Below are 72089 nucleotides of genomic sequence, written 5' to 3'. Positions count from 1 at the left end.
TGCATCATAGACATACAGAAAGACAAAATTCACTGTGCTTTATTCCTACATATACATAATTGAGTTTGGTTAGTTTCATTCTACTGTCCATCCCCTTTTTTGTCTCTTCTCCCTTCCCTTCAATGTCCTTCCTCTACTCCACAGACACCTTCTGTTTTCATTGGGTTCTCCCCTTTCCCCTTATTTTTGTCTAGCATCCACAGGAGAGAAAAATTTTGTCCCTTGACTTTCTGTGTCTGTCTTATTTCCCTTAGATTTGTGTTCTCTAGTTCCATGAATTTTCCACCAAATGCCATAATTTAATTCTCTGTATGATTCAGTTAAAGTACATTGTGCATATGCACATTTTCTTTACCCAGTCATTTGGGTATGTGGGCTAGTTTCATAATTTGGCCATTACAAATTGTGCTGCTCTAAACACTAACGTGGCTGTTAGTGCTGATTTTAGCTCTTTGACTATATACCAAGGAGTGGAATGGCTGGATCATATGGAGATTTCATTCAGTTTTCAGAGAGATCTCCATAGTTTTCCAGAATGCTTGTACTAACTTGCAGTCTCCTGAAACATACATAAGTGAACCTTTTCCTCATATCTTTGCCAGTGTTGGTTAATAGTTTTACTATTGATAATTGCCATTGTGACTGAACTGAGATGAAATATTCATGTAGTTTTTATTTGAATTTCCCTGATTGCTAGGGATTTTGAACATATTTGCATATATTGTGTTGGTCATTTCTATTTCTTTTCAGCAATGGGTGTTTAGTTGTGTTTTTTTCCATTTAATAATTGGGATTTTTCATGTTGTTTTTGAGATTTTTATATATTCTGGATATTATTTTCCTATATGAGGAGCAGGTGGCAAGGATTTTCCCAAGATAGGCCCTCTCTTCACTCTCATTTCCTTTGATGTACAGAAGCTTTGGCATTTGCTGCCATTCCACTTGTTGAGACTTGGTTTTATTTCTGTGCTTTAGAGTTTAGAAAGCTGATGCTTTTGTCAATATGTTGGAGTGTTGGACTTTGTGTTTTTTCCTAGCAGTTGCAGAGTTTCTGGTATACTTCCTAGGTCTTTTATCTATTTGAAGTTGATTATTGTTCAGAGTAAGAGATAGGGATCAAGTTTCATTTTTCTACTTACACATATTCAGTTTTAAGAGCACCACTTGTTGAAAAGACTATCTTTTCTCCAACATAGATTTTTAGCACCATTATCAAGTATTAATTGACTGTATCTTTGCATATTTGTGTCTGTATCTTCTCTTGTATTCCATGGTCTTCAGGTTTGTTTCAGTGCCAATGTAATGCATTTTTGTACTAAAGTTCTCTTATACAATATGAGATCGAATATTGTGGTATCTCTAGAATTACTTTTTTCCCCCCTCAGGATTCCTTTGATTGGCCTCTGTGTCTTCATTGTCCAAACAAATTTTAGAACTATTTTTTTCCTAATTATGGCAAGAATTTCATTAACATTTCATGGGAACTACATTGAATCTGTATATTGCTTCAGGTAGTATGGCCATTTTGAGAATACTAATTCTATTTGTACAAGAACAGAGAGGTCTTTCCATCCTCTAAGTTCCTCAATTTCTTTCTTTAGTGTTGTATAGTTTTCATTGTTGAAGTCTTTTACCTCCTTGGTTATTTTGATTCTCAAGTATTTATATTTTTTAGGTTATGAGATAATGAGATAATTTTCCCAATTTTCTTTTCACAAATACACAATTAGGATACAGTAAAGCAATTAGTTTACATATGTTGATCTTGTATCCTGCTCCTTTACTATTTGTTGATTTGTTTATCAACTCTACAAGTTTTGTGGGGTCTTCCAAATAAAGGATCATGTCATCAGCAAACAGATCATTTTAATCCTTTTTTTTCCTATGTGCATACATTGAGTTTTTGTCTCTTGCCTGATTGCTCTGACTAGAATTTCAAGGAATAGGTTGAATAGGAGTGGTGTTTAATTCCTGCTTTTAGAGAAAGCACTTTCCATTTTTGTCCATTCTGTATGTTGGTTGGGTTTGTCATGCACATCTCTTACAACATTGAGATTATTTCCTTCTATCTCTAGTTTCTCTAGTGTTTTAAAAATTAATGTGTGCAAAAAATTAAAAAAAATTAATGTGTACTTGGTGTTTTTAAATTGCTTTTTGCATATGTTAATTATGTATTTTTATGTCCTTGAATATGTTTATTTGGTGAATTACATTTATTGACCTGCATATATTAAATCAACCTTGCATCCCAAGGATGAAAGATGCTTGATCATGATGTACTATCTTCTTAATGTGTTTTGGAATGACATTTGCCAATATTTTATTAAGTAATTTTACATCCTCAGGGATATTGGTCTGAAGTTTTCTTTCATTGATGTCTTTGTTTTCAGTATCAGGGTGATACTGCCTTCATAGAATGAATTTGGTAGTGTTTCTCTCCCGTTCTGTTTCATCAAGTAATTTAAGGAGGATTGGCAGTAGCTCTTCTTTAAAGGTCTGTTAGATCTTGGATGAGAATACATCTGGTTCTTGGTTTTCTTACACTAGGTTTTCTTGATCCTCCCAAATTTCCTCTACACCTGATAACATCCCTCCTTTTTGGTAAACCTTGGGCACTCAAAGGGGAATTCACACAGCAGAAGGGCAGTTTAGAATCACTAATAAACAAATTTAAATGTAAACTCCATATTGGCTGAACTTTGTTTTTCTAAGGTACTTCCCAATTATTTGAATAAACTATTTTATGCATACCCCCCATGCATGCACAGATAACATTGACATGTTCTGTTGATGACTTATTCTAAAAAATTCTTAAGACATCAGTAGGTTATTTGTCAGAAACTTTCTCTTCATGGATTAGTTTTCAGTTATTTTAACTTTAATTGTAAGCTGTTTTAAATCTGCTCACAAATGCCTGCTTCATGTGTTACCTAGAGGTGTGGGCAGAAGGTGTCCACAAAACTTGTCAACCCTCCATCCAGGGACCTGTTCACATGCTAAAAGATGAAGAAAGAAGAAACTCTTTCTGTGTTGTGCCATTGTCTTCTTCAAGTGTTAAACTTTTACCTCTACCACCTTAATTTGGTCATCCTTTAGTGCCTTTGGGTAGTAATGCACTGGTTTCTTTGTCTAGAGTTTATAGTTGTTGTCTGTGCCTATGTGTGGGGGTAGGAAAAGAGTGTCAGTTACATTTAGAAGTGAACTTCAAAGATCTCTTTTATATTCAAATGGTGTGAAAATCCATAAACTTTTATTTCAAAGTTCAATACATATGACACCCCAAACCTCTTGGCACCATCTTATAAAATTGTAATGCCCTGTCCACCGTTCTATCTTCCTTCTACTTTTTTAATGACATGTTTCCTCACTTAAACCCCTCCTCAATTTTATTGCAAAGCAGTGTTCTAGATATTCTCATTTCTTGAAACCTATTCATTTAAAATCCAAACCAAATGCAACTGTCACTAAGAACATTCCCCTCACTCCCAATGTTAGATGTGATTGACTTTCTTCAGCCAGCCTTTAATGCTTTCTCCCAATAACATTTTATTTACTAACACTCTTACTTTTCAACACCACTGGCCTTGCTCTCAATGACATTATAAACTTCACCTTGATCAAATCAAGTAGGACTCAGTTTTTCCATGTCCCTGCTGCCTCACATATACTTGGTTGAAACTGAGATCTTGAAAACTATATGGCAAATTTTTGAAGTTAGGAAGAAAGGATAAGAAACTCTAGGACATTGACTTTCTATGTATTCTCTTTAATTGAATGAGACAGTAGGTAGTAAAGCATTATTTCTTTCTGTAGAACAACATAATGGTGACAACACTTGTCTCTGTCCCCTCTCTATTCTCATTTTGTCCTTTTCTTACCCCCTTTTTCTTATTCCTACCCACTCCTTTTAACCTTTTTGTCTAACTAAGTGTAGTCTTCTTCATTTTTCAGTTATTTAACCTGGTTAGTCTCCTCTTTAAAATGGGAAAAATTCATGTATCTGTATGAGACACTTTTTAATTTTAAATTATTATTTCATCTTATTTGTGCATTATATTTATATGTAATAGGCAAGTTCATTTTGAAAGAATCATAGAAACCCAGAATATAAGTTGCTCTAGTTTAATCACCAGTGCTTTCTCCTTCCCTCACTTCAACCTATGCACAGCATAAAGAAATTTGCGGTTTAAATTATTTTAGTTCAATAAGAGACATATTCTTTCACCTTTGAGAACTCAAATGAAAACTCAAGTCAAAAGTCTAATGATGGGCTGGGGCTATAACTCAGTAGTAGAGTACCTACTTAGTATGTGTGAGGCACTGGGTTCAATCCTCAGCATCACATGAAAATAAATACATAAATAAAATAACATGTTGTGTCCATCATCTAACAACTAAAATACAAACAACAAAAAAAGTCTAGTGATATCCCAAAAAAGGTTAGCACAACAACCCAAATACATAATGTTTTTTATATTGTATAATATTGTAGTATAATGCTGTAGACTGAATTATTGGTTGCTGGCAAGGTAAAATAAGGGAAAACTAACTCATGGAACAGTTTAAACCATGAATGAGCTGAGCTAATGAGCAAATGACTCATCATTTTTGTATTATGATAGTTATCAGCATTACATGTTAGCAAGCAGGAACTATAAAAATATAAGACATCTTTAGATTCTTATGCCCATTTTTCCTTTCTAGATAGTGTCATGATTTTCTAAATTCAGATCCCAGCTGATGGTAGGTGCAGCTGTATTTCAGAGAGGGTGGTTATCTGGTCAGTTGGGGGGGGGGGCGAGTCAGGATTTATGAGGTTCCACTAACATTTTAGAGAGGGTTGTTATCTGGTCAGGGAAAGTCAGGCAAGGGTAGAAATTTCAAACAAGTTTAGAAATCACAGTAATTTATAGTAAAGCAGAAATTAACTTTTCATGATCTTGTGATGAGATAGCTCCCAATCTTAACATGGAATTAGGCCAGGTTCATCAGCAGAAGAGACTCTTCAATCTTATAATTTCTGAAGTTTTAAATCCTGATTCTTTTGTATTTCAAATATCAAGATATATTTTAAGAATGTTGGCCATTTTGAAGTCTTGCAGAGTGCTAAAAGAGAAACAGAATTCTAGAGTTTAAGAGTATCTACATTGTGAATCTCTTGTGATAGCATCTGCCTTAAATGTAGGAAAAGTTTATCCTTTATACACCACATCTTGGAGATATGTAGCAAGATATGTGCTTTTTTTTAATCTTAATGAACATTATACCTGGCTATAAAGAGCCATAGTAACTCTAGAATCTAGAAAGTCTGCCACAGTAAATAATCATTTGTCTTAAAACTATAACAAAAAAATTAAATTGCTGAGCACTGAAAATTATAATTATTTCCATAAATAAGCCTAAAAATATTGCTTTCTCTCATTCCCAAATGTTTTCTACTTTAAAAGTGAAATAGAAATGCCTCCAAATTGATTTTTTTTCATTTATGTTTACCACATTTTATATTCTTTACCATCCTGAATCCATGTTTAATTAAGTTCCACCAATAGTTATAGAGCTAGAGTACTCTAAAATGTTTTGTTTCACAAATTCTTAGAAATGTCTTACATTTTTTGAAACGTCACTTTGGAATCAGTTTTAAATAGATGTTTAAATGCCACAAAGGTTTCTTCAGGCTTCAGGGTTCCATTTCCCAAATGGTTGGTGTGCTTTGGATATAGGGGTAGAGAAGGGTCCCAAATGCATCCCAGGAACTTCATCATAGAGGAAAAAAAAGGGAAATACATGATGAAGATGACTTTTATATTTCTTTACCAGTTGAATGGCCAGATACTTATAGCACCAACTACATAATTTCATAAAATTCAGGTGTTTCTTGGTAAAAAGGTCAGGTCTATTCTTAAATCCCATTCTAAATTTATGTAATAAAATAACACTCAAGATAATCTAATCTAGCTTGGCAGGTTTCAATTTCTCCTCAGGCCTGGAATACAACTCCTATTGGATACTTAAGCATATGTACATACACGCACACACACACACTCCAGAAAATGTTTTTGTCTGCATGTAACTTGGTTTTCTCTTATCTGTTTACTTGGGAAGTTAAAAATCTATGATTAAGAATATTTTTCTTGGGGCAAGTAACCAAAAAAAAAAAAACCTTTAAACAAACATTCTGATAGGTTTGCACCCTTCAGATAAGAAGAGGTCAAAGTCAAGCCAAAGTCCCTCAAAGGTTCTGCATCTTAAGTGTTACCACAGTGAAGCACAGGAACAGACTGAATTTGGGCAGCTTCTCTACCACAGTGTGGACTGGCACCATATTCTCAGGGGACAGCTTATTATTTCTCCACCTCTTCTGCCTTCAGCCCAATTTCTTTCAAAGCATCTTGCTCTGATGCATCCCTTCTTACTCACCCTCTTCAAAATCCATTTAATAATGGCTTTCAAATTGCTATGCTATATGCTGATATATGTGTTGCAGTCTATTCATTGTCAAATAGTGGTCTAAGTCCCTGCATCAAAATCACTTGGGGTACTGGTTAACTATGTCATCTTCTTGGCCCATACTGTAGACCAGCACTGTCCAAGAGAAGCAGAATATGAGTTCCATGTGCCATTTTAATAAGTGTTCTGGTAAACACTTGAAAAATAAAGAAAATAAGTGAAATTATTTTATTTTAATCCAATGCATGCAAATATAGTTTTGATTTTTAATCAATTAGAAAACATATTGTGATATTTTATATTTTCCCCCTCATCTTTGCTTTTTGCAATTTATAACTTTGTACCTGCAATTTATTTCAAGTGCTTAAGAGCCACTTGTCAATAGTGACTATCAAATTGGGCTGGCCTAGCCTTGGGGAGAGAGGATTAAGAGCTTGGAATTTTCGAATACCCAGGAAATTCTACATACTCAATTCTGAGGACCACCATCTAGACTTCCCTATACACAATCCATTCTTCAACAATCACTAACTAACACTTAAAAAACATTCCTTTAACAATTCAATCCTAAGAACCTGGAAATCCCTGGTACCTCCAGTTTAGTCTACTCAGATGCCATTCAAATTTCCCTAAAAGTGGCCTTGCTCCTTTATGCTATCTATTCTCCAATTAGAAAACATCTTGGGTTCTTTCTTAAAGTTTTCCTAGACGAACATACAAATGCTCATTTGTTCAATAAATATATTTAAACATATTTAAGGAATACCATCATTGCAGGTGTAAAAGAAAAATCAAAGTGGAGGACATAATTTAGACATACCTGAAGTCAAGTGCCATAGCCACATTGCCAAAATTTATGTCATCTGATCTCTCAAAAAATTCTCTATTTAGTCACAAACGCAAGACTCAAGATTTATGGCCATATACTTGACAGTATGAGTCAGTGAAATCAAGCTAATATCCTATAGACAAGCCAGTATAAACAGCAGTTGGCCCTAAGAAACTAATTCAGCATGCAAAATACAATCACAAAAAAAGGTCACAGCACTTCCTCCTGCTCTTGACACATTTTGCTTGGCTATGTCTCCTGGACAACAAACTTTTAGATTCACTCCCAATTTGACCTTATTGTATTTTTGACATACAGTGGAAACATAAAGAAATTATTATGCGATTGTTAACAATGAAGGAAATCCTTTGAAGCAGACTCATGTGATGCCAAACTTCAGGTCAAGTCCCTAAACTATCTAAGGGTCCAAAGCAAATTTCTAACATTTAGGGCAATGGTTAGGTAAGACAGACATGAGCCTATTAGAAATGTGAACAATAAAAGTGTATTCTTACCTAGAGCAAAGCACACGGCAGTAGCCCTGTGTGGAAATCCCATGGATAGCCAAATGTGGAAAGCAGTCATGGGCCAGATGGCTGTGGGGACAAGTTCATAAGAAATACAGCATTGCACACTTGCTCATTCCTTGGTCATCTGGAGCACTTGCACCATTGCAACACAGGTTTCTGTGCACCTGTGCTGCACCTGTGCTTCACACCCACACACAGCATACTGTATAAACCAACACAATGTCACTAGGATAAATCACTATTTGAGCATCTCCACACATACATGTACCTCAATATAAACGGCACAGTAAAAGTACTATAGAAGACTTTTATATCACAATTGTACTCTTATGGGACCACTACCCTTTTAATAGTGATTGCTGTTGATCAAAATATCATCATGCTACAAATGTCTGTCCTCTGAAAAACAGTCACCAAGGCAGGCAGGAGACAAGACAGGACCAAATTTGAGAGCCTTCTTATAAAATATCTGTATTTAATCAAATACAGGTTAAATTCTTTTCAAAAGAAACAAACTGTCCTAAATATTATTGATTTCTTGTACCTCCTCATGCAGATATTTAATACAACTTTCTCTATGAATAGAAGTTGCCTCTGTTACTTAAGATGGCGCCTGGCGTGCTTCTCTTCAGGGAGCTCAGGAGTGTTGGTAAAGATAGCGCTCGGAGGGCTTCTCTTCCCCATGACATACTGAATGGTGCGTGAACCATCACTTCCAATTCCTGTGAATGGCGTGGACTTTGAACGGCGCACCTCCAATCCCTGAAGTGGTGAGAACTCTTGGCCAATGAAGAAGTAACAGCTCACTCACCTGGCTCCTCCTCATTCTGTGTTAAGCCCATAAATATCAATACCCTGTTCATGTTTGCTCTCTTACTCTCTTACTCTTACTCTCTTACTCTTACTCTCTTACCCTCTCTCTTACTCTCCTCCTCTTACTCTCCCCCTTCTCTCTCTCTCTCTCTCTCTCTCTCTCTCTCTCTCTCTCTCTCTCTCTCTCTCTCTCTCTCTCTCCTCCTCTCTCTCCTCTCTTTCTCTTGACCCCCTTCTCTTTTGCGACTGGCTGCTATGGTCCTGCTAATAAAATTCTTGGAAAGGTAAACAGTTGTGTTGGCTTGTTGAGTTTATAGAGCTTTTTCCACCATTCTTTGCCTTGGTGCTGAAATCCTGGACGGGGATCCTTGTCACTCAAGGTGGAACCCCATTCCCAAACTCTGAGCCCAACCATTCCTGTTGTTGTCCACTCCTCTGATAGCCTGCCTGACATCTACCTCCAGCCTACAGACTGGTGAGTTCCCCTATCCCATGAGCATCTGAACCCTAACTCACCAGAATGAGGGAATTGGTTGTTGAGTGTCCGGCAATTCCTCCAGGTGTTTTAGGGAGGGGGAATGCACCCCACTCCTACCCATCAGGGTTGAGGTGGACCCCGGGTGCTCTACTAGGACACCCCTGGGAATCGACCACCTGGGATATAGGATTAATTCTCTCTTTCTAACTCCTCTGTCTTCCTTCACTTTTTAAATTTTTTTATTAGTTGCTCAAAAGATTACAATGATCTTGACATATCATACATTTGATTCAAAGTGGGGTATGAATTCTTATTTTTCCGTGTACAGATTGCAGTATCACCTTGGTTTTACAGCCACATTTATACCTACAGCCATATTAGTGTCTATTGTATTCTGCTACCCTTCCTATTCCCCCCTCCTCTCCATTCCCCTCCCATCACCTCTCTCTACCCACTCTATGACACTTTTCTCTCTCTTTTTTTCTTCCTCACACCATCTTATATGTAATTTTGCATAACAATGAGGGTTTCCATCCATCTTCCATGCGATTACCCTTCTCTCTCCCATTCCCATGCATCTCTCATCCCTATTTAATGGCAATCTTCTTCTCATGCTCTTCCTCCCTGCTCTGTTTTGAGTCACCCCCCTAATATCAAAGAAGATATTCAGCATTTGTTGCTTAGAGATGGGCTAGCTTCACTCAGCATAATCTGCTCTAATGCCATCCATTTCCCTGCAAATGCCATGATTTCATTATTTGTAGTGCTGAGTAATATTCCATTGTATATAAATTCCACATTTTTTTATCCATTCATCTATTGAAGGGCATCTGAGTTGGTTCCACAATCTAGCTATTGTGAATTGTGCTACTATGAACATTAATGTAGCTGTGTCCCTGTAATATGCTTTTTAAGGTCTTTTGGGAATAGTCTGAGAAGGGGAATAGTTGGGTCAAATGGTGGTTCCATCCCCAGTTTTCCAAGGAATCTCCATACTGCTTTCCAGATTGGTTGCACCAATTTGCAGTCCCACCAGCAATGTATAAGTGTACCCTTTTTCCCCACATCCTCCCCAGCACTTGTTGTTGTTTGACTTCATAATGGCTGCAATTCTTACTAGAGTGAGATGGTATCTTAGAGTGGTTTTAATTTGCATGTCTCTGATTGCTAGAGATGGTGAGCATTTTTTCGTGTATTTGTTGATTGATTGTATATCCTCCTTTGAGAAGTGTCTGTTCAGATTCTTGGCCCATTTGTTGATTGGGTTATTTATTTTCTTGTTGTTTAATTTTTTGAGTACTTTGTATACTCTGGAGATTAGAGCTCTACCTGAAGTGTGAGGTGTAAATATTTGTTCCCAGGATGTAGGCTCCCTATTTACCTCTCTTATTGTTTCTCTTGCTGAGAAAAAATTTTTAGTTTGAGTATGTCCCATTTGTTGATTCTTGATCTTAACTCTTGTGCTATAGGTGTCCTATTAAGGAATTTGGAGCCTGACCCCACGAGATGGAGATTAGAGCCAATGTTTTTTTCTATCAGACACAGAGTTTCTGGTTTGATCCCTAGCTCCTTGATCCATTTTGAGTTAACTTTTGTGCATGGCGAGAGAAAGGGATTCAGTTTCATTTTGTTGCATATGGATTTCCAGTTTTCCCAGCACCATTAGTTGAAGATGCTATCTTTTCTCCATTGCATGCTTTTAGCACCTTTGTCAAATATAAGGTAGTTGTAATTTTATGGATTGGTCTCTGTGTGCTCTATTCTGTACCATTGGTCTACCCACCTGTTTTGGTACCAGTAACATGCTGTTTTGTTACTATTGCTCTGTAGTATATTTTAAATTCTGGTATCGCTATACTGCCAGTTTCACTCTTCCTGCTTAGAGTTGCTTTTGCTATCCTAGGTCTTTTATTTTTCCAGATGAATTTCATGATTGCTTTTTCTATTTCTGTGAGGAATGCCATTGGGATTACGTTTGGCATTGCATTAAACCTATAGAGTACTTTTGGTAATATGGCCATTTTAATGATGTCAGTTCTGCCTATTCATGAATAAGGTATATCTTTCCATCTTCTAAGGTCTTCTTCTATTTCTCTCTTTAGTGATTTGTAAGTTTCTTTGTATAGTTCTTTCACCTCTTTTGTTAATTCCCAAGTATTTTATTTTTTGAGGATATTGTGAATGAGGTGGTTGTTCTCATTTCCATTTATGAGGACTTGTCACTGATATACAGGAATGCCTTTGATTTATGTGTGTTGATATTATATCCTGCCACTTTGCTAAATTCATTTACTAGCACTAGAAGTTTATTAGTAGAACCTTTTGGGTCTTCTATGTATAGGATCATGTCACCACAAATAGTGCTAATTTAAGTTCTTCTTTTCCTATCTTTATGCCTTTAATTTCTTTTGTCTGTCTAATTGCTCTGGCCAGTGTTTCAAGAACATCTTGAATAAAAGTGGTGAGAGAGGGCATCCCTGTCTTGTTCCAGATTTTAGAGGGAATGCCTTCAATTTTTCTCCGTTTAGAATGATGCTACCCTGAGGCTTTTCATAAATAGATTTTACAATGCTGAAGTATGTTCTTGTTATCCCTAGTTTTTCTAATGTTTTGAACATAAAGTGATGCTGTACTTTGTCTAATGCTTTTTCTGCATCTATCGAGATGATCACATGGTTCTTATCTTTAAGTTTATTGATGTGGTGAATAACATTTATTGATTTCCATATATTGAACCAGCCATGCATCCCAGGGATGAATCCTACTTGATCAAGGTACACAATCTTTTTGATATGTTTCTGTATCCAATTTGCCAGAATTTTATTGAGGATTTTTGCATCTATGTTCATTAGAGATATTGGTCTGTAGTTTTCTTTCTTTGAAGTGTCTTTGTCTGGTTTAGGAATCAGAGTGATGTTGGCCTCGTAGAATAAATTTGGAAGAGCTCCTTTTTGTTCAATTTCCTGAAATAGCTTGAAAAGTATTGGTATTAGTTCTTCTTTAAAGGTTCTTTAAACTCTGCTGTATACTCATCCTGTCATGGGCTTTTCTTGGTTGATAGTCTTTTGATGGTTTTTTCTATTTCCTGAATTGATATTCGTCTGTTTAAGTTGTGTGTATCCTCCTGACTCAATCTGGGCAGATCATATGACTTAATAAATTTATCATTGCCTTTACTATCTTCTATTTTATTGGAGTATAAGGTTTCAAAATAATTTCTCATTATCTTCTGTATTTCTGTAGTGTCTGTTGTGATATTACCTTTTTCATCCCGTATGTTAGTAATTTGAGTTCTCTCTCTTCTTCTCTTCGTTAGCATGGCTAAGGGTCTGTTGGTCTTATTATTTTTTCAAAGAACCAACTTTTAGTTTTGTCAATTTTTTCAATTGTTTCTTTTGTTTCAATTTCATTGATTTCAGCTCTGATTTTAGTTATTTCTTGTCTTCTACTACTTTTGCTGTTCTTTTGCTCTTCTTTTTCTAGGGTTTTGAGATGAAGTATGAGATCATTTATTTGTTGGTTTTTCTTTTTTTCAGGAATGAACTCCAAGCAATGAATTTTCCTCTCAGAGTTGCTTTCATTGTGTCCCATAGATTCCGATATGTTGTGTCTGTATTTTCATTTATCTCTAAATTTTTAAAAATTTCCTCCTTGATGTCTTCTGTAACCCATTGATCATTCAGTAACATATTGTTCATTCTCCAAGTGGTATAGGATTTTTTCTTCCTTCTTTTATTGTTGATTTCAAGTTTTAATGGCTGGCTGGGCCCCCTGGGCTTGGCTCTGGTTTTCTGCTTACTGCACGTGCAGGCAGGCAAAATGGATGGCTGACTGTGCCCCCTCTCACCTCCGGCTTGGCTCTGTTCCCTTCACTCTTATCTCCCATGGAGGTTAGTGTAATTGCTACAGCTAGTCTCACCAGAGTTCGGAACTCCGTTCCTCCTGGAACTCCATTCCTCCGGTTCCTGACTCTTTCATTCCACTCAAAAAGCTTTCCTGACGTCAGGTTGCCCACTGTCCCGGCCCTATTTGGGTCTCACAGATAGCACTTCATGGTGACAACCAGGTAGTGTTCTCTGTATTTCCTCGCAGTGGTCGCTCATTTGGGGAATGCCCACTTGATCCTCCGTTCACCCCGAGCTTTCAGGAAGCTCTTTCCCATCCAGGTTTTCTCTCTCTCCCTCTCTCTTACTCTTTCTCTGATTCCCATCTTGCCCTTCCAGCATGGGAAATTCCTTGTCCCTCCTGGTGGATTCTCCCTCACGGTGCCTCTTACATAATTTTAAAACCCTGAGCCTGGCGCCTGATATTAAACTGAATAGACTCATAAAATTCTGTACCCAGGACTGGCCTACATACCCCTTAGACAACCAAAATATTTTGCCCCCATGTGGGTCTCTAGATTCCAATTTACTCCGGGATCTTTTTAATTACTGTGAGCAATCATAGAAGTGGACCGAGATTCCTTATGTGGAGGGTTTTTCCTTGCTTCGATCTCATCCAAATCTTTGCACCCGATGCAAGCCTCAACAGCTTCTTCTTGCTCTCAAACCTCCTTCCTCCTCTTCTCCACCCTCTGCCTCCACACCTTCTCCTCCTCCTTTCTCTTCTATGCCTTCCGCCTCCACTTTCAAACCAGCTGATGAACCGCCTCCATTCTGCTCTCCCCGGCCCTCAGCCCTGCTTTCCCCACTTTCACTTCCTCCCACTACCCCATCTTCTACATCTGGGGCTTCTTCTTTGGACACTTCTCCTGCTCTTCCTCCCAATACTTCTGCACAAACTCCTCCCACTTCTGTTCCTTCTATCCCAGTCCCTCCACCTCAATTTAGTCCACCCGCCACCCGATCAGCCACCCATTCATGCACTAATACAGCACCTGACCCACAAGTCACCACAATCTCATCACCTGCCTCAAACTTCACATGTTGTGGCCCCCCTTTGGGAGGTCGCCAGGCCAGATGGGATTTTAAGGGTTTATGTTCCTTTTTCTATGCTTGATCTTTCTCAAGTAGAAAAAAATTGGGATGTTACATTGCAAACTCTGTCTCTTATATTAAAGAGTTTTAATACTTAACTCAAGACTATAGCCTCACCTTTTATGATCTCTATATGATTGTTTCCAATACTCTCCACCCTGAGGAAAGGAGAAGGGTCTGGGACCAGGCTAGGGCCTATGCAGACCAAGTTCATCAGACTAATGCCCACCATTCTTTAGGGGCTCAGCCGGTTCCACACCAACACCCTCATTGGGTTTATAATGACCTCCAAGACCTGGGACATAAGGATCATCTTATTACCTGTCTCATACCTGGCTTTAACAGCTGCAGCACAAAAGACTATTAAATTTGATAAACTCCAGGAAGTCATCCAGGAGAAAAATGAAAACACCTTGGTCTTCCTAGACTGACTAACAAAGGCTCTCCTTTAGTACACTAATTTGGACCCTGACTCCCCAGATTGGAGGCAACTTCTTATGACCTATTTTTTTCTCACAAAGCTACCCCAACATCTGGGCAAAGCTGAAAAACATTACAGAGGGGACCCTTGACTCCTCAGACCAAGGTGTTGGCCACAGCCTTCAAAGTCTATCACAACAGAGATGAAAGAGCCAAATGCCAAAATTGCCAGATTTTGGCCCAGGTATTACAGGGCTCCTTCCAACCTATAGAAAGGGGGAGACAACAACCCCCCCCAACGAGAACCCACTGGGCCCTGCTTTAAGTGTGGTGATGAAGGACATTGACTAGGGCTTGCACTAACTCCAGGGCACCACCCAGACTGTGCCCCAGATGCCAACGTTCTGGCCACTGGGGATCATACTGCTCCAATTCCCAGAGGGGAGCTGAGGTCAGTCACCCTGCCAGTGACTTACTGGGCCTAGCAGCCAAGGATTGATGGGGCCCTGGGTCTTCTGTCCCAACCTATTCAATCACCAAGCAGAAACTGAGGGTGATTATCCAAGTGGATGGGCATCCCATAAACTTTTTGGTAGACACTGGGGCCACATTCTTGGTTCTGAGAGACTTTGGAGAACTACCTATCCCTCTGAATCGCCTATTGTCAGGGTAGGAGGTAAAACCATCATCCTTCCCTCAATCTTACCTTTATTGTCCTCCCCTACTTTTATATTCATCATGGCTTTACTCCCCAATGAAGAAGAGACTTTACCCCTTTGTGTCTGGTGTGGAGACCCCAACGACCACCAGAACACCCATTTTCCCCTCCCCTGTAAATTGGTAGATCCAATTGTATGGGAAACTGAAACCCCATCCTCTGCAAATTGCTCTCCCGTGGAAGTGCATCTTAAAGACCATAACGACTTCCCAAACCAGGCTCAATACCTGCTGCCAACTGCCAGTCTTAAAGGCCTAAAGCCAATCATTCAGAGTTTACTAAGAAAGGGGTTCATCCATCCCATAAACTCTCCATTCAATACCCCAAATTTATCAGTAAAAATGCCTAATGGAACATGCCATTTGGTTCAGGACTTAAGGTTAATAAATTCCTCAACTAGGACCATGCATTCCCTGGTTCCAAACCCCTGTACTATCCTTTCCTCCATTCCTGCAGACTCCACCTGTTTTTCAGTTATTGATCTTAAAGATGTCTTCTTTTTGATTCCACTGCCTGTCTCTTCCCAAGACATATTTGCCTTTACCTGGACTGATCCAGAAACTAGACATTCCCAACAGTTAACCTGGACTGTCCTGCCCAGGGATTTCGAGACAGCCCACATATTTTTGGACAAGTCCTCACTGGAGTTCTTGAGGATTTTTTCCCTCTATGCCCCGACTCAACCCTCCTACAATATATTGATGACCTCCTCCTCTGTAGTCCCTCATTAGAAATCTCAAAGTCTGACACAGAAACCCTTCTGAATTTTGTTGCTCACGGAGTATGTAGGATTACTCCACCAAAGGTGGAGGTTGTTTACTTAGGGTTCCACATTTCCTCAGGGAAGAAAGCTATCACAACTGACAGAAAAGGCCTTATTGAAAGCCTTCCAGTACCAAAAACTAAGGAGATTTTCTCATTCCTGGGTCTGGCAGACTATTTTAGGGCATGGGTACCAAATTAATCATTACTTGCCAGACCATTATATGATCTAGCAAAAGGGAACAAGCATAACCCCTTGTTACTTTCAGCAGCACCAAATTTCAGAACCCTTCAGAGGCCCTCTTACAAGCACCGGCTCTACAACTGCCAGATGTTAATAGGCCTTTTACTCTCTATGTTCATGAAAACAAAGGGCAAGGTTTTGGGGTGCTGGGACAAAGGCCCACCTTTGCTCCGGTGGCATACCTTTCAAAACAGTTAGATCCAACTGTCCAGGGATGGGCTCCTTGTCTCTGCACCCTAGAGGCCTCCTATGCTTTATCACAAAAGCTTACCTTTGGAGCCCAAATCACTGTCACCTCCCCTCATCACCTCAAGGACTTGCTAACATACAAAGGACTGCAAACCCTCACTCCCTGTCAAATTCTCTCTCTCTTGATCTCTTTCCTCTATGACTCCTCCATGTCCTTCCAAACCTGTGCCCCTCTCAACCCAGCAACTCTGTTACCCATTCAGGCTCAAGGTCAAACACAGTCTCAAATATATAAATGCATGGAAATTCTAGAAAACTTCCTCCCATGCCCAATTAATATCACTGAGGGATCTCTAGATCAACCTGATTACACCTGGTTTACTGATGGCAGCTCCTTTATGCATGAGGGGATCAGAAAAGCTGGATATATCATAATGTCCTTATAATGAGTAATAGAAGCCAATCCCCTGCTTGCAAATACCACCAACCAGCAGGCTGAGCTGGTAGCTGCAACTCGAGCTTGCGAATTGGCAGCAGGTAAAATTCTTACACTTTATATTGATTCCAAATATGTTTTCCACATTCTTTTACCTCATGCAGCAATTTGGAATAAGAGAGGTCTCCTGAACTCAAAGGGTACCTCTATAACCAATTCCACATACATCACCCAAATACTACAAGCCTCCCAGCTTCCTAAAAAACTTGGAGTTGTCCATTGCAGATCACACCAAAATGACTCCTCCCTGGAGTCAAACCATAATCAAACCATAATCTTAGAAATGAAGGAAACTATAAACCAAATTAAAAACTCAATTGAGAGTATCACTAACAGAGTGGAGCAAGTAGAAGCCAGAACTTCAGATAATGAAGACAAATTATTTCATCTTGAAAAGAGTCTAGCCAACTCAGAAAGGCTGGTAAAAAATCACGAGAAAAACATCCAAGAGTTATGGGATAACATAAAAAAGCCAAACTTACGAGTCATCGGGATAGAAGAAGGTACAGAGATTCAAACCAAGGGAATGAGTAACCTGCTGAATGAAATAATTACAGAAAACTTTCCAGAAATAAAAAAGGAAACAGATATACAAATTGAAGATGCATACAGGATACCGAGCACACAAAATCACAGTAGACCAACGCCAAGACACATTGTTATGAAGATATCCAATATACAGAACAAAGAGAAAATATTAAAAGCTACAAGAGAAAAACGACAGATTACATTCAGGGGTAAACCAATAAGGTTAACAACGGATTTTTGATCACAGACACTGAAAGCAAGAAGGTCATGGAACAATGTATTTCAAACACGGAAAGACAATGGATGCCAACCAAGAATTCTGTATCCAGCAAAATTAAGCTTCAGGTATGACAACGAAATAAAAATCTTTCATGATAAACAAAAGTTAAAAGAATTTGCAGCCAGAAAACCAGCATTGCAAAGCATTTTGAGCAAAACACTACACGAGGAAGAAATGAAAAACAATAACCAAAACCATCAGAGGGAAGTGCCCCGGTAAAGACAGAGGGTGAGGGGAAAAATAATCACGGAGAAACAAACTAATTTTTTTTTAAAAAAAGGATAAATAATCAAACATGGATGGACGTACAAACCATATATCAATAGTAACTCTGAATGTTAATGGCTTAAACTCTCCAATAAAGCGACATAGGCTGATATCATGGATTAAAAAAACAAATCCAACAATATGCTGCCTCCAGGAGACACATCTGATTGGAAAAGACATACACAGGCTGAAGGTGAAAGGATGGGAAAAAATATACAACGCACACGGTCCTCGTAAGCAAGCAGGGGTGGCCATCCTCATATCGAATAAAATCGACTTCAAGACTAAGTTAATCAAAAGGGATAAAGAAGGACATTATATACTGTTAAAAGGAACCATTCACCAACAAGACATAACAATTATCAATATTTATGCACCAAATAATGGCACTGCGACATTCATAAAACAAATTCTCCTCAAGTTCAAGAATCAAATAGACCACAACACAATAATTATGGGTGACTTCAACACACCTCTCTCACCATTGGACAGATCCTCCAAACAAAAGTTGAATAACGAAACTATAGAACTCAATACCACAATCAATAACCTAGACTTAACTGACATATATAGAATATATCAACCATCATCAAATGGATATACTTTTTTTCTCAGCAGCACATGGATCCTTCTCAAAAATAGACCATATATTATGCCACAGGGCAACCCTCAGTAAATATAAAGGTGTGGAGATAATACCATGCATTTTATCTGATCATAATGGAATGAAACTGGAAATCAATGATAAAAGAAGGAAGGAAAAATCCTACATCACATGGAAAATGAACAATATGTTACTGAATGATCAATGGGTTACAGAAGACATAAAGGAGGAAATCAAAAAATTCTTAGAGATAAATGAAAATACAGACACAACATATCGGAATCTATGGGACACAATGAAAGCAGTTTTAAGAGGAAAATTCATCGCCTGGTGGTCATTCCTCAAAAAAAGAAAAAACCAACAAATAAATGAACTCACACTTCATCTCAAAGCCCTAGAAAAGGAAGAGCAAAACAACAGCAAATGTAGCAGAAGGCAAGAAATAATTAAAATCAGAGCAGAAATTAATGAAATTGAAAGAAATGAAACTATTGAAAAAATTAACAAAACTAAAAGTTGGTTCTTTGAAAAAATAAATAAGATCGACAGACCTTTAGCCATGCTAACAAAGAGAAGAAGAGAGAGAATTCAAATTACTAACATACGGGATGAAAAAGGCAATATCACAACAGATGCTACAGAAATACAGAAGACAATTAGAAATTATTTTGAAAACCTATATTCCAATAAAATAGAAGATAGTGAAGACATCGATAAATTTCTTAAGTCATATGATTTGCCCAGACTGAGTCAGGAGGATACACACAATTTGAACAGACCAATATCAATGGATGAAATTGAAGAAGCCATCAAAAGACTACCAACCAAGAAAAGCCCAGGACCGGATGGGTATACAGCGGAGTTTTACAAATCCTTTAAAGAAGAATTAATACCAATACTTTTCAAGTTATTTCAGGAAATAGAAAAAGAGGGAGCTCTTCCAAATTCATTCTATGAGGCCAACATCACCCTGATTCCGAAACCAGACAAAGACACCTCAAAGAAAGAAAACTACAGACCAATATCTCTAATGAACCTAGATGCAAAAATCCTCAATAAAATTCTGGCGAATCGAATACAAAAACACATCAAAAAAATTGTGCGCCATGATCAAGTAGGATTCATCCCTGGTATGCAAGGCAGGTTCAATATACGGAAATCAATAAATGTTATTCACCACATCAATAGACTTAAAGATAAGAACCATATGATCACCTCAATAGACGCAGAGAAAGCATTTGACAAAGTACAGCATCCCTTTATGTTCAAAACACTTGAAAAACTAGGATAACAGGAACGTACCTTGACATTGTAAAAGCTATCTATGCTAAGCCTCAGGCTAGCATCATTCTGAATGGACAAAAGTTGAAGGCATTCCCTCTAAAATCTGGAACAAGACAGGGATGCCCTCTATCACCACTTCTATTCAATATAGTTCTCGAAACACTGGCCAGAGCAATTAGACAGACGAAAGAAATTAAAGGCATAAAAATAGGAAAAGAAGAACTTAAATTATCACTATTTGCAGATGACATAATTCTATACTTAGAAGACCCAAAAGGGTCTACAAAGAAACTACTAGAACTAATAAATGAATTCAGCAAAGTGGCAGGATATAAAATCAACAAGCATAAATCAAAGGCATTTCTGTATATCAGTGACAAAACTTCTGAAACGGAAATGAGGAAAAACACTCCATTCACAATATCCTCCAAAAAAATAAAATACTTGGGAATCAACCTAACAAAAGAGGTGAAAGATTTATACAATGAAAACTACAGAACCCTAAAAAGAGAAGTAGAAGATCTTAGAAGATGGAAAAATATACCCTGTTCATGGATAGGCAGAACTAACATTATCAAAATGGCAACATTACCAAAAGTTCTCTATAGGTTTAATGCAATGCCAATCAAAATCCCAATGGCATTTCTTGAAGAAATAGATAAAGCAATCATGAAATTCATATGGAAAAATAAAAGACCCAGAATAGCAAAAGCAATTTTAAGCAGGAAGTGTGAATCAGGCGGTATAGCGATACCAGATTTCAAACTATATTACAGAGCAATAGTGACAAAAACAGCATGGTACTGGTACCAAAACAGGCGAGTGGACCAATGGTATAGAATAGAGGACACAGAGACTAATCCACAAAGTTACAACTATCTTATATTTGATAAAGGGGCTAAAAGCATGCAATGGAGGAAGGATAGCATCTTCAACAAATGGTGTTGGGAAAACTGGAAATCCATATGCAAAAAAATGAAACTGAATCCCTTCCTCTCGCCATGCACAAAAGTTAACTCTAAATGGATCAAGGAGCTTGATATCAAATCAGAGACTCTGCGTCTGATAGAAGAAAAAGTTGGCTCCCATCTATATATTGTGGGGTCGGGCTCCAAATTCCTTAATAGGACACCCATAGCACAAGAGATAATAACAAGAATCAACAAATGGGACTTACTTAAACTAAAAAGTTTTTTCTCAGCAAGAGAAACAATAAGAGAGGTAAATAGGGAGCCTACATCCTGGGAACAAATTTTTACCCCTCACACTTCAGATAGAGCCCTAATATCCAGAGTTTACAAAGAACTCAAAAAATTAGACAATAAGATAACAAATAACCCAATCAACAAATGGGCCAAGGATCTGAACAGACACTTCTCAGAGGAGGATATACAATCAATCAACAAGTACATGAAAAAATGCTCACCATCTCTAGCAGTCAGAGAAATGCAAATCAAAACCACCCTAAGATACCATCTCACTCCAGTAAGATTGGCAACCACTATGAAGTCAAACAACAACAAGTGCTGGCGAGGATGTGGAGAAAAGGGTACTCTTGTACATTGCTGGTGGGACTGCAAATTGGTGCGGCCAATTTGGAAGGTAGTTTGGAGATTCCTGGGAAAGCTGGGAATGGAACCACCACTTGACCCTGCTATTGCCCTTCTGGGACTATTCCCTGAAGACCTTAAAAGAGCATGCTACAGGGATGCTGCCATATCGATGTTCATAGCAGCACAATTCACAATAGCTAGACTGTGGAACCAACCCAGATGCCCTTCAATAGATGAATGGATAAAAAAAATGTGGCATCTATACACAATGGAGTACTATGCAGCAATAAAAAATGACAAAATCATAGAATTTGCAGGGAAATGGATGGCATTAGTGCAGATTATGCTTAGTGAAGCTAGTCAATCCCTAAAAAACAAATACCAAATGTCTTCTTTGATATAATGAGAGCAACTATGAACAGAGCAAGGAGGAAGAGCAGGAAAAAAAGACTAACATTTAACAGAGTCATGAGATGGGAGGGAAAGGGAGAGAAAAGGGAAATTGCATGGAAATGAAGGGAGACCCTCATTGCTATACAAAATTACATATAAGAGGTTGTGAGGGGAATGGGAAAATAAACAAGGAGAGTAATGAATTACAATAGATGGAGTAGAGAGAGAAGAATGGAGGGGAGGGGAGGGGAGGGGGGATAGTAGGGGATAGGAAAGGTAGCAGAATACAACAATTACTAATTGGGCATTATGTAAAATTGTGGATGTATAACCGACATGATTCTGCAATCTGCATTTGGGGTAAAATTGGGAGTTCATAACCCACTTCAATCTAATGTATGAAATATGATATGTCAAGAGCTTTGTAATGTTGTGAACAACCAATAAAAAAAAAAGAATGGGAGTGTTATAAGGTGAACGTGTGGGCCTAAGAAAGCCCTTTTTGAGAAGACTGAAAATGATGGGTTGTTGTCCCTTTTGACTGGACCATGGGAGAGGATAACTGAGGCTTATTTGGAATGTGATAGGTATTTTTTAAGTGAACCTCCCCTGGGGGACATTGAGCCAGGGATGGAGTCTCTGTGTCCCAGGGTAATTGGTTTACTTGATCTTGTGGAAGTGGAAGGGCATGATCTGGTATAGCCTGTAGGGCAGCCATGGCTATAATTGAGGGGAGGGAGGATGGTGAAAACCGTAGAAAGGAAATAATAGCCTAAAATTTAGATAGAAAATCTGTGCCCAAAAGGGAAATGGGACATTGGTACATCAAACGGAAGGAGTGTGAGAATGGGTGGCCTGAAAATAAGCAGGGTAGAAGTGGGGTAGGTTTGGGATACATTGTTTGTCCACTTACCACAACAATAGGGGACTGAGAAGGAAGAAAGGATCTTCAAAACTCCTGTTAAGTCTGAGAATGTTGCTTTAGTGTCTATTAAAAAGAAAATTTTGTGACATCAACCATCACTTGGACCCTGGGTTCCTGCATGGTGATTGGACTTGTTGGGACAGGAGTCTTGAGGCCCAATCAATCATCAGTGGCCAGTCCCACGAGGTTATGGGGGCAGCTAGGGCCTGGCCGTGCACCCCTTTGGGTACAAGGACAGCCTGAAGTCCAGTGGCCCATCATGGAACATTTTGGGCAGGGTCTGGTAGGCGACCTTGGATTGGGGCAGACTCTGCTCCAATGTCCTTCTTGTCCACACTTAAAGCAAGCCCCAGGGGGTGCTGGTTTCAGGGGCTGGTCTTTCCACATGGGAGATGAGTTTTGAGAGGGCCCACAAAGGGCCTGAGCCAGCATTTGGCACTTTAGGCGTTTAGCCTTTTCATCTCAGTTATGATAGACCTTAAAAGCAGTAGCAAGAATCTCGGTCTGGGGAGTGAGAGGGCCTTGTTCTAATTTTTTAAGTTTGATCCGAATATCAGGAAAACTATGGGCAAAGAAATAAGTCATTAGTAACCGTCGGCCATCAGAGGTTTCTGGATCCAAATTAGTGGATTGCAGGAGAGCCTTAGTTAGGCAGTCCAGAAAGGCTGATGGTTCTCATGTTTATCTTGGATAATTTCCTGAAGTTTCTCAAAGTTAACTGCTTTTTGGGCTGCCCTTTTTAGGCCTGCCAGAACACAAGTGGTGAAATAATCTCGGTTTGTGATGCCGTTATTGGTGTTGTAGTTCCAGAGGGGATTTTGGTCTGGGACTGCTTGGGGCCCAATGGGGTGTGCCAGTATTGGAGAGGATCATATAGACATCATGGGAGGTGAGGATATAGGCCTGTGTTAAATATTGGAATTCTTTGGTATATACAACTGGATTGGTAGTATATGAGCCTAGTTGGTTTTCAATTTGGGAGAGGTCAGCCATAGAAAAGGGGACATGTACTCAGATAATGCCTTCAGCACCTGCTACCTCATGCATGGGGGCAATTATTTGAGGAAGGGCATTGGTTTCGGTTTTTGATCTAGTGAGTGGAGGGGAGAAGTCAGTTTGCTGAGGTGAGGGTGACAGTGGAGAGTCTGGAGCAGAAGGTTGAGGGTGAGAATCTATTGGAGCTGGGTGAGAGGGTGGAGGTTCATCAGCAGGGTCAAAAGTAGTAGATGAGTCCAGAGAAGGAGAAAGTTGGGGATCAGTGGTGGGAGGGTTGGTTTGTAGGCTAGAAGAATTTGTAGAGGTTTGCAAGAGGTGCAGAGAGCAGGATTGGAAAGGAGCAAGAAGAAAGCCTGGACATAAGCGATCTTTACCCATTTTTTTGAATGCTCACAGTAATTATAGAGATACCTTAGAATGGAGGGATCCAAGGACCCAAAAGGGGGCCATCTGCTTTGGTTGTCTAAGGGATAAGTGAGCCAGACTTGGGTGCTATATTTGATCAATTTTCTGGGTTTGATGTCTGGTGTCAAGGAGAGGGTTTTGAGGTTATCCAAGAGGCATTGTAGGGGAGAGTCAACTGGCAGAGAGGACACATTACCCACGTCACAAACATAGTGTTAGGGGGAGGGAAGAGGACACAAACATAATATAGGGGAGAAGGAAGGAGACGCAAAGATAGTATAAGAGAGAAGGAAGGAGACGCAAAGATAGTATAAGAGAGAAGAGGAAACTGATTTATTGGCAAAAGGGGTGTCCCCGCTAGAGCCAAAAACCAGGAGTGCCTTAGTGGCAGGTTCAAGATGCAGAGATTGGTTATCACCGATTCCTGACAGTCGAAGCTCTCATCCTAGCCAGAGCTGGAGCCATGGGAGACCTTGGCCAAGGCTTTTCAGGACCCCTCCTAGAGAGGCCAGATACTCCCAGGGCTGGAAAGAGGGGAAAGAGAGAGACAGGGGAAGAGGGAGGAAGAGGAGGTTAAGGTTTTCTCTGGCAGCCGAGTCTTAAAGGTGAGTACTAGGACTTTAGGAGAGCCACCACACCGTGAAGGTATGGGTGGGGTGTTATGTTCAGTTCTCTGTTGTGTGTCCCTGGAGGGGACACACAGTTCTTTGAGGGAGACCTACAAAGCCTATGCTGGTAAATTACCAGCTGGGAAGGGAAGGGAATAATTTTGAACCCAGGAGTCTATTCTGCCCTATGAAGGCGTCCCTGAGGGCCACCGTAACCTTAAAGGCTGTGGTGGGGTGTTTTACTCCCCGCAGGTGGGCAAAGAGGTTTGCCGGACAATCAAAGGTCAAATCCTCCTGACACCACCATTGGGTTTAGGACTCCAGGAAGGGGAAACTCACCAATCAAAGGCCGTGGTGGATGTAGTTCTGGCGATCGAGAAAATGGGCTCAGGTCATCTGGTGAGTGGCACTTCTGAAGGAAGAGGGACCTGAAAGTGGGTTTTAACCCTCTCCCGGGTTTTAGCACCAAATGAAAGAAAAGTGACCACAACACTAGGAGCAACCAAGAGATCTTTATTGCAGCAGTGCAACAAAGAGGAAAGAAAGAAGAAAATAAGTGGGAGGTGGGCAGCTGGGGAAGGCTTTTATAGCCCTTCTACTATGCTGCCTAAATCTAACAGGGTCTCTGGGTTTGCAAGCTGCCTTGTTGGCACACAAGGCTGGTAAGTGCTCAGCCTTGAGCAGCAGGCTACATGCTCAGCCTTGAGCAGGGGGGCAAAGCGCTCAGCCTTGAGCAAGGGCTTGGGCATTTGGGCTTGAAGCAAAGAGGTGATAAAGAATCAGACAAAGGGTTTGAGTGGCCAGGTCATCCTGCAGCTAACTTTGTTAGGCATGCCCTGCAGACAGCTTACTCAGCCTGTCCTGCACCTAACATAAATAAAATATTAAAAATGGCTGGGGATGTGGCTCAGTGGCTGAGCACCCCTGGTTCAATGCCTGGCACAAAAATTAATAATTAAAAATTAAATTATTATTATATGAGGCTTATTTTTTGAAATGATAATGGCATTGGTGTAGAATACTGGGGAGAAAAATAGTGGGAGTAATAAAAGTGTAAGGTGATACTGATATTCTGATGCCAAAGAAGATCTCTACAGGTTAGAAATAAGTGGGTGAGCCAGAGGTAGTTGCCAACAAATTATTTTATTTGCAAATAAAAGTGTAGTCTTTTGAGGTTCCCCAGTGACAAAAGGAAAATTAATTTAAGAGGGACTAAATATTATGTAACAAAGGAGATTGGAACAAATAAGAAAGAAATGTTGGGAGAGACTCCATGATTTCTCTTACCTAAGTGGTGCCAGGAGAATCTGAAATAGCAGGTAAGAGGCTGGAGAGAATCATCAAGGAGACAAAAGCACACAGCAATTCCCTCCACACAGACAAGGCTGACCCTTACCATGCTGAAGGCGAGGGACAGAGGAGACACATTCCATGAGGACATCATGTTCTGATCTCTGAATTTTGGCCTTGTTGGAGAGGCTGTGTCCACTCTGCATAAGGCCAGGACAAGGTCCCTCAGGGCCATTATTTTGTCCCTCAGTGCCATTATTTTGTCCCTCAGTTATGAGGAGCAAGAAGAGTCATGGGGCATATTCATATGTCACCTCTGTGGTGCTGATGTGCAGAGGGAACCTAGGGGCAAGGGTCTGCATAATTTAAAGGGTCAGACTTTCTAAAGACATCTTCTAACAGCTTTGAACTAGAATACTAAAGAACCTAAGGAGATATGGTTCTATAAGTGATAACCCAGGGCTCTCCCATTGCTGTCCCTCTCTGAAGGCGGAGCCAGGTCTGTTGTTTTCAAGCCCAATGGTGCAATATAAGTCTGTAAAGGAGAGTGGATTTCATCATGTTTTAGAGCAGCTTGTATTTTCAAGATTATGAGAGGAAACGTCTTTGTTTGCAGGGGGTGGGGGGTTGGGGGGACAGTGCTGTGGATTGAACCCAGGGCCTGTGACTGCTAGGCAAGCACTCTACCACTGAGGTATGCTCCCAGCCTTAGAAGAAACTTAAACAGATAGAAAAATTACCATTTTTTAAAAAAATATTTAATTTATTTTAATTATTTACTTTCTTTTAAACAGCAACAAATAATATTCATTAAATCTATGCAACCAAAATTATGGAATTCAAGATCTGGATGGAGAGAAAACTAGAGAAAAGTAATTGAGGATTAATGGGTGTCACAACCAAAATGCTTGTGTCCTCCCCAAATTTATACATTGAAGCATTGCCCACTAATGTGATGATAGTAGGAGGTAAATCCTTTGGGACTAATCAAGACTAGGTAAGAACTGGGTGCTGTGGCACATGCCTGTAATTCCATCTTCTGGGCAGAGGTCAGGTAGGGGTAGTGGTGTTTGTAAGTTCAAGGCCAGCCTCAGCAAGTTAGTGAGACCCTATCTCAAAATATAGGCTGCCCCTGGGTTCAATCCCCAGTCCTTAGGGGAAAAAAAGACTACAGAAGATCATTTCAGTCATTTCTAGTTTTGAAGTAATGGGATTAACATTCTCGTTTGAGTCCAAACAGCTTGCCCTGTGATCTTGGGTACATCTTTTGTTATCTCTCAGTACTGGTATCATCCCCTACAAAGGAAGAGAATTTAAATAAAATCCGCCTGATTGAATCAGACCCACTCCGGATATACACTTGGGTGTTGATTGACATAGGAATTTGAGACTTTAATTGCTTCTACTGAATCATTTTGGGTAGAAACAAAACCAGATTGTTGTTGTTGTTGTTGTTAGTTTTTGGAACTGGGATTGGACCCAGGGGTGCTGAATCAATGAGCAACATCCCCAGCCTTTTTTACTTTTAATTTTGAGAGGTCTTGGTAAATTGATTAGGGCCTACCTAAATTGCTGAGGCTGCCCTTGAATTTGCAGTCCTCCTGCCTCAGCCTCAAGAGTCACTGAGGTTTCAGGCATGTACCATCATACCCAGCTAAATTAATGTTGATTGGATATCTGAAATAAGGTGAGTCTGATCTCAACTACAGCAGGCATTCTTTTTTTTTCTTTCTTTTTAAAATTTATTTCTTGACACATGACAATAGTGGAGTGCATTACATTCATAATTATCTATTCACAGCACATTTTTTGTAACTCTGTTATACAAAGTATGTTCACACCAAATTATGCCATTATTCATGAGCTCTCTTATTTTTTTTTTTTAATTTTTTGCGTACAATTCTTGCAGGCATGCTAAAGGACTCTTTGTCCCATGTGTCCAACAGTGATACTGATAAACCCACCCTAATTCCCTCTCATGATTAGGAGCCATCTCATCCAAAAGGCATGAAAAGTTAATTTTGACTGTACTATAAATTACTGTGATTTCTGAACTTGCTTGGAATGCCTGCCCATGCCTTGAACTCACCCATGCCTGGCTTTCCCTGACCAGATAACAACTCTCTCTGAAACTTTAGTGGTGCCTCATAAATTCTGGCTTTCCCTGGCCAGATAAAGACCTTCTCTGAAACTCCAGTGGTGCCTCATAAATTCTGATGTTGGGATCTAAATTTACTCCCTAATTGCTGGATCACTAACCAATTACCTGTCTTTGTGTAATGCTTGTCAAAATCCTATTATCTGTAAGTTCTCAAGACACCTGCTCTTTTTGCAACTTTCTGTGCTATAAAGCTGCACTACTAGAGAGCTGCAGTGCTCTTCTCTTCCCATGGTTTTCAGGAGAGACAGCCCCGGCTGGTCGTAATTACAAGCTTGCTTTAATTTGATTTAAATTGGAGTCAATGGTCTTGTCTTTGTGTCATAGTTTAACAATACCCCACTACCCTCTTAAGAGAAGTGTTAATCAAAGTTCAAATTGTCTTTAAGTCTAGGACCTGGTTTAGAGTCCGGAGAAGTCAACCACTGCTGCTTCAGACCCATAGGTAGTGGGGTCAGTAAGAAGGACAGGAAACAAGTGTGGGGATGACTATGGAAGATCCAAGATTCCCAGGACCCCTCCTAGTCTTCGGCATCCTCAATATGGTTCATCTGTGGCAGAGGGTGGAAGGGCCTGACCTACATGGTGTTGGGAAGTGGGGGATTCTGGGTGCACAGGGAAGAGACGACAAGAACAGACAACTTCAAAACTGGGTTAGGTCACCTGGAATCTCTCATTGCACCCCTGCCTCAGGGCTTGCCCTTCTCAAGGGCCAAATTTGCCCCAAACAGGGTCAGTAGCTTAGTCCCTCAAGACCATTGGTCTACACATGAGCAGTGGAGGAGCAGTGTTCAGTTCTTTCCATTCTTGTGAAGTAGGGACCATGGGTCTGTCCCCAATTTTCTACCCTATTCAGGGCACAGTGTGCAGGGCCATCTGATATAGTTACTTGAGGACCATGAAGGAAGACATGGAAGAGACATGCTTGGGGAGACATATTCCTCTTAGTCCAGGCCAGGGTCCAAAGCTTCTCAGAAAGACAAGGTCAATACTAATTCTGGGGCCTCTGGCTGGCCTCATGACTACTCCTGTGGAAGTCCTTACAGGCTTCTCAGCATCTGGACAACTTGTTGCCAGCTCTTTTATCTTGTTGAAAATTGACCTATTTTAGTTATTAAAAAACATACCACAACATCAATCTTCCTTTTCTTTTTATAGTTCTGTTACATTCAAACATTCTAAAATGAGATAGTTCCCTGCCCAGACTTAAGTAATGATAATGAGATGCTGCAGACACCCAACAGTAAAAATAGAAGATAAAAGTTCCAGTTCTAACCCCAAGACTTCTATTCAAACACAATGCAGTGCATTTCATTTCTGTTTGTTAAAATGTAGTACAGGATGTTCTTTTTTTTCTTCATACCTTTATTTTATTTACTTATTTTTATGTGGTACTGAGGATTGAACACAGGACCTCACGCATGCCAGGTGAGTGCACTACCGCTGAGTCACAACCCCAGCCCCTCAGGATGTTCTTTTAAATATTTTCATCCCAATACTGTAATGATGCATGCTTGTAATCCCAGCTACTCAGGAAACTGAGGCAGGAGGATTTTAAGTTTGAGACCATCCTCAGCAACATTGTGAGACCCTGTCTCAAATTAAAAAGGGCTAGGGATATAGTTCAGTGGTAGTTCAATTTCCAGTACTGGAGGAAAAAAGTTTCATCCCAAACACCAGATTTCTTCAATTACATACAACTCCAACTGATAGAAATAGAAAGCAATTTCTGTCTTTTGGTGATGGCATAGAGAAATAAAACTATCCATTAGATTCCTTTAGTAATGAACAAGGTAAAAGAGAGGAAAAAAAAGAACTGGGCTGCGCTGGGTGGTTGGTTTCTATTTGTTTTTCTGAGGATATGACTTCAAGAGTTAAGACACACTTTTGTGCCACTACCATAATTAGTATGGGCCATCTTTAATTTTATGTGATAAAATGAGATATACTCAATAAACATAAATATGGTCAATTTTTTCCCTGCAGGTTGATTCTCCCCACCAAAAAAAATGACAAATACAAATTGAACATATGTTAGAGCCACAACTGAAGGGGCCCCAGCAAACTTCCAGCTGCCAGCAAACTTCCAACTGCCAGCTGATGATTGGCTCACAGTGGCCCCAGCAACTTCTAGCTGCCAACTGATTGGCTCCTCTGCGGTGATGCTCATCGGGCTGTTTCCCTGCCCTTTCAGACCACAGAGCTGCTCATTGGGGGACTTTTTTGGCTCCGCCCATGCGACCCAGCCAATCGGCCTCAAGAGCAGGAGGAGTGGGGGAGGTGGAGAGGCTTGTGGGAAGCAGTGGTGGCAGTTGGGCTCTGAAGGTTTTTCCTGAGGAGCTGTTTTGTTTGGCGTGTGTGGTTATAAAAATAAAGTTTGTTTCTTTTGACAAGTGGCTCCTGAATTGTGCCCAGCCAGACTGCGGCAAACATAGAATTAGGATGATGATTCTGCTGGACATTCCATTTTGGTAGCTGCTTGTTTCCCATAGAAGTAAGAGGAACAGGCACTAGGTTTTCTTAGGAATGTAACAGCATAACCAGCAGACTTCATGGCAGCTTATCTGAGGTACTGATCCTTGGAATACACACAGGAAAAACTGGCTGTTGTTCTCTGACTGCCCATATTTGCACATTTGATGACAATGGAAAATACCCAGACAAGAAAGCAAGAAAGAAACATGTTTCTTCCAAGATCAGCTGCTGTAATTTTGGGGTTTTTTTTTTTTTTTGGTACTAGAAATTGAACCCAGGGGCACTTTGCCATTGAGCCACATCCCCATCCCTTTATATTTTTTAGTTTGAGACAGAGGTTCATTTAGTTACATACGGCCTTGCCAAATTGCTGAGGTTGGCCTTGAACTGGCAATCCTTCTGCTAAGACACAGGATTCCAGACATGTACCACCATGCTTGCCTCAGCTATTGGTTTCTCAGGGACCCTTTCTTCCACAGAACCCTAGGGTGGTGATACTGTGCTGCTGTGTCTTTTGGCATGAGCTTCCATCCTCAGTGGGTCCTGAGAAAGATAGTGGATTGATCCTGGAGCCCTCATGAAAGGAGAGGGTGCTCTCACTGGGTGGAACATGGTGACCCACACACTGGGAGTGGCAGTGAGGTAATGGTCGCTACAGCTGGGGGACTACATGGGAAGAGGTAGTACTTTTCAGAGGCCACTGCTGCCGCTGCTGTAGGAGGAGAAGAAATACACCTTGTCAGTCCTAGAACAGGCTCTAGCTTGATCCCCGAGATTATGATTCCATCCTTCTATTTTTTTTTCCTCTTTCCCATTTTGTTCGCCATTGACAATCAGCTTATTAAAGAGTTATTTTCTGCAGCTGGCCCCAGGCCAAACTGGGTGACTGCTACCTGAGTACAATAAGGATCATCCAGATCTCTCCAAATGACTTCTTAAATCTGTCCCAATGATGGTATTACCCAGCACCAATATCCACTATGGTGATGATCTTGTCCACTGAAGGGTCCAGGTAAAGTCTTATTGCAGCCCACTTGAGAAGTTTATATACTCCAGAGTCATTGATTCCATATTGGTCTTCAATAGTATGACTAGCCCAGAGGTGGCTATCTGGATCTGTAGGCTGCTCATTTTTTATATGGAATGCTCCTTTTCTCTCCTCCTTTACACTCTTCTTTCACCAAGAAGGAGCAAATGTGGGGCCAATTCCTTTTGTAGTAAGCATGGTTGGGGCAGCATGTCACTGATGGATGTGACTTTCCCCAGCATGCTGAGTGGCTGTGTTCCATCAGTTAGAAATCTCTTTTGCACTTAATTCTTGACATCTGACTTTGATGTGTCATCCTTCAAATCTCTCATCATGTACCTGGATGGATAGGGCATACTGTAGATCTGAGAAGCAGGTCTACTAGGCATCCTTCAGTTTACTTCAGGTTTGGCTTACTTCAGTTTTCTTAAAACACATCTGGACTCTGTAACATACCAATAAAACATTGTAAATTACTTGGCACAAATTTCAAATTACTTCCCATGTTTTTTTCTGGTCATTGGTATATATGAGTTTTCTCCAAGACACATCTGGCATAGAATGGAGGGAAGTCTACATTTCCTCCTAGTTTGGCCTGATGTAGGTGTTGGAACCAGTCAGGGAGCCATCTGGAGAGCTTCTGGAGGCAGTAGTAGCATCAGAAATAGGAACTGGACTCTCCTACTTCCAGCGTTCTGTTACTGAAGGAGGATGGAGGTGTTCCAAGAGAGTGGGACCTCAACTCTGGACAAGTGGGGTCCTTGACAAGCATCACAGAAAGGAATTTAAGGACACATCAGTTAGAGGCAGAGACAGATTTATTTAGAAAGGCAGAGACACATTAAGGGTAGATGTGGGAAGAGTGAGAAGTACTCTTGGTCTGGATGTTAATATTTGTAGAAGGGATAGTAGCCCAGGGGGCTCTGCTAGAAGTGGACTCAGAGCAAAGTGATGAACTTTGGGGCCAGTTTTCCTAGTGCTTACATCATGTGATTTTTTTTTTTGCCAGCAAGGACACAGCCAAGGTTACTGGTTGAATTGCCTATTCTGCATTCCAACAGTTCATGGGTAAAATTTTCTGCATTCCTGATTCATGAGCACTTTTCTTTTGAGACTCAGTATATCTTTTTTTCCTGTAATTTCAAATTCCTATCTCAGTTCAATTCTGATTGTTATCTTTATTATGTAGGTTTTAGGGAAGGGGTCATCTGTGCAAAGAACTGTGATAAAGCCTTGTCTTTTCAATGGAATAAGGATCAGGGTTCTGAGAATCTTTATCTCCAAGTGACCCCCTGCCCCAGAGCCTGGCAGAGCCCTATCCATGTGCTTGAATTTCAAACATTAACTCTGAGGGTACCAACCACCTCAAAGATTTTTTTCCCATAGTGGGTGCTGGTAAATGGGGGCCCTAATGGGACAGTCAGGAAATTAGATTCTCACAGAGCTCATAATCTCTCTGGGAAAACAATATTGGACAAAGGACTGAAATCCTTATTATTTTGACTTTTCTTAGACCTTGTTAGAAAAGTGAAAAATAAGGTGATAGGTGTGTCTATGTAACTGACAATACAAATTGTGCAAGAGGGAATCTTACAAAAATAGGATCTGCACAGACAAATTCATTGCTACTGAAAAATATCTTCTTGGAAATGTATAGTTATGTAAGAGAAACAGAGACTCTGCCATGTATTTGTGTTATTGTGATCAAAGAGACTGAAAGTAGAAGCTTCCACTAAAATGTTGTCAACCAAAAAGGGAGGCCCAGCAATGTTAAAAAAAAAAGGACCACTAGTTTAAAAAAGGTGAAGGCAGGATTCAAAGATCAGATGTCATCCCTGAGTCCCATGATAGTCAATGAGCCTCCAAGCACTAAGAATGAAGAAGGGAGCAGGGAGAAAAGGACTGCAGACTCCATTACCCAGGAAGGTGAGCATCCCTCCTGCCTTCTTTTGTTTAAATGTGTTTCCCCAAAAGCCTGTGTTGGAAACTTAATCCCTAATACAGGAGTGTTGGGAGGTGGGACCTAATGAAGGAAACAGACCTCTTTGGCAGTGGGCCTTCTGGACATTCTGCCATAGTTTTTTGCTCGGGAAATGCTGTTCCACCAGAAATTCATTTGCCAACTCTGTTCCTCTGATGGGCAGAGCCCCAGATTGTCACTCATTCCCAGTGTGTCTTCCTGACTTGGCTTTGTCACCTGGGAACAATCCAACAATCTTAGCTGGATTCTGGAGGTAGGTGGGGTTAGAGATGTTGTTCACTTTGTGGTCATCATGGGGATATGCACCATGGTGTTCCATTCAGACTCCTGGTGTGCTGTACAGAGTTTTCCCTAGTGTCTTGTGGCAGATGGAGAACTGGAAATGTTTGATGGTTTGTGCATGAGGTTCCATTATACATACCCCTGGTGAATGGATAGGAACTCCAATGGGACTGTGTCTCAAGTCCCTGGTGTGCCTAGAGCACTGGGGTGTACTTCAGAATATAGCTTAGTTTAGGCTTGGGAACATTTGGGTACCTAGAGCCCTGATCCCTGTCAGACATAGACTCAAGAGAAAAAGGGTCACTTGAGGTGGGGATCTGGAAATACAGAGAAAAAAAAATACACTGAATCTGAAAAGAGAAGTGCCCATGAATCACTAGAAGGCAAAACAATCAACCTGTAAGCAAATAAGCATTTGTCCTTGTCCACAAAGAGTACTAGGATGTGAAGACAACATGCAAGTGCAGGAAAAGCTGGCACGAGATTATCTAACTTCACCCTGACTTCACCTCTAGCCCACCTCCTAATTACTGTCCCTTTATAAATATGAACACCCCAGACTAAGGAGCTACTGCTTACCCTCAAGCAGCCCACATCCTCCCTTGAATGTGTCTCTTCCTTCCTAAATAAATTTTTGTCTTTTCCTCTAGCTGACATGTCCTTAAGTTCCTTTCTGTGATGTTTGTCAAGGACCCCACTCATCCTGAGCTGAGAACCCCCTCTCTGGGAACACCTTGGATCTTTTCTAGTGACACACTAGGCCTGAAACTGAGTTGCAAAATAGTAACTTCCTTGTTTCTAAACACATTCTCAAAATTTATAGGATACAGGCACAGAACCCTAGGACCTGAACTAAAATGACCTTGAGGGCCTGGCAAAGTTCCTGATTAGTTGAACTTGAGAAAAAAGAACAGGGCCTGTGAACTTAAGAGGTAAGGGGTGCCATTAACAGTTGTAGGATGGACCAGAATTATCCATCAGTTGTACCTGGACCCACCTGCTGGTTGCAAGTTACTCCACCAAGACTCCTGGTAATGACCAATCAGCTCCCTAGTTCCCCTTACTGGGGCTATTGGTTGATCAGGGTTGGATGTTCTTACTGTTATCCTTCAATGAAGCTCTTCTTTCAAGAACCAGTGTTAACAGTGTTGACTTCTTTGTGCATTGAGCAGCAAGCCCTTTCTTGGTAGCAGGCTTATGTAAATACTCAAATCATGGCCAAATATACCCCAACTCATGCCTGCATATGACTGATCTGTCTTCAGAAGGTCCTTACCCACCTTGTGCTGCTTGGAATTTCATACACAAACTTGGTCTCCTCCATTATTATTATTATTATTATTATTATTATTATTATTATTATTATTATTATTATTATTTGGTACTGGAGATTGAACCCAGGTATACTTTACCACTGAGCTATATCTCATTTCTTTTATTATTTTGAGACAGGGTATCATGCAACTATTTAGGACCTTGCTAAGTTTCTGAGGCTGGCCTCAAATTTGCAATCTTCTGCCTCAGCCTCTCCAGTTGCTGGGATTGCAGGCATGTGACACCTTGCCTGGCTTTGTCTCTGCCTCTGGAGCTCAGTGATTCCTTCTGAATTCATTTTACAGATAGGCCCTAGTGAATGGGGGCCCTCTAGTGGCCTATGGCCACCTATTTCTCACAGAACTCTCAACTCCATGGAAGAACAAGTCCCTTCATTTTGTCATATTTTGATTATGTATAAAAAGTGAAAAATATGTGTTTTATCCTTTCTTTATTTTTGGTACCAGAAATTGACCCCAGAGGCACTTTACCACTGAGCCACATCCCCATCCCTTTTAAAAATTTTTATTTTGAGACAGGGTCTCACTAAGTTGTTGAGGCTGGCTTTGAACTTGGGATCCTCCTGCCTCAGCCTCCCAAGTTCCCAAACATCACAGGTTACTGGTATGTGCCACTGCACCCAGCAAAAATATGTTTTAAGTAATAAAAATTTGAGAGAAAGGCTTATGAATATGGGTTCTGTTGAGAGAAGTCAATTTTTTTTTTCCCTGAAAATGTACACAAAAGTGTTGTAAGAGACACAGCAGCTGCCATTTGTCTCTTTTATTTAGGTAACTTTCAAGAGGAGTTAGGTAGTAGAAATTTCATCATTTACTTCACTTCACAAGGGAGAAATGGAGACTCAGTAATGTTATATCAAAGCTACAAGATGCTGAAGGCAGTAGGATTTACAGCCTGTGGTTTCTGAAATTAAAAGTTGCTCCAAGATGGTAAATGATCCTCTGAGAACTAAGAATATGTGAGAGTCTGGAGAGAAAATAATGGCAGATGCTATGGTTTGAACATGTTTACCAAAGTTCATGTGTCGAGAACTTAATTGTTAGTGCAACCATGTTGAGAGGTGAGACCTTTAAGAGAAGACTAGGTCATGCAGAGAGCGGCCCTCACTAATGAGTTAATGTTGTTATCATTGCAGTGAGTTCATTGTTTAGAGAGTGGCTTTACTATAAAGGTGAATTCAGCCATCCCTTCCTCTTTCTTGTGTGTTTTATTTCCATGTGATTCCTTCAGCCATGCTCTGACATGGCAAGAAGGCCATCTCTGCATGTGGTCCCCATACTTCCTAGTCCCTAGAACTGTCAGAAATACATTTCTTTGTTAACTATGTAGTCTGTGGTATTCTGTTAAAGCCACATCAAATGAACTAGAACAGTGATCTTAAGTCACCTGGGAAGCTGAACCCCCTCCCTGATTCTTGGCTTCCCTCTATTAGTATCTGGGTTTGAGAGAGATGCTGTTCATCTCATTTAATTTTTTTCATTGTATTTGGTTTGGGAAAGGAAAGGGGTCACGCTGTACTTGGTACATTAGGTAAATCATTAGGAACTGTGAAGCTCTTATGTTTTGAATAAAACATGCCGAAGTCTGGCTTGGCACAAATCAGGAGCCACTTGTCAAAAAGAAACTAACTTTATTTTTAGAACTACAAACGCCAAACGAAACAGCTCCAGGGAAAAACCCTCAGAGCCCAACTGCCACCACCGGCTTCCACAAGCCTCTCTCCCCAACACCAGCCTTTTCCTCCCACAATCCTCCTCCTCTTGAGGCCGATTGGCTGGGTTGCGTGGGCAGAGCCAAAGAAGTCACCCAATGAGCAGCTCCGTGGAGGAGCCAATCAGCTAGATGTTGCTGGGGCAGCTGTGAGCCAATCATCAGCTGGCAGTCTGAAGGGCAGGGAAACAGCCCAATGAACATCACCGCAGAGGAGCCAATCAGCTAGATGTTATCATCAGCTGGCAGTCTGAAGGGCAGGGAAACAGCCCAATGAACATCACCGCAGAGGAGCCAATCAGCTAGATGTTGCTGGGGCAGTCTGAAGCTTGCTGGCAGCTGGAAGTTTGCTGGGGCCCCTTTGGCTGTGGCTCTCAACATCTCCCCCTCTCTGTTTAAACAACAAGCATGTGGCTTATGGACCGTGCCTGCCTTAGGTTGTCCAATACATATGGTCCTTACCCGTCTTCGGATGAGCTGACCTCAGGGCGTCAGCCTCCTGTCTTAGGTTGGTACCATTGTAATTGGATCTTACCCGTCATTGACTACCGGTCCAGTACAGCCACACCTGTGGAGAGGTCTCAGCGGGGGGGGGGGGGGTGAGGTTCTTTGCCTCACCTCTGTTGACCCCCAAATTTTAGCTGAATGATCATGACAAGCAGAAGGGAGGAAGATATACCAAGTCAATTGACGGCTCCTTTTGGGAAAATTGTACCACCGATGATATCATCAGCAAAAATATCCCAACACTACACAAGTCGCTGCACCAACAGATAGTTCACAATGCATACAAGTGACACATAGTTCTGTAAGCAGTTCAGTGTAAGTTCTGTAAGCAGTTCAGTGATGGCTATTGCAGAAACTGTAGATTAGTTTTATCTTTGTCTTCACCGGCACAGGGATGAAGATAGGAATTCTGGCAATAATGACTAAAGAAAAAATTAGGTAACATTCCAGAAGACACTAAAAGAAAACAATTTTCTTAACAATTTATATTATCTTCATCTGAAGATAGAAATTCTGGCAATAATGGCTAAAGAAAAAATTAGGTAACATTTCAGAAGGCACTAAAAGAAAACAATTTTCTTAACAATTTACATTATAGTGAAGAGAATTATTAAATATAATGAAAACGAAAGGTGAGAGTAAACAAACAGATCTGTTAACCTCCTTTTTTGTTTACATATTAAAACAATTCTTAACAGTTATTTACCCAATTTAAATTAAACCATTTAAATCACGTGAATAAAAAAAAAAATATTTGGATCCATCTTTTCATGAGCGCTCATCATATATGATATATAGAAATACGTACATTGGACATACGTACATTCAAACATATAACACAAAACACAAGTGTGCACACATAATATAATACATACAACACATAACACAATAGTAAAGGCCTTATAACTTTTTACAGGTAAAATCTCTATTGCAATGTTTAAAAACTCTATAGTCAAAAAAAAATAGAACTGATCAGCAAAACATTAACCTAGGTCTGTATGAGCTCAAAAAAATAAAATAGAACTTCATGATATGGGAAAGGGCAATAATAAAATAGATATTGAAAAAAGCATCCTGGTTCTGTCGCAGATGTAAGGATAGCCAAATTGGAGTTTTGGATATCAGCTATTATGGATTTGAGCTAAATCATCTTCTTTTTGGTCTGTAGAAATCGCTTTAGTTAATCTCTCTGGAATCCAAATCGGCTGCTGTTCTCTCTGTGGAAACACAAAAACAGACCCCCGACTCCAGACAATCACTGGGTCAGGATTTTAGTTAATCTCTCCGGAATCCAAATCAGCTGCTGTTCTCCCTGTGGAAACACACAAACAGGCCCCCGACTCCAGACAATCACTGGGTCAGAACCTTGGTTAATCTCTCTGGAATCCAAATCGGCTGCTGTTCTGGGTCAGAACCTTGGTTAATCTCTCTGGAATCCAAATCGGCTGCTGTTCTTCCTGTGGAAACACACAAACAGACCCCCGATTCCAGACAATTACTGGGTCAGGACCTTTCCATTGTCCTGTTAGAATATCTTTCCAAAGTACCTTGGGCTTATGTACATTTTTTGGACACATATGCCTTTCTGCAGCACTAAGTCCTGATGAATCCAAATTTAAAAAGTTTAGAGTAAAAAGCGTTATTTTAAGTTTATCTTTGGGGAATATATACCCCTTCCCAATTCCATCTTTTTGCTTTAATAAGTACATTTTAATAGTTTGATGAGCTCTTTCAACTATGCCTTGACCCTGTGGATTGTATGGGATTCCTGTTATATGAGTAATGCCAAATGATGAGCAAAATTGTTTAAAAGAAGTAGACGTATAACCAGGGGCATTATCTGTTTTTAACTGTTTTGGAATGCCCACAGTGGCAAAATTTTGTAAGCAATGAGCTATAACATCTTTAGTTTTTTCGCCGGCATGAAGGGAGCCCATCAAAAATCCAGAAGAAGTATCAACTGTAACATGCAAATATTTTAATTTTCCAAATTCTGGCAAGTGTGTGACGTCCATCTGCCAAATATGGTTAGGCATCAATCCTCTAGGATTGACTCCAAGATTAACTTGTGGTAAAAAGGTCACACAATTTTGACATTGTTTTATTATTTGTCTAGCTTGTTCCTTAGTTATTTTAAAACGCTTTTGTAAAGTATTAGCATTGACATGGAATCTTTCATGAAAATTTATAGCTTCTTCTAGTACAGAGAAAATATGTATGTCATGTGTAGTTTTATCTGCTAAATCATTGCCCAAACTAAGGGCTCCAGGCAATCCTGTATGTGCCCTGATATGTCCTATAAAGAATGGATCTTTTCTGTCCCAGATTAAACTTTGTATAGTGGAAAACAAAGAGAAAACAGTAGAAGAAGGGGAAATTCTACCAGCATCTTCAAGGGATACTATAGCATTAACTATATACTGGCTATCAGAAAATAAATTAAATACAGAATCTTTAAACATCACAAAAGTTTGTAATACTGCATTAAGCTCTACCTTTTGAGCTGATTGTTTGGGTACTAAAAATGTAAAAGTTTGATCAGGTGTAACTATTGCTGCTGTACCATTATTTGACCCATCAGTGAATATATTTGGAGCATTCATGATAGGTGTTTTTCTTGTCATTTTTGGAAAAATTACAGGATGCAATGACCAAAAAGACAATAAAGGATTAGATGGTAAGTGGTTATCAAATGAAACATTAGATTTGCACATTATTATTGCCCAAGTATTTAACTCATTAGCTAATTCATCAATTTGATTCATAGTATATGGAGTAATAATTTTATGGGGAGAAATTCCAAACACTGCCTTTGCTGTTTTTATTCCTTTGAGTATTAATTGTCCTACAGCCTCAGGATACCTAGTAAGAATAGTGTTAGGAGAATAAGATAAATGTATCCATAATAATGGACCTTCTTGCCAAAATACTCCTGTAGGAATATTTTTTGTTGGTAGTACAATAAATAATAAAGGCAAACTTATATCAATTCTATCCAAATGCATATTTTCCATATATGTTTCAATGATTTTTAATGCCTTTCTTGCTTCAGGCGTTAACATTCGGGGTGAATTTGGATCTGATGGACCTTTTAGGATATCAAATAAAGGTCCCAATTCTCCTGTTGGAATACCTAGATAAGGCCTTATCCAATTTATGTCTCCTAATAACTTTTGAAAGTCATTAAGTGATTTGAGTTGATCAACTCGTATTTGAATTTTTGGTGGACGGACCATGGTTGAGGATAATAGAACTCCTAAATAATTAATTGGGAAATTTAATTGTACTTTATCTATTGCTATCTCTAGATTATAATTTTTTAATAAGTTTGTAAGTGTGGCATAACATTCTAGCAATGTGTTTTTAGCTTTGTGTGCCAATAACACATCATCCATATAGTGAAATATTTGTAGTTCAGAATTTTGATTTCTAAGTGGCTGGATTACTTTGTTAACATAAATTTGACACATAGTTGGGCTGTTAGCCATCCCTTGAGGGAGTACTTTCCATTCATATCTCTGATCAGGACCTTCATGATTTAGTGCAGGGATAGTAAATGCAAAACGTGGACTATCCTCAGGATGAATTGGAATTGAAAAAAAACAATCTTTAATATCTATAACTAAAACATACCAAGTTTTTGGCAAAGCAGACAATTGAGGAATCCCCGATTGAGCAGGTCCCATAATGACCATTTCATTGTTAATGGCTCTTAAATCTTGCAGTAATCTCCATTTACCAGATTTCTTTTTGATGACAAAAATGGGAGTATTATGGGGAGATACAGAAGGTTGTATATGTCCTTCCGCTAATTGTTGTTTGACCAGATCATGGGCTACTTGTGTCTTTTCTTTAGTCAAGGGCCACTGAGGAACCCATACTGGTCTTTCTGATTTCCATGTAATTTTTATTGTCTCAGTGGCCCTTTGTGAAAATCCAACCCATGTCTGTCTGTTCCTTGATCTATTTGTATTGGTGCTGCTATACATTGTTCTTGTCTTTCTAATCTTTTTCCTTTCCTAAAACCTTGTCTAGCCATAATAGTGGGTGCATTTTGATTGATATTATTTGTTAATGTCAAACCTAATTGATCTAAGACATCTCGTCCCCATAAATTTACGGGAAGATGATCCAATACATATGGCTGTATAGTTCCTTCACATCCTTCAGGATCCTTCCAATCTAATAGCATTGCACTTCTATCGGGATTAGTCGCCACTCCTAGGCCTCGAAGCGATTGAGTGGCTTGTTGTAATGGCCAATGTTTTGGCCATTCTTGACGAGAGATGATGCTAAGATCTGCACCTGTATCCAGTAGCCCATTAAATTCATGTCCTTGAATATTTAGTTTTAGCATGGGGCGAGAATCTAAATTTAAAGAAAGCATAGCCCAATCTACACCTGTGGAGCCTAATCCCTTGGAACCTCTTTCTACAACATGACTGGAAAATTTATCATGTAGGCTTGGTATTATTAGTAACTGTGCTATTCTATCTCCTGGTGAAATTACTGATATACCCTTTGGAGAACTGGCTATAATTTTTATTTCACCTTCATAATTGGAATCAATTACCCCAGGACTTATCAAAAGTCCTTTTAGAGTAGAAGAGCTGCGTCCCAATAATAAGCCTACTGTTCCTTTGGGAAGAGGTCCTTTTACCCCTGTGGGAATGATTTGAACTCCCATCTCTGGAGTTAGTACTGATTTGGTGGAGGCGCAGATGTCCAACCCTGCGCTCCCTCTGGTTTGTCTGATGAGGGATCTGATGTGCTGGGCACTACCTTGATGGGGTTGCTGGGTTCCTCCAGTGCTCCGTATATTTGTGGTTTGGGGCCCCGGAGCATTGGGGCCCCCTGTCCATTTTTTGGCAACGGAGCCCGATGCCTTTGTCCACGATATTGTGGATAAACACCTTGTCCTTGTTCGTTTTTTGATAATGGAGTACCCTCTATGGTGGTTTGAGGACGGTATTCATTAGCCCAATATAATGGAGTACCCTCTATGGTGGTTTGAGAACGGCATTCATTAGCCCAATGTCTCCCTCTACGGCATCGTGGGCAAATACCCGGTATTCTACTTGTTTGATACCTAGTTTTGTTAAACCTTCCTCCTATGGGGCAATTCCTTTTAAAATGTCCTGTTTGTTGACAATTGTAGCATGTTCTTGGCCTGGCATCTAAAGCCTGTTTTACTGCAGCTGCCACAATTTGCCCTTGTTCATTAATGTCTCTGGCATCTAAAACCTGTTTTACTGCAGCTGCCACAATTTGCCCTTGTTCATTAATGTCTCTGGCATCTAAAGCCTGTTTTACTGCAGCTGCCACAATTTGCCCTTGTTCATTAATGTCTCTGGCATCTAAAGCTTGTTTTACTGCAGCTGCCACAATTTGCCCTTGTTCATTAATGTCTCTACATAATTTAATATATGTGTTTAAATCTTCATGTTTCCATGGTCTAATGATATCTCTACACCAACGATTCGCTTGGTCATAAGCCAGTTGTTTTATAAATGGCATTGCTTGTTCTGTATTCCCAAAAACTTTGGTAGCTGTTTGAATAAGCCTATCTACAAATTCAGCGTAAGGTTCATTAGCTCCTTGTATTATCTTAGATAATTGACCTTGTAAACCTCCAGGTTCTTGTAAAGTCTTCCATGCCCTAACTGCATCTACAGCAATTTGTAAATATACACCAGGATCATATGCAAGTTGTTGCTGCCGATCCTCATAAGGTCCCTTTCCTAACAACATATCTAGATTTCTCTGAGGATAACCAGCTGCTGCATTTCGACTAGCCGTCTCCTTGCAAAATTCCTCATTGGCAACCTTCCATAACAGGTATTGTCCTCCATTTAGCACAGCTTTACACAAACTAGCCCAATCTGCTGGCGTCATGCTTAAGTTGGTAATGGATTCGACCAAGCTTACAGTGAAGGGTGCTTGAGGACCATAGGTTGTTACAGCCTCTTTTAGCTCCTTCACTGATTTGAAATTTAAACCCTGGTAAGTTCGCTGCCCTCCTACCTCAAATACAGGGCATACTTGAGATCCTGCCTCAGGATCCAAACTATCAACTGCGGGGGTTGGGAGTCTCTTAGCATATGGAGGTGGTGCTGTTGATTGGACACTTATGCCCTCTGGTGATAGAGTGCTGTTAGTAGCAGTCTCCTGTAGAGGCGGTGCTGTTGGTTGGACACTTACGCTCTCTAATAAAAGGGTCTTATTAGCAGTCACCTGTTTTAACTTTTCCCCTGATAGATTTTTCTGCTCTAAACTTCCTTCCTCTGTCTCACTATCTCGAAAGACCTTCTCTTTTACTTGAATCTTTTCCTCTTTCTGACTAGCTCGAGCTTTTACTTGAATCTTTTCCTCTGTCTGACTAACTTGAGAGACTTCCTCTTCTACTTGAATCAATATGTCTTCTTCTTCCTCTACCTCTGTCTGAACTGAAGGCTTTGGACTAAGCAAACTAGATACCAACGTCCACAATGACAATGTGCCAACTGGCAGAGTCCCTGGGTAGTTCTTTTCTATTCTTTTTAAATCTTCACCATGATGGTTCCATTGTGATATATCTAACAACTCCTCCTTAAAAAGCCATGGGCTATATTATTGTATTACATCAACGTATGCCCTGACTGCTCTTGGTTTTACTGGGAAGCTTCCTTCCTCTAACAATTTACTTAACACTCTTTCGGTTTGTTTTTTACTAATTGCTGATCCCGTATTTCTACTATAATACAACCCAACAAGATGACGCCAAACAAAACCGAGACAGAATCCAATAAAAAGGGAACCACACAAAATCATTATAACAGCCTTTCTATCCTCCTGACATGTCCATCCGTCCTTTCTCCCTATCTGTTCCTCAAACGCAAATAGTTTTTCCTCAGATGTGAGTGGTTTTTCTTCCCTCTCACTCATCTCCAGGGACAGGCAAGTTAAAACAAAAACGAAGCAAAACAAAAGAGTAAACTTAGAATGGCTACCCATCCTCTCGCCCTGCCCTCAGGGGCGAGCAGTTTACTTACCCTCAGTTGCTCCCCGTGCGAGCCACCAAATGCCGAAGTCTGGCTTGGCACAAATCAGGAGCCACTTGTCAAAAAGAAACTAACTTTATTTTTAGAACTACAAACGCCAAACGAAACAGCTCCAGGGAAAAACCCTCAGAGCCCAACTGCCACCACCGGCTTCCACAAGCCTCTCTCCCCAACACCAGCCTTTTCCTCCCACAATCCTCCTCCTCTTGAGGCCGATTGGCTGGGTTGCGTGGGCAGAGCCAAAGAAGTCACCCAATGAGCAGCTCCATGGAGGAGCCAATCAGCTAGATGTTGCTGGGGCAGCTGTGAGCCAATCATCAGCTGGCAGTCTGAAGGGCAGGGAAACAGCCCAATGAACATCACCGCAGAGGAGCCAATCAGCTAGATGTTATCATCAGCTGGCAGTCTGAAGGGCAGGGAAACAGCCCAATGAACATCACCGCAGAGGAGCCAATCAGCTAGATGTTGCTGGGGCAGTCTGAAGCTTGCTGGTAGCTGGAAGTTTGCTGGGGCCCCTTTGGCTGTGGCTCTCAACACAAACATGTCTCCCAAAAGCTCTTGCACTAAGGCAAGAAGAGTTAGAGGTGAAATGATTAGACTGTGAGAGCTGTAACCTAACCAGTCATTCCACCTTTTAATGGACTAACTGAGTGGGTACTGTAGGCAGATGAGGCCTGGCTATAGGAGGTGGGTCACTGGGGCTATACCTCAAAAGCTGCATCTTCCCTGCTTCTCTTTTGCCTTTCTCATTCTGCTTCCTGTCCACCAGGAGGTGAATAACTTTTTTTCACTGCTGCCCTTCTGCTATGTTGTTCTACCTCATCTTGGGCCCAAAGTGATGGAGTTTGGAGTTAGCTGCCTGTAGATTGAACCTCTGAAACTATGAGCCCCAAACATACTTTTCCTCCTCTAAGTTGGTTTGTCAGTATTTTGGTTACACAAGGAAAATTTGACTAACCCAGAAGCCAATTGATGTGGTGAGAAGGAAACAGGAGACTGCTGCTGCCTGTTTGCCAGCACTGGGAAATTCTGCTTGACTTGAGACATTTGCTTTAGGAGGGATTTACTCTTAGAGAGAATCTCTGGGTCTAGACCAGGAATGTTTGATACAACTTCCCACAGTGAGGGAAGTGCCTTTTCTATCTGCTTTACTCAAAATGGTAGCCACCAGATATTGAAATTTGAACTGTTATTAGTGCAAGTAAAAAACTAAATTTTGATTTAAAATTGCAAATATAAAAACCATAAATGAAAAGTGGCTACTATTATAGATAAGTGCATGTCTAGACAATGTTCCTTTTGAGAGTTCTGCCTGCATGATGCCAAGACCAAAAATGATTAATTTATTTTGTTTTTTTTAAAACTAAAAGAGAATTTTCAAATAAGAAATGGAATTATCACCTTTATTATTATTACTTCTATATGTTGAATACCTACTAATTACTATGCCCTTTTATCATCACTATTTTAGTAAAGTACAGGTGACATAAATTCACCATTTTAGTAAATTTAAGTTTACAATTAAGTGTCATTTACCACATTTGCAATGTTGAAAAACCATTACCACTGTCTAGCTCTAGAACATTTTCATTATCCTCAAAAGAAAATCTTGCGCCCTTATGTAATCTCTCCCTGTTCCTCTGTTCCCACAAACCCTCATCTACCTATTCAGAAGATGGTACATAAATTGAATCAGATAACATGTGGCCTTTTGTGTTTGGCTTTTCTCACTTGACAAAATCTTTACAAGGTTCTGAGTCATAACATGTGTTAATATTTTATTCCTTTTGATTGTTGAATAATATTCAATTGTATAGCTATTCCACACTTTGTTTATCCACTCATCAAGTGATGGACATGTGGGTAGCTTACATCTTTTGGCATTTGTGAATAGTGCTGCTGTGGACATTTGTGTACAGGTTTTGTGTGGGCATTTGTTTTCAATCAAATGGGTATAGACCTAGGAGAAGAATTGTTGCGTCATATGTGATGCAGACTGCACCATTTTTGTTTCCATTAGCATGTATAAGAATTCTACTTTCTCCATATCTTCACTAACACTTGTTATTTACTGTTTTTTTTTTTTTAATAATGGACATCCTAATGGGTATGATGTGATATCTCATTGTGGCTCTTATTTGCATTTCTTTTATGACTAATAATATTGAAAATCTGTTCATATGGTTATTGGTTCTTAGTATATCTTCTTTGGAGAAATGTTCATTGAAGTTCTTTGCTTATTTTTAAATAAACTGGTGTTTTGTTGTAGATTTCTTTATATGTTTCTGATGGGAGGCACTTAGAAGATATAAAACTTGCAAATACTTGCCATTTTCTTTGGATTGTATTTTATTCTCAGTGTCTTTTAATACACAAAAGATTTCAATTTTGATGAAGTCTGATTTATGGTATACCTAGGAAATTCATCTAATTCAAGTCATGCAAATCTTTGGCTATGTTTCCTTCTAAGATTTTTTAGTGTTAGCACTCACATTCAAGTTTTGTTTCACTCAAAGTTAATTTTGATGCATAAGGGATCCAGATTCATTCTTTAGTGTATTCAGTTAACTCAGTAAATTAATTGAAGAGATTAAAACAATTGATTCTATATGTGTAGGTTTATTTCGGGGCTCTCTATAGATCTACATATTTAGCTTTATGCATCAAACCACATTGTTTTGATTGCTAGAGTAGAAGTCTTGCACCTTACTGATTAAATTTATTCCTAAGTATTTTGTTCTTTTTGATGCTATTGTATAAGAAATTTCATTAATTTCCTATTCAGGTTGATTATTACTAGTATATAGAAATAATTTTTTTTGCATGTTGATCTTGTATCCTACAAAATTGCTAAACTCACTTATGAGCTCTATTTGATTCTTAGGAATACTTAGGGCTTTCTATATGTAAAGTCATATCACAAATATAGTTTTATTTCTTCTTTCTCTTTCTTTCTTTTTTTTTTTAATTTTCCCTAGTTTGGATGGCTTTTCTTTTTTCTTGATTAACTGCTCTGGGTAGAACTTTCAGTACAATGTTGAGTAGAAGTGGCAAAAAATGAACACTTGTCATATTCAGGATCTTTGAGGAGAAGTTTGGAGTATGATGTTAGTTGTGTGTTTTACATAAGAGTCCTCAACCATGTTAAGGAAGTTCCCTTCTATTCCTAGTTAGTTCAGTTCCTTTATCATGGAAGTCTGTTGGAGTTTGTGAAATGCTTTTTCTGCATTGAGATAAACATGTTTTTCTCCCTTTGCTCTGTTATATTTCATAGATTTTCATATGTGGAAAATCAATCAATGATTTGTATTTCTGGGGTAAATTCCCTTGATCATGCTGTACAATCCTTCTAATATGCTGCTAGCTTCATGTTTAGTAGGCTGAGAATTGGCTAGCCATAGGTGCAAGAGACTTCAAATTCCTCTGGCATTTTGTTTTTGTCTTCACTTTAACTTTAACTACTTTTCCACAAGGAGGGTCTGCGTCTTGTGGCTCTTTCTGTGTAATCTAGTGTTATACTGGACTATTTGTATGAGTGAAAGTTGTGGAGTGCATTCTACACCTTCCAATTAAGTCTGAGTGTCAGTGTGCTCATGTAGTGGCTGGGACTTGCTCAGGTGTCCCTCTGATGGCACAGCTTTTTGCCTCCTTGCCTTTCTTTCTTGGTTGCAACATCCCCAAATCTGTCCTTGAAGGTTAGAGGGAGAAAAATGGAAGAAATGTCCTTCCCCCAGTTAGCCTAAGAATCTGGCAAACTCTCCCCCTGCTGGACTGTAGTTCTCTTCCCCACCCCCCCACCCACCTGGTGGTGAAGACTGGGTGTATTTCTTCTTTTTATTTTGTTGGTTGTTCAAAACATTACATAGTTCTTGATATATCATAATTCACACTTTGATTCAGTGGGTTTTGAACTCTCATTTTTACCCTGTATACAGATTGCAGAATCACATCAGTTACACTTCCATTGATTTACATATTGCCATACTAGTGTCTGTTGTGTGTCACAACAGTTACTCACCCACTGCAGAGCTGATATTTCTCAGATCATCACTATGTGAATATAGTTGGATTCCTGGAACCAAGTGGAATTCAATCTAGTTTGCAATGGAAGTATGGTGGAATCCCATAAGACTGTGGGCCCCAGCAGGTTCTCACACTTTCAATCTGTTACATACTCAACATCTGGCAATTCATCAAAATTACCATTTAAGTTTTCCCACCAGTTTAAGGCTCCAGTAGTTTCAGTTCCAAACAAAAAGATTTCAGCTATTTCTGCGTATGCCTTTATCAACAGATTACAGTGTTGTGACCTCAGTTCTCAGAAACATAGAAATGATTGGGGACACATGGATGCCAGTGATGGGAACATGAGTATAAGGGAATAATTCTATAAAATTGGCCCACTGTGTTGACCCCCACATGCTTTTTTTTCCAAGAAGCAATTTACTTGAAGCTCTGCCTGGCTTAAGTGGACAGTTATGTCACATTCCTCAGCAAACTATCTGTTATCTGCAGGAGAAATGCAGGCCTGAAATAATGTCACAATTTACCCACAGCCCTTCCTGGCTTTAAGAATTTATGGTTAAATATCCAAGTTAGAACTGTCAGCATGGGCCAAGGTGACCTAGAGTTGTCATGGCAGTGGGGACTTGAAAGTCTGATGTCAATCTGTTGTCAGTCAAAAGTCAAGAGGTGGACTTTGGCGGGACTCTCTGGAAATTTCTGTGGAATCACAAATAAAACTTAAGTGCAGGAGAGGCACACTGTCCCCCTTTCCCTTGAGGGTGTCCTCTTTCCTAGTCCTAATAAACTCATTGCCTGTTACTCTGAGCAACATGTCTAAAATCTTTATAATTTGATCACAAGAGTCAGTGCTTCCAAGTGCTGGTGTCTTTTTTTTATTAGTTGTTCAAAACATTACAAAGCTCTTGACATATCCAGTGGGGGTGTCTTCATGTGGCTTCAGTTTTTTAGAAGGTCCCATTCCTGTAACAGAAAGAAACTATTATTGATTTTCAGTTTGACCAACTTTTTCTGTTGTAAGGAGGAGTGATGACTTCCAAGATGTTTACATATCAGGGCTGAAACTCTAAGTCCCAATAAGTTTTGAATCAAGAAATTCTGAATGCCAACAAAATAACAAAAATCCTTTTAACTGCTCAGTTTAAATGCTGAATTAAGGAAACAAATTCCAGATGATTGGACCAGTGTTAATAGGAGGCTAACAGGTGTCTGTTTAGCATTATGCAGAAATGCAGAATCCAGGAAGGACAGCCAACACTTTTCACAGAATCTTTTATACTTTGCTTTAATTTTGACTAAAAATTATTTGCACTTTTATGCATCTACCTAAATTTGTCCTCAACCAAAGTGGTACAATTTTACTTCACTTAACTCAATTAAATATGTTTCTGAAAAAATTTTGTATTGCTTCTGAGGTCTCATCTGGAAGGAATAAAATAGCCTACCAAGCAAGATTTTTCAGGAGTAAAGCATCACTCAGAGAAAATTTTCCTCTTATTTTTCCCCTTATGGAGCTATTTGTAAAAAAAAATAAAATAAAAAAGATGAGGCATTTTAAATCTTTAATAATCTCAATAATAGTAAGAAGAGCTATTACATTTTATTATTGCAGATTTTTTTTTCTAGCACTTGAAAATTTGTTTGCAATTTCAAAATCAGAGAGAATACCTTTGGTGTGTTCAGCTGGTCATTTGTCCTGGAAAGATTGAGGAGATGAAATATAGTGTGGAAGGTCATTACAACTTCTGCTGTGATTATTTTATTTTCATCTGAATTTTTTAAATCAGGAAATTTGTTACATTATCCATTTCTACAGGACAAATTGAGGAAATCATATACCTCTTAGCTTAGCTATTAGTGTATGCTGGAGTATACATCTGACTAGCCATTGTTTTTGATTCTAAATAAACAACTGCATATTGAAGAGCTTCAAAGGATTTTCCCTTCATTCAACAAAAACCCAAAGTTTTTAAAATTAATAAAAAATTTGCACTTGAATTTGAGATCCAAATATACACAAATAAAAATAGATAATAGGGTAGATGTAAAGTTAAGTGTTTTTACCAAAATATGTAAAATAGATTATAACAATCATTGCAAGAATTTAAAATACTGAGTTTAGTAGTCTCATTCATGAGGCTAACAGTAAATTAACAGTAAGTTGAACTGTTGAAATGGTTGCAGACTTGCAAACTCAACCATAAATTAAACTTGATATGCAGAAAAGTTGAGCTTCACGTGTTCCTGCACAGGAGAGCTGCACTTGCAAGAACAGTCTCTCTGAAGAAAGCCAAATCTGATCTTATCCAAGGTTCCTAAAGTTCAGTATCCAGGATTGGTGGATTTTTAGAAGCAGGAGCGTTTATAAACAGACCGATTTTCAACTGTGTTAATGTGGTCACTAGAATAGGGTATTGACTGGTGTCCTTTCAGGAACATGGTTTCTGAAGTGAGGTCCTTTCTGATTGTTGAGTAGAAGCATGAAACTGATGATGGTCTTTCAGAAGCTAGAGGTTGGCATTAACTTCCTAACTTTCAGAAGGAGGTCCACTGGAATAAGTCTGGCCCTGGTTTTAGAGCATGTGTGCTGTTTGGACATCTAATTATTATTAATTACTTGTTTACAACTTGGGACTTTGGCCAAAACAATATTCTTATCCTTTCTTTAAGATGGAAAGCAAGTATTTTCAACTCTCAGTTCTCGTTCATCTTTCCTTAGCCAAACATACAGAAGACACCATAATTGCTCAGATCACTTGGTAGAGGTGATTTCAGCTTGTGTTGCTACTTAGGTGATTTAAATGACAATTACAGAGGCAGAAAAATAGCTCTAACTGCTGATTTTTTACTAATTGGAAGAAAATTTCTGAATACATTTAGGGTGTCCTGACAGTGCAGGATTCAAGATGTAATCATTAAATATAGGACATCTGTCTGGCAGCCTTATCTGTGGGCCAGATTAGCTTTCTTGTCACTCAACACCCTCTCCTATTTGCCTGGGATAACCCTGTTTATTCTAATAAAGGATAATTTGTCTCCTATTCTTCATCCATGCAGCACTTGCTTGAATTTGTATTCTCATTCATTTATCACTTGAATCACAATAGTCTAATTTTCTAGGCATCAGTCTATCTAGGTTTCTTTAACCTCCTCCTAAATTGATCCTCTATATATTGTTGCTGAACAAATTTCCTTGCTTGATAGTAATATAATTTTATTTATTTATTTTTACTACTGGGATTGAACCCAGAAGGGCTTTACCACTGAGCCACATCTTCATCTCTTTTTAAAAATTTGAGACACGGTCTTGCTAAGTTGCTTAGAGCCTAGCTAAATTACTGAGGCTGGCTTTGAACCTGTGATCCTCCTGTCTCTGCCTCCAGAGTCACTGGGATTCCAGGCATGCCCCACACATTTGGCTGAATATTAATTTTAGGATAAAACACAAGTTCCTTACCATGGCAAATGAGGCCTTTTGTTATGTGGCCTCTGCCTTCTCCTCAGGCTTTAATATCTTTTATTCTTCTGCTCACTAGCTCTACACACGTTTCCTAATGTGCCATATTACTCACCTGTACTCTTGCACATGTAGTTTACTTATTTGAAATGCTTATCTCACTTTGCAAGAGTTTTTATCATTCCAAAATTTGGCTCAGGCCTCATTGCCTCTGCAAAGCTTTCTTTGATATCTCCAGGCCCCCTACAGCTCTTTTTTCATCTGGTGCAAAACTTTACAACATTCTTGCACTGCAACATATTGTCATAATTAAACTGTTCTGTCTGATAAAACAAGCAGTTATATACAGTGACACATTTCCCTATTCCTTTGATAGTCCCTCAACTCCTTTCTCTTCCCCTATTCCATGGCTTCTTGAAGGAAGGTCTGTGCCTTTCTTCTTAAAATTTGCAATGTGTAATACACTACACATCTCGAAGCAGGGATTAAAAAAAATACTGGGTTTTGGGGTGTAGCTCAGTAGTATATAGTGCTTGCCTAGTATGCAGGAGGCCCTAGGTTTGATCACTAGCATTTGGAGGGAAAAACACCAAGTTTATAAAATAATTTATAAAATAATATGACAGTCTATTTGGGCTGCTATAACAAAATATCCAAGACTGGGTAACTTTAAACAATAGAAACTTCTCACAGTTGAGGCTGGGAAGTCCAGGATTAAGGTGCTAGTCAGTTTCTGATGAGGGTCATCTGGTTCAAAGATGGCATCTGCTGCAGTCTGGCTGGGCACAAAATCACAAGCCACTCACAGCCTTGCAGATTCAAACAGCAACTCTTTATTCCCAAACTCACACCGGCACCCTACAAGCACGTTCTGGGGAAATCCACACCTCCACTGGGCTCTGTATGCCAAAAAACTCTCTGAATCCCAAGAGAACTCAAGGGCAACTCAAGGAGTGGAAGTGCCTGCAGCAGCAGGATATGCCCTATTCCCAGCAGGGTACACCTTAAACCTGGAACCGCCCTAAACCCAAGGAGCGGGATACTCCCTAATCCCAACAGGACACACCCTAAACCTGGATCTGCCCTGGTCCTTGAGCAAGGTCACCTTACATGCAATGTCACTGCAAATGACCTGGGTCATGCCATGTATCATTCTTACTTGGCAATGGCTCTCAGCAGGCATCCTCTGATTAAAGGACAGAGGAAGTTACACCAGGGTTATATTTTTTTGGTATTGTTGATTGAACCCAGGGGTGCTTAACCACTGAGCTATGTACTCAACCCTTTAAAAAAAAACAACTTTATTTTAAGATAGGTCTTTCCAAAGTTGCTTAGGGCCTGGATAAGTTGCTGAAGCTGGCTTTGAACTGGTGATCCTCCTGCTTTCAGCCTCCCAAGCTGCTGAGATTACAAGTATGGGCCACCTCACCAGGTCTGGGACTATCTTATTAGGGCATAAATTCCATTCACAAGGACTCCACTATCATGACTTAATCACCTTCCCAAAGGCCCTACTTCTTAATATAACCTCAGAGGTTAGAATTTCAACATAAGAATATTTTGAGAAAGAGCATTCACACCACAGAAACATTTTTTGAGCTTTTGAGTTGCTTAGAGCCTTGCTAAATTACTGAGGCTGGCTAAATTTTATTTTATTTTTTAATGAAAAAACCTCATAGTAGCTTTAAAATTGAAATAGTTGCCTATTTTGTATTTAATACCCCTAGGTGACAGCTCACAAGATATTAGTGGGTATATCTTCATAATAAATAATTTCAAAGCAATAATTTTTTTTCTTAAAAGAAAAATTAGGTGGAAATTTTCAATTCACAGTAATTACTAAATCAGAGACCAGATTTTTCTTTCTCTTTTAATTAAATCTTTTTAAAAATTTTTTTAAGATATACATGGACACAATATCTTTATTTTGTTTATTTATATTTATGTGGTGCTGAGGATCGAACCCATGGTCTCTCATGTGAGAGGCAAGCGCTCAACCACTGAGCCACAATCCCAGGCCCTGAAATCTTTTTTTTATTTTAAATGAAATCCATGTGCAAAGTTTGACATTAAGACAAGAAAAGGATAAATCCCAGAGAGTGAGAGGTAGTTTATAGCTTATTTTAATCTTTTATTTTGGTCCTTTTCATTAAAAATGTATAATTTCTTTGATTCATTCACTTATATGCTACTAAAATATTATAAAAATTATCACCAGAGTAGAGTTTGGTGTTTTTATGAGAAAACCAGAGAAATCCCTACCCACTTGATGTTTATGATGATCACATGTGATAGCTAGACTACACTGCTGTAGGAAAGAGGAAAATCAAACACTTTTTATTTTACAAATGCCCAAAGTTAGTGTTTCCACTTATGAATTCTCAAGTTATTTTAAAAAGTGACAGGTATGAATGTTTTCCTTTTAGCTATTACATAATCAAGATTTGTCCATGAGATTTGATAGCTAATGGACACTAAATGATTATGGGCTTTTTCAATATCCATTACATTTATTACATCACCCTTGAAGTATGTATTCTCTGATGAGCTTTGGTTTAAGGCTTTTACACATGCAAATCTACTTTCTAGGGTTCTTCCTCCATATGGATTTTATACTGATTAGTAAGGGGATGACCTGTGGTTGAAACATTTCTCACATGTGTTGCACTCATAGGGTTTCTCCCCTGTATGAATTCTCTGGTGTGCAATACGTGAGGAGCTTTGTCTAAATGTTTTCCCACAAGTATTACATTTAAAGGGTTTCTTTCCTGTATGAATCCTTCGATGTTGAATAAGGGCTGAACTTTGGCCAAATGATATCCCACATTCCCCACATTGATAAGGTTTCTCTCCAGTATGGATTTTCTGATGATTACTAAGGAATGAGTTACACCTGGATGTTTTCTCACACTCATTGCATTTGTAGGTCTTTCTCCAGTGTGCATTCTCTGATGCTGAATGAGAGCTGAACTCTGCCTGAAGGCTTTCCCACACACTTTACATTTACATTGTATCTCTCGGTGTGAATTCTCTCATGAATGATAAGAATTGAATGGGAACTTAAGGCCTTGCCACATTCATTACAATTATAAAACTTCTCATCAATATGAATTATTGGATGTCTATTGAGTCGTGAAATAGATGTGAAGCCTTTTCCACATTCATTACATCGATAGGGCTTTTTGCCAGTGTGAATTCATCCATGTTGAATAAGTGATGCACTCTGACTGAAGGCTCTCCCACATTCACCACATTTGAAATGTTTCTCTCCAGTGCGAATTCTCTGATGACAACGAAGGGATTAACTAGATTTAAGGTGTTGCCACATTCGTTACACAAATATGACTTCTTTCTGGGATGAACTCTTTGACTAGGAAAGGATGTGTTGCAACCAGATGCTTTCCTACCTGGATTATATTTATAAGGGTTTTCTCCAGCATGGATTTTTCTGATGTATAAAATGCCCTGACCTTCAGATGAAGGACTTACCACATTCCTTACATCTATAAGATTTCTCCAGTGTGGGTTCTTAGATGCTTATACAGGGATGTACTGAGAGTAAAGGCTTTCCCACATTATTTACATATCACAGAATTCAGCTTGTTGGATTAAGTGTGAAGAACCAATATATATTGATGCTATTAATGAAGGTCCTGGTATCTTGCAAAAAAAATATAAGAAGAGAAAAAATAGGAGAGTTAGGCAGTATAGGAAAAAAATCAATGGAGTAGAAGTACAAGGTATGAAAGAAATGAATAAAATGAACCCATTTAAAGAGAGAGAGACAGAAGATATCAAAAGGGGAACACGAGTTAGAAAGTACAGTCTAGGATCAGAATCCAAAGAACTTCGCATGAAGAACTCCTAAAGTATCATCTCAACATTCCTTTTCTTTGTGTAAGTATTCCTAATCTGGAAAGTTTTCTTTCTTTTGTTTTATGCCCAAATTCCTTTGTACCCTTCAGATTGAATTCAAAAGCTAACTCTATGAGTCCTTGCTTGACTCTGAACTTTCATATTCTGTTCCCCTTATCCTAGCACTTACCAGAGTGTTTATACACATACATACCCACATATATATATACACACACAAATACATACACATACACTATATACACATTGTATGTATATACATACATATTGTATTATGTATCTATCTATATTTCTCTCCTTATAGATCACTTTACTGTTCTAAGTGTTCTTCATAACCAGATCAGCACATCCTATCTTCCTATAGATCCTCTTGATAGCAACCCAAGTATACACAAAACTTGTTTTATTAATCTTTCTTAATTATTTACATATTCCTAGTTTCTAGAATGTTAGATATTTGTACATGCTAATTTCATACATTATACATTCACATACACATATTTTAAGCCCCTTGTAGAAACTTCTTTTCAGGACAGCACATGGGTGGTCAGGGAGGTTTTAGGGCCAGTTTGCACAGAATTACTGAGTTAATTTACAGAGGGGCCATAAGGAAGGCGTGAAGCCAAGGGTTGTGAGCTGGAAAGGCAGCTCATGCATCAATCCAGAAAAGCTATGCAGGGAGGGTTGAAAAGAGTCCAAGATCAACAGCAGGCAAGAATATAAAAATGTAAAGCAGGAATAACATGAAAAATGGCAAAGACCTGAATTTAATAAATATTTCAATTAGATAAAAGTACAATTCAGTAATTATTAAATTTTGTCAGAAGAATGGTTGTATTTGTAGTTTGTCATTTTTCCCTAAACTAGACATTATTGTTTAAAGGGATTATTGCTGCTTTTTCTCTTTTTTTTTTTTGGAAGTGGAGGTACCAGAGATTGAACTCAGGAGCACTTGACCACTGAGCCTCAGACCCAGTCCTATTTTTTGTATTTATTTAGAGAAAGGGTCTCACTGAGTTGCTCAGCACCTTGCTTTTGCTGAGGCTGGCTTTGAACTTGTGATCCTCCTGCCTCAGCCTCCCAAGCCACTGGGATTATAGGCATGTGCTACCACACCTGGATGATTCTTGCTTCTTATTGTGTTTGAGATTCCTATTTGACATTTTCTTTCTCATCTTTCTTACATTCACACATTTTTTCTGCTTAGTGAACATTATATATTTTGCTTTTCTCTTTCTTAGATTTCTTCATGAATAACTCTTCTTCTCTTCCTGCTTTAAAAATAGTATTTCTAAAGGTATTGAATTCTCATATAGCACATCCCCCTTGACTGGTTTTATATTCACCCACACCCATAATTTTGGTGCTTATTATAAGGGAAAGAGAATTTTTAAATTCTCTGCTTAATATCTTCCTAGTTCCTATTGACCTAAGATATACTAAATTAAACAATCAGATTTTAATTCCTTATATGGGCCTAAAGTATTGGGAACACTTTCCCCTGTGTTTATTGGCATTGTTTATAGGTTTGTACATGTGCTGGGAAGAAAGCAGTAAGATTTTGCACTCTGGATTCTAGCTCATAAGGTAACAACAAAAACTGCCTTATGACTTAGTAGGCACTGAAGGGAGACAATGAAATAGTCAGTTATATAGATTATTCTGGAGAGCTGGGAAATGGTCAGAGCTGAAGATATTCATGTAGGAGATATCAGCATACAGATTTTATTTAAAGACAAAGAATGGAGAGAAATTACTTGATTACTACAACATTTACAAGTTAAGAAAAAAAATTAGGACAGTATGATGTTCCAGAAGCCAAAAAGAATAAAAAGTATTCCAGGAAAAAGTGAATAATCAATTGCGGCAAATACCTTGAGGACTAAAAACCCTGACTATGGGCAAGATGGAGGCAGTGTAGAGCTTAGTACAGTCTTTTAGTGAAATAGTAAGGAACAAGGTCCTACTGGAGTATACAGAGAAAACAATGGCAAGTGAGAAAGCAAAAACATCAAATGGAAAATGTTTTTGAAAGTTTGGTTTAGAGGAGAATAAGGAAAATGAGACATGGACATTTTTATTTGTAATGAAAGTAATTATTGCTACAAGGGTCCATATCAATTGTGGTAAACTCATCCTAACACTAAAGTGCCAATGCCTTAGTCTCATATTTTCCACTGAAACAGATATGAGTCTTCGTTGAGGACATCCTAACTTCCTCATGATCCACTCAAAATTTGCTACAGCTCTACAAGTATGTCTCCTAAGGTGCAGTTCAACTTCTGTTCCAAGAATCAAGCACAGGCCTGAGCTACCTCATGAATAAGGTTAAAACTCAGGCCAGAAGTTTTGAGCTCAGAATGATCTTGCTAATGACCACCGCCATGATGAGTTCCTGTCACTAGGTCTAGATTATCCTCCCAGGGCTCTTCCTATACTGAGAGTGTCTCTTCAATCTTCTCTCCATCCCCACACCTCCTATGTGAAGGACAACCCTGAATTTTCTCTTTCTAGCCTGCCACTGACACTGAACTGTTTCTTAATTGTAGTTAAACATGTTAATAATTTTGAGAAAGTTCAGGTAAATTTCAGATAGCCACAGAATATTTTTGCTTAGTATATACTCCCTTTCCTCAGGGTATGGGCATCTTTCTGCCTTGCTGCCACCCAAAGCACACTTTTGTCTGTAAGTCCTTAATAAATTGCACTTGGTGCAATCCTCTGTCAGTCTGGCTTGTTCTTTCATCTTTCAGCACCTTCTATCTTCACAGCTGGTTCTTGAACATTGGGTTTTACCAATAATTCCTTTTCAAAGCTTTTTTCCCTATGTTTCCCAGTTCAAAACGACATCATAACAATTTCAATGACTTTTTCTATAAATGTTTGGTTTCAATTTGAAATCTTTCCCCTGCATTTCAAGTCTAGGCAGTCAACAAGTTCTCTTAAATCCCATTAGGTGAAAGGCCTCAACAGCCATTACTGTTGATCAGAATTTCCTTACTCTACAGTGACTATTGCTACTGATCTTCAATTTGTTCCTTTGACCCCAGTATCTCACCTTTCTAGTATTATTTCCCACTGGATTTACCTTCTTAATACAGAAAGCTCATCTTGCCATTTCAAAAAGTATTCATTGCTCCTTACTTTATTCATTTATCAAATAGTTAAAAGGTACCTAGTATATGTTAGGCTATAACGTAGGTACTGGTAATCTACAGTATACTACAGATCCTGTAGTGAAAAGAAATAGTTAATTTCTTCAAGGAGTTTATAGTTTGGCATAGAAATAAAGAAATGAATACACAATTACAACACAATGTGATCATTTCTACAACAAACACGCAAGGTAGAAATGGATGCAAACATGAGCTTAGACCACCATCAAAACTATCCTTAGATGATGGTGGGTGCAAGTAGACAAGGGATGCAGATACTGTTTAGAGTTTTCTGATATCTAAGATGAGACTTTAAAGGACCAGTCATAGGATAGATGGGGGTGAAGTTATCATTAGTCTTTGAACCTATGTCAACCTTCCAGATTTATTTCCTGAAGTGTCCTTCCCCACCTTATTCTTCAGCCAGATTCATAAAATGATCCAAGTCATTTCTATAAAAATGTTGCTTGTATTTGCAGTCTTACAAAGTTTCTAGAGTTAGAGAATGAAGGAGCTATATGCAGGGAATTATATATATATATCACCATGATAGAGGGTAGGATGGCACATTTGTAAACATCCTCCAGATGTTTATGTTTCTGGAAAAGAGAAACATTCAGAAATTGTATGGTTGGTACCTAATTTAAAAAAAAAATTGCGGAAAATTTGCAGCAATATAAAAGAGCAAACTTTACAATGAAACTTCAAGCAAGTTTCAACCACCACTAATACTGTTCCATCTATATATTATAATGGGTTGATTTGTCACATCCCCTAAATATGTTACAGTCCTAATTTCTAGTACTTGAGAAGGTAACCTTGTTTGGAAATAGGGTCTCTGCAGGTTTGATCAAATTAAGATGAGGACATTATTGTGGTCCTGAATCCAATATGACTAGTGTCCTTGGAAAATGGCAAAATCTGGCCATTTTCCAGAAATGCATGGCAGAAAAATGAGGATGCAATGTGAAGGTAGAGGAGTTAGGACTGATGCAGCCAGGAGCCAAGGATTACCAAGGACGGCTGGCAACACTATGAGCTAGGAAGAGGCAAGGAGGGAAAAACCCAGTTTCAGAAGGAGCAGGGTTCTGCCAGTACCTTGATTTTGGGCCTCCAGAACTGTGAGACAATATATTTCTGTTGTTTTAAGCCACTTGGTCTGTGGTAATTTATACAGCCATAGCAAAATAATATAAACCCTTACCTCTCTATCTCAGACATCAATTGTTTCATGCATAAGTGTGTCAAAGTTACTCTTATCGCTGTCACTGAAATGCACACTATTGTTTGTAATTATTTTTATACTTAGGATATAAACTACAAATAATGAAATTGCTGTGATGTAAAGGAATTTGAAATAATTATCTATGTTGCTAAACTAACCAACCCGAAACACAATTAGGGTAATCTGTTTCATTTTGCTCTCAACATCTGGGGGATACTTTTTCATTTTTAAATTTTACTTTATAATTTTTTGAAATGTCTTTGTATTTCCAAAGTGAAATTAAGAAAAGATATCTTAAAAAAAATCTAGATTCTATTCCTGATCCCTCATCCTCTTACTTCCTTTACCTTATAAAACCATTTTTATTGATCTGCTTTTATCCTTTTTTTCCTGTTTCTATCTTTTTTTAAAAAAATTATAAGTACATACATAATATACCTACTTTTTTGTGGTACTTCCTCAGCCCCTTCTTAGATGACAGTGGAATTTACAAAGATCCTCTTTATTTCCTTTATACAGCTGCAGAGAATTTCACTATGTGTACACACCAAAGTTTATTCAACTAGATTACTCTGATGAACCTTTGGGCTAACTCTAATTTTAATACATCAAAACTTTACATTGGCACTTGATAAAGGTATAGCTTTAAATAATTTCCCACATTGCTAATAACATTTATAAAATCCTAATCTCAAGTGGGCCTGCCTGCTGTCATTACCCAAAACTGCATGTAATCAAGTCCAGATGTTTTCCCAGTGGAGAAGAGAGCTGGCATAGAGCCAGTCCAGAGTGAGGAAGCTCTCTGTGTAGTGAACCAGAAAGAGTTTTAATATGCACCAAGTGAAAGGGGCAGAATAAGGTGTATTACATAGTATTTTTATCTAAATATATTCCTATATGTAGTGTATTCTACATTCATCCATTGCTTCTTCTCACTTACCCTTCTTCATATCCACTTTGGCTTTCTGCTCCTACCACCTAATGCCACTAAGACAAGACACTTTCTTCGATTTTCTCCTAACTTACCTTCAGCAACACCTGACAACAATCCCTTGCTTTCCTTGGGACACTCTCTTCCTAAGCTTCAGTGACCTCATTACCTGCTCTTTTAAGTAATAGAGTTCCTTAGGGTTTTGTTCCTGGTGACCAACTTTTCTCTCTTTATTTGTTTCCACTAGCTAGCTTCAATTACAAACTTATACTCTAGCCAAGAATACTCTATTCGCCACACACACTTCCAGATTATCTACTCAAAACAGCAACTCAGATGCTTTAATGACACCTCAAAGTTAATATGCATAGAACCAGATTTATGATCACTTTGTCCAACCTGTTTAATCCCTGGATTCTGTAAATGTCACTATTCTCAATCAAATCCTCAAGAAGCAGCTTCTTGTTCCCATCATCTCATCAACTACCAAGACTTTTTTATTTGACCATATTCCAAATCCATCCACTTCTTATTTCTACTGCTACCATTCTATTATGCATCTTGCCTTTGATGGTACCAAACTCTCTCCAATTTATTCCTTCAGTACATCTATACTTGACCTCACTATGGATTCATTCTTCTCTACCTGACTGCCTGAAATGCTTCGCCCCTACCACCTAACATCACTAAGACTTCAGTGTGGCTCAATATTCACTCCTAGCCTTTTTCTTCCTCTTACTGTAACCTAAGCTTTCTCCCTAGTTTATCTTAACCTCACTCATTGTTTTAATTATCCTATATGGACCAGGTTCTTGCAAATTTACATTTTATACTCAGTCCTGACATCTCCAGTTGGATAACTGGGCCAACTAAAGACAACTGAATTTAATTAATTCCAAACCAAATTCGTACTATCTCCCATATTTGATCTCCTTCCAGTGAATAGTATTTTGTTCTTTCCAGAATGAGCCACCAACTAAGCAAGTATCCCTAATAATTCCATCTCCTTTATTTTTCTTATCAAATCCATTTCTAAGTCCTATTTTTACTTTCCAGATATCTTTGGAATTGGTTTGCTTCTTTCTATGACCATCAGAACTAACCTAGTCTTAGTCATTTCTGCATTTACTATAAAGCTGGAAGTCCACTCTGGCCAGCCACTATTTTAGAAAACAGGGAAGTGGGAATGAATGAAAGAGGCAATTCTGCATAAGAGAGCTAAAAATGCAAAGAAAGAGACAGATTATAAATAAATATGTACTATTATGCAGTGATAAGCATGCTGAGGGGAAGAAACCTGTGGGATATGAGGAAATGAGTCATCAGGAAAAAGAATGGGTATCAGACAGGAAAAGTAAGTGCAAAATCCCAGAGGTGAGAGCCAGGGTGATTAGAATTATTGCATAAAGGGAAGAGAAGAAGTAGATGAACGTCAAGAGGCTAGACCATTATAGGTCTCTAAAGGCCACAATGAAGATTCTTGATTGGACTCCATGGGATGGAAGCCTCTAAAGGTTTTGAGCATGCAGCAATATGACATAATTTACTTTTTAAAAAGATCCCTTTGATAGCTACAAAGGAAAGATAAGTTGATGGCAGCAGGGAGAGGTACAGGGCCCATGTATGGGTCTTTGTTGGAGGACAGGGGGACAGCAACAGCACTAATTCATACATATTAAACAGGGCTGCAGAGCACTGTGATTCCACTGAAACTATATAAGAAGTTGCTTTTTAAAACCACTGCATAGCACTTTGGTAGGGCTGCTGCTAATCTGTTGAGCAGCTTGTGCAAATCAGGAAAAGACGCTTTTCCTTCAGGCAGATGCTGCCCAGGCAAACCTCACTAGAGCATAGCAGGTAATGCTTGAGGTGATCACCATGTATTTCAGTCCATCTTAGATGACTTCTTGCTTTTAGAGGACAAAAGAAGAGGAAACAATGGGAAGAAAATATTATCACTGCATGGAATCTAATATTTTTACATTTGGGTAGGAACCAAAGTTAGGAGCTGTACAAACAAGTTTAACTCCATTATTCTTAATACAACTATTCTAGAAAAGCACAACCTCAAAAGATTATGCTTTTGGTTCATATTCTAAGCACGAGACCCAAATCAGAGATGCAGACCCTTTGAGCCATATCCTCCTGTCTTTTAACTTAAACTTAGAAAGCCAGGGATGACACATTTGTTTTCTCATAAGTTTTTTTTTTTTTTGGCAAGGGGAAGGGGTTTTTCCTATTTATTAACAGTTCCGAATTGAAAAGTAACTTTGTAAAAGTGCATTCTGAGGCTACCGGAGGTTCTAGGGAATCCTGCTCTCAGAGCATGAGCTTTTCTGTAACTGATTTTTCAAGGGATAGGATTTTGGTTCTGGCTGAAAGTTAATTATAACAGTAAGTACTTCCAAGAACATGCAGGTCCTTCAGCTGTGCTCTTGGGGAGTGAGCTCCTTTTGGGAAGGGCTGTTCAGAGGACTCTGATCTTTCCCACCAGAGTCAGGTCTCATATAATAGCCAGACTGATGCCTCCTAACTCTAAAGTTTCTCTGCTCTCTTTTTATGTTGGGTTGGTTTCTGGCAATTTCCAAAGAATTAATTTCTCCAAAATGAAGGTTAAAAGATAGACAACTGGGGTTTCCATCTCAAAAATTTCACCTTAACTGAGAAGAGAACTCCCCCAGCGTGGGCACTGTTGTACCAAGGCAGTCTGTCCCATGCTCTTCCCTGGGCTGGAACATGGGAGGCTGTCTCTGATCATCTGACTCAACCGTAGCCTCCTATGTGTCTCCTCTCTATGTTCTCAGGCTCCCTAAGTCAGTTGGAAGCTGCTTCTGTGGAGGGTGAACCTGTGCAGCTCCAGGAAACTCACAACTCTTCAGCCCTTCCCAGGCTCTCCAATTCTCAGACCAAATCCTGTTACAGGGCCAGGGCTCAGCAGGATCTGTTTCCACTGCTGTCTTCTGTAGTTTTTTCTACTCTTCTTGCTTGAACTGACCTTTCTCCAGACCTTCCCTGGGAACACTTCCTATGCCTCCACAAGCTCAAATCCCCAACCTTTCTTGGATGACAGCCACCTCTTCTGTTTCTCTCCTCTGATAATTTAACCTCAGATTTGGTCACAAAGTCCTTTCTCGATTAACCATCTCTCAAATGTTGGTTTCCTAGGATTCTGTTTTCTGCTCTGTTCCTTTACCTGGTCAACTTATCAAGGTGGCAATTACCCTTTTGAACTGGGGGTTCCCTGCCCTCTACTTGGAGTGCCAACCAGTCTGTCTCCCTTACATAACTGCCCATCTGTAACCTCTACCCATGTATGTTACATCTTAAATAAAAACCACACTGAATTCCACACTGAATTCCTCAGATTCCCTTATCAAGCTGACTCCTCCTCCGACCCCTGATCCTCACTAGCAGGTGCCTCTAGTCCAGGCCCACTGGCTTCCTGCCTGAATTCCCATGAATTCTGTGAGGCTTTCAACCTCTAGTTTTGCCTCACTTCAATAATGCCTCCTAAGTGACCATTCTTATTAACTTCCAGTCAAGATACCTTCGTGAACATATTCTCTTTGTGAAAATTAAAACATTACAGGGAAACAAAGTCCCCTTTTATTAGATTCATTCCAAGAGTAACTGCTATTACCAGTTTAAGTGTGTCCTTGTAATTTTTGTGTTTTCTGAACCTTGCTCACAGTGCTTATTTGCATATTTCACAAACACTTAATATTCTTTAAATATAAATAGTAACATATGGTGATATTTTATAACTTGATGGGCCTTGCAGCTCCATCCACATTAGGGTATTCTTTCTTTCTAAACTGTGACAACATTTGCCAGAGTAGGGACACATTATTTTTTCTTTAGCCATTCCTTTATTAAGGAACATTTGTTTCTAATTCAGACCAATTTTTCTAAAATATCAGGGATAAAAAAGTTCTTCTGCCTAAATTCCTCAAATATTTCTGGTCATCCATGGAACAGTTCAAATCTCTTAGAACTGTACCACACTTACAGTGTGGCCCTTAGACAGCCTCCCATCTCATTTTCTTCCTTATCTCTTTCATACCTGCAGCTTCAGCTAAAATGAATTATTTATATTCCCTTAAATTACACTGTTTGTTGAATGAATACATAAAATGCAGCCCTTTTCAGAAATAACAGGAAAGAATAACAAGAGCTCTAGAGAGATTCATTTTGTGAAGTGATTATGGACAAAAAAGCAGAAGCAGGTGTCTAGGAACCTGGGCTTTCCCTTCCTCATCAACTTCTTGAGGCCTGAGAACTCTAAAGGAAGTTTCCCAACTAACACACTCCAAGCTGCGCCTTCTTGTGAACCAGACTGATACCTGCAGCAATTCCTCTCGGTGCTTATTTGTATATTTCACAAACACGTAATATTCTTTAAACATAAATAGTGCCACCCACTCACCAAGAGAGGTACTTCCAGAATTTTCTTTCTCTACCTTCCAGGGATCTTCTCCCTCCTGTAAAAGGGAGATCACCTTTGTTTTGATAAATGGGAGTCCTCCTAATAGAAAATAATTAAAATTTTAAAAACATAGAAGGAAGGTGATGGTTACCAAGACCACTTCCTCCATTCCTATACACAGGGTAATTCCATGCCTGTAAGGGGAACATGTTCTCAATGTTTATTTACAAAGATATGATTTGTATAATCATAAGGCAAACCTCAACTTTTTTGATGGCCAACAGCTTTTATTCAGGGAAGCAGGTGCTGAAGTCTAATTTCTGAACTGTGTCCAGAGGGGATGTCCTTACCCAGTGAGGCCAGGTTACTAAACTTCTCCAGCATCACCTCCCGGTACAAGTTTCTCTGGGAAGGATCCAGCTTTTTCCACTCATCCCGAGTAAAGAGCACAGCCACATCCTTAAATGTCAGATACCTGTAAGAACAAGCTACTCCAGCTCACCTAGGACCAGCCCTCACATTCATGTAGATGGAGGAAATGGAGGAGGACAGGCTTCCATGAAATCCTGTTGATACTATTTATGGCATGGAGCTCCTAAAATCCACAGAATCTTCAAAAGTGATGAGTGACAAGTGACTTTTTGTATGCTAAGAATTGATGAAGGCTAGGGGCTAATAGTGAAGGTGGCCAATGATTTAATATATAGTGCCCGTGTTAATGGAACCTCCAGAAAAACTCAAAAAAAAAATAATTTGGAGAATTCTTTGAGGGTGGCATACCATACCTCATTTGATGTACCTCTTAATTTGTATCCTTTCTGATAACTTATTTTTTATTGTTTTGGTGATAATTTTTATAATAAGCTGGTACATGTTTCATTAATTTTGTGAACTGCTCTACCAACTTAATAAAGGAGGGGGTTGCCAGGGAACACTAATTAATATCTGGTTGGTCATAACTGGCCTAACCTGCTGTCTGAATTGGGGAAAGTCTTTCAAAGCTGTGACCCCCAGGAAGACAGTGTCAAAATTAAATTAAATTAGGCTGGAGTGGTGGCTCAGTGGTAAAACACTTGCCTCACATGTATGAGGCACTGGGTTCAATTCTCAGCACCACATGAAAATAAATATATAAAATAAAGGTATTGTTTCCATATACAACTAAAATATTAAAAAAAAAATTAAACTGAGTTAAAGGACACCCAGCAGAGTCTGCTTCTATAGCATTACTTGCTCTGTGGGTGAGAAATCTCCCTGTCCTGCCACTCCTAACAATGTTTCGAGAGTATAGTGGGAAAAACTGACTTTTACTATTCATGTTTTTTTTAATTCTCTGAAATTTATACCATGAGCATGCAATATATGACAAGAAAAACAATTTATTAGTTTATGGAAGGAATATAAGAAATAATCTTTGCCCACAAAGAATTTACAATCCATATCGTACACAAAGAAAATGCATTAAATGATTTGAACAATGAAAGACAGCTGTGTAAAGGTTGTGGGTATAGTTCATCAGTAGGGTGTCTTGACATGCAAGAGCCCTGGATTAGATCTCTAATTCTGCAATACAACAAAACTGGCAGGACAGGTAAGAGCATATGCCATCTTCTATTTCAATCTTTATTTCAGAGACAAGGAAAATCAAGTGCAACCAAGAACTGAAATCACATGCTTTTACTAGAGGTAGCAGCAAGACCATAATTTAAGTATTCCAGTTGTGAATCCAGCACTCACTCTGGTCTTAAAGTTCCTGTCACTGAGTTTTACGTACCACATCACCCTGTACTAACCCATGGGCAGCAGATGAAGATAGGGAGATGCAGTAAGGGGATTCACCTACACACAGGGATGCAGAAAGTCTTTGGCAGAAGAACAATTTGGCCCTGTCCAAAAAAAATGGGAAAGGCTTAAAGAAAACAGAGCAGCTGAAACATACAATGGTGGGTCCTGGCCATAGCCTCAGAAAATGAAACTCCACAATGTTTGCGAGTCCCTGGAATAGGTAGCTGGGTCTGTCCATACTCTGAATGACATACCAGAGAAGTGGCTGGTCCAAGCATGGATTGAAGGTCAGATGAACCTGAGAATGAACTTGGGTTACTTGATTTCTTTGAGCCTCAGTTTTCTCTTATGTCTATAAAATGGGGATGTTTTAGTCAGCTTTCAGTTACTCTAGCAAACACCTAAGGTGGTTTATTTTGGTTCACAGTCTTGGAAGTTTCAGTCCATGATTAGTCCTGATGTTTTTGGGCCTGTGGTTAACATGAAGGAGAGGAAGCCCATTCATCCAATAGCTGGGAAGAAAAAAAAAACAAAGAGGAAGAGGCCAGGGTCCCAGTATTCCCTTCAAGAGCTTCAAGTCAGGTCACACTTCCAGTGACCTAACTTCCTCCTACTAGAGCCCACTTCCTAAAAGTTCTTCTGCCTCCTAATAGTACCACAGGTTAAGGGCCACATCTTAAACATATGGGTATTTAGAGACCATATTATATAGAAGATAATTGATCCAAATTATATAGGGTATAACTGCCATGCTGTTTGAGAATGAGAAATAACAAATGCAAAACCCTCAGAACATTCCCCAGCATGTTGGACACTTGCTGCGCCCCTCCCCTGACTCAGGCAATGGCAAGGCCCTACTGAGGTGGATGGCGCAAGGCGTCCATCCTCTGGAGGAGCGCAGTATGTTTCTGGGAATGGGCTGATTTGTTTTTGTATTCCTTTAATAAGTATAGTTTTGATTTCTCATATGACCATTAAGTATGAAGGAAAAATCATGACTTTCACAATTAATGCAACTACTTCTAAAGCATAGATCTGTCTGCTCTAAATGCAATGATTCAGCTGTGGAGTGTAAATTGTTAATTTCTAAAGAAAAACTCCCTGTATTCCTGTCAAGGAAGTTTTTGAGAAATTAAATTAAAATCTAGAGAAGGAAAATTAATGTTAAGAAGATAGATTAGTGCTTAGTACTGGGCAACTTGTTCTTGTTCCTGTGCAAAATGGTTTGTGCTCTTACTTTTGTTTGATTAAAAGTAATAACAAGTCAACCCCTTGCCGTAACCATGGCACCGGTTCCAGTCAGTAAGTCAAGAAAGAATAGTCAAGGTATAGGCCAATAGTTTGGGACATTTGTAACTATTATTAAAAGTTAACTAAGCAGAAACTGCTCAAAGCAAAACGCGAACTGAAAGTACAAATGCTTGCTTATGCATAAGCCAAGATACATTATTCTACTCTAATTGTAGCTACGTAATATTTTGTTTTGTTTGAATAATGATTCCTGTTTTGTAACCACAAAATACTGTAAGCCTGCCAAAATGAAAAGTATATATGATCAACTTCACAAGTAAAGATTGGGATCAACACCTTCACTTTGGTGTCTGTGTTGTTTCTCCACCCCCTCTTTCGCCAACTCCTCACCATCCGTTCGTCTCCTGAGACTCCCTGTTGGAGCTGGTCTCCGACAGACACTCAAGAAATACCAACTGTTAGTTAGTGTTAGATGAAGGTAAGTGGGAAGGGCTAGTATTTTCTGGGTCCTAGAAAAACTGTACAATTAAAAAAAATATGATGCTGGGGATAAAGCTAGGCAATTACTCCATGTCCAGTTTTTTACTAATTTCTATCCATGAAATTAATACTATTATTAATTTAGTATCATTCAGCTACCACAATAAGCATACACTGAGCAATTATTATGTGCCCAGCCTTGATCCAAACACTTTTTATGTACTAACTCATGTCATCCTCTCATCTATCCAAGGAAGTAGGCATAGCTGTTATTTTGATTTTATAGGTGAGGCACTAAGAGGTGCAGTTATTTGCCCAAGGCCCACAAACAGTAACAAAGGAATTGAGTTAAAATGTGGCTATCTGTCTTGAGGACCCCACTCCTCAACCATAGCATGTGCTGGTTCTCTATCACCAACATCTCACAAGATCCTCATGGAAACCTCCTGCAGCTTCCTGAGGAGTATATTCTTGCCTTCAGAGAAAGAGACCTCATCACTGTGTGCCCTGCAACATAGCTATTTTTTGTTCAAAGGTTATGTCACCTGCATGGGGTACCTCCTTTAGTTTCCTAACATGGAGGAGAGAATGGCAAGTCAAAATCAGTTGACCTGAGAGTAAAAACTGGTACATGCAAACACTTGCTCGGAGGTAGGGGGGGGAAAAAGCATTTTGCCAAGGGGAGGAAGGAAGACAAGAATGAGTGAAGGAGGGCCAGAAAGGAATTTTATCAGGTTTGCATGTTTGTTCTATCCCTAGTGTTGCATACTTGTGGCATCTAATCCTATCAAATTAGTAATCACACAATGGATTGAGATTAATGAATAAAAACGTGTTTAACAAGAAAAAAGTGTACACTAAACATGTATAAGTAAGGGAAGTATTCCTTACAGAATCCACCACCTGTGAGGGTGGACTAGCTACCCCAAGATCAAAGGACTTGTGCTCCAAATTCTGGTGAAAGTTATATTGTAAGTGGGAGGGAGAAAATCCACCCACTAAGAACAGAGATGGCAATGAGCTCACCTGGGACCTTGCTTCCCTTTCCTCAGGAGCCATGTCCTTTTTTGGGCTCTTCTCCCCAGGGTGGGTGCAGTTTCCAGAAGGCAGATGTAAGAGAAGAAAAGGAACCACAAGAAAGCCCCCTCTGCTTTCCACCCCTCAGAATCAGGAGCTCTGAAATTCTTTGAGACCCCCATGTGCCCAGAGAGGAAAGTCAGGAGCTGGGAGTGGACAAAATCAGAGACAAGGGCTGAGGCCATCCTGGATCAGGGCTCCACTCTTTGTGACTCTGTAGCTTTCCAGAAGCAAGACTCAGAAAGACATGGGGCTTCATCAGCAGCAGGGACTCACTGAGCCTCACCAAGTGCCAGGCACCAACAGGCTTACACTGTTCAATTCCACATAGTCAGCAGGCATTGCTAGCACTCCGTTTCACAGATCAGAAAACTGAGGACAGAGTGCACCAGTTCACACAGCCTATGAGAATGGCGCCAGGAATCAGGTCCTTGAGCATCTGCTCTAACATCACTGTGCACTTTGCAATTTTCCTCCAAAACTTCTACCCAAATTCCTCTGTCTCCTGTCAATGAATCAATTCTCAGATTTTAGAGAAAGCTGTTTCAGAAAAGGAAAACAGTGGTTTTCCTATGGAGGGAAGGGGGGTCAAGCGCAGAAACCAAAAACTTGGGTACCAGTCTTAATTGTGCCATAGGGGCACCCTGCACCCGTCTCTTCAGTGAGACAGATCACGACGTCTGCCACCGCACAGTGCTGAAGCCATAGGGACGAAGCTCATTTTCTCACGCGTTCCAAAGAGGCCGGCAGGAAACCAAACGCTGGCAGGGCAAGGAAGAGTAGGGCAGGGAATGCGCAGTGGACAGACCTGGGTTAGCAGGAGGTGGGCCTGCCGCAAAAGCGGGCCAATAGCACTACCTGACACGCCGGAGGCGACGTCGCGGGACGGCTAGCGGGGACAGGCGCTGGGGTGTTGCCCGAACCACAAAGGCTTCTCCGCGCACCTCGTGGGCCTGTTCCCCACGCCTGGGCGCCGCATCCTCCCGAGGCTCGGGTCTGCCTCCCGCCGCCCTCTGCCGCTCACCTCCCCAGGCTCTGGGCTTCTGGGGCAATGCCTCGCCAGGCGGTGCTCCTCAGGCAGGAAGGTCCGGAACTGTTTTGATCGCTGCCTGCCGGCAGGCTACCTAGCCCTGGCGTCACGGATCCACCAGCAAACTCCGCGGCTGCAAAGGTCCAGGCCTCTAGGGCTGGTAGAACAGGGTTGGCCGCTAACGCCTCTGGGAAATGAAGTCCACTTGGCACTCGAGAGTTCTGGGAAGTGTAGTTCTCCGCATTTTTTGAGGCGAGGCGCTGGCTGAATCTATCTGGTTCCCAGACCTCAGTTGAGTGCTCCCTCTAGTGTGCTGGGGTTCGCTGACTCCCTCCAAGAGCGAGGTCGAATCTTGGATTCCAAGAAGTGAATACTTCATGGAGGGCAGCATCTCCTATTCTTCATGTGTGTGAATGATGGTGTGGTCATCAGACACTGGCCAAGAACCAACCCATTGCAGTTATTCATCAAGAGGATATGGAACGCCTGCTATGAGCCAAGTCTTATTGTGAGCCATTTGAAATAACGTGGGTGAACAAACTGAACAACATTGGTTTGGAGTAACTTTTAGCCGGTAGGGAGCAAACAGTGTCTGTTTTCTGATGCTACAACCAAATTCTTAATGCTGGATACTTTATAAAGCAAAGATAATTATTTAATTCATGGATTTGGAAACTGGAGGACCAAGATTTTATTGGCACTATCTGTTTTACCTTTGGTAAAGGGCACCTTGACTTCATCATAGCATGGTAGAGAAATGGGAAGGAAAGCAGTTCATAAGCAGAAAGAGCAGCACATGGGTGGCTTTGCTTTATAATAATCC

The 72089-nt window shown here is 39.6% G+C and overlaps 1 long non-coding RNA gene across 1 annotated transcript; it reads right to left on the bottom strand.

Moving 5' to 3' along the window:
• Window positions 1-49428: 49428 nt before the first annotated feature.
• LOC144378026 (uncharacterized) lies at window positions 49429-71552 on the bottom strand. Its single transcript, XR_013439483.1, has 2 exons — window positions 71261-71552; window positions 49429-49539 (listed from the first exon to the last, which is right to left on the bottom strand). It is a non-coding gene; the product is annotated as an uncharacterized LOC144378026 (long non-coding RNA).
• Window positions 71553-72089: the final 537 nt, after the last annotated feature.

Source organism: Ictidomys tridecemlineatus, chromosome 1, assembly GCF_052094955.1.
Source record: "Ictidomys tridecemlineatus isolate mIctTri1 chromosome 1, mIctTri1.hap1, whole genome shotgun sequence".
Lineage (NCBI taxonomy): Eukaryota > Metazoa > Chordata > Mammalia > Rodentia > Sciuridae > Ictidomys > Ictidomys tridecemlineatus.
The sequence above is the reverse complement of the archived record's forward strand: the minus strand, read 5'-3'. Positions and strand labels throughout refer to the sequence as shown.